This window comes from Neofelis nebulosa, chromosome 1, assembly GCF_028018385.1.
Source record: "Neofelis nebulosa isolate mNeoNeb1 chromosome 1, mNeoNeb1.pri, whole genome shotgun sequence".
NCBI classification, from domain to species: domain Eukaryota; kingdom Metazoa; phylum Chordata; class Mammalia; order Carnivora; family Felidae; genus Neofelis; species Neofelis nebulosa.
In genome coordinates this window covers 243,107,167-243,179,255 of record NC_080782.1, presented here as the reverse complement: position 1 = coordinate 243,179,255, position 72,089 = coordinate 243,107,167, and the positions used below count along the sequence as shown (strand labels likewise).

Here is a 72,089-nt window from a genome sequence, read left to right as displayed (position 1 = left end):
ACATCAAGGTACCTCAGAAGCATTAAAGCATGTTTTTTAAACCTGAACACTATTTACATTTTGGACCAAATAATTATTTGATGTGCAGCAGCATCACTGGCTTCTACCAACTAGATCCCAGGCAAAATCTGCCAGGCATTATTCTAATTGCTTTGCACTTATTAACTGACTAATTTTCATAACGATCTTTGAAGGTAGATATTATTGTCATTTTTTTTTAGACTTTATTTTTTTAGAGAAGTTTTAGATTCACAGCAAAATTAAGAGGAAGGTACAGAGATTTCCCATATATTCCTAGCTCCTACATATGCACAGTCTTCTCCATTATCAGCCTAACGGACAATAATAGCACCTCTGTTACAGTTGGTGAACCTCCATTGACACATCGTGATCACACAGAGTCCAATGGGGCTCACATGGTGGTGTACATTCTGCGGGTCTGGAAAAATTTATGATGACATGTATCCACCATTATAGTATTGTACAGAGTACTTTCAATGCCCTAACACTCCTCTGTGGGGGCACCTGGGTAGCTTAGTCAGTCAAGCATATGACCCTTGATTTCAGCTCAGGTCGTGATCTCACAGTCATGAGATCCTGACATTGGGCTCAGTGCTGGGTGTGGAGCCTACTTGAGATTCTCTCCCTCCCGCTCCCTCTGCCCCTTCCCTGCTCTCTTAAAAAAAAAAAAAAAAAAAAGTAAAAAGTAAAACTCTGTGCTCCACCTACATCCCTCTCCCCATCCACCCTCTGGCAACCACTGATCTTTTTATTGTCTCTATAGTTTTGTCTTTTCTAGAAGTCATATAGTTGGAATCATACAGTGTGTAGCCTTTGTAGACTGCCTTCTTTCGCTTAGTAATATGCATTTAGGGTTCCTCTATGTATTTTCATGGCTAAATAGCTCATTTCTTTGTAGTATGGAATAATATTCCATTATCTGATATTCCATTATCCATTCCAATATACCACAGTTGATTTATCCATTCACTTACTAAAGGACATCTTGGTTGTTACCAAGTTTGGTGATTATGAATGAAGCTGCCATAGATATGTGTGCAGGTTTTTGTATGGATATAAGTTTTCAACATTTTTGGGTAAATACCTAGCAGTGAGATAGCTGGATCATGTTAACAGTATGTTTAATGTTTGAGAAACTGCCAAACTGTCTTCTGAAGTGGCTATACTTTGCATTTCCACCAGCAGTGAATGAGTGATCCTGTTTCTCCACATCTTTACTAGCATTGGTGATGTCAGTGTTCTAGATTCTGACAATTCTGCTCAGAGTGTAGTGGTATCTCCCTCTTGTTTTAGTTTGCATTTCCCGGATAATAACCATATGGAGCATCTTTTCTTTTCTTTTTTAAATTTATTTATTTATTTTTGAGAGAGAAAAAGAGTGTGAGTGAGAGAGGGGGAGAGGATCCCAAGCAGGCTCCTCACTGTAAGCGCAGAGCCTGAAATGGGGCTCAAACCCACAAACTGTAAGACCATGACCTGAGCCAAAATCAAGAGTCAGATGCCTGACTGGGCCACCCAAGTGCCCATGCAGCATCTTTTTGTCTGCTCACTGGCATCAATATATCTTTTCTGAGGTGTCTGTTAAAGCCATGGGCTCATTTCTCAATCAGGTTGTTTCCTTATTGTTGAGTTTTAAAAGTTATCTGTATACATTGGATAACAGTCCTTTATCAGAGGTCTTTGGCAAATATTTTCTGGCAACCTATGGCTTGTCTTTTTATTCTCATGACAGTGTCTTTTGCAGAGTAGAAATTTAAAAAAAAAATTTTTTTAGGTTTATTTATTTATTTTAGAGAGACAGAGAGAGTGAGCAGGAGAGGGGCATAGAGAGATGGGGAGAGAGAATCCCAAGCAGGCTCCACACTGTCAGTGTGAAACCCGATGTGGGGCTCGAACTCACGAACCATGAGATCATGACCTGAGCTGAAACCAAGAGTCGGATGCTTAACCGACTGAGCCACCCAGGTGCCCCATAATTTTTAATTTTAATTAATTTAATCATAAATTCTTCTTTCTTTCATAAATTACGCCTTTGGTTTGGTATTGTATCTAAAAAGTCATCACCAAACTAAAAGCCATTTAAATTTTCTTCAGGGGCACATGGGTGGCTTAGTTAAGTGTCAGACCTCGGCTCAGGTCATGATCTCATGGCTCCTGAGTTTGAGCCCCGCGTCAGGCTCTGTGCTGACAGCTCAGAGCCTAGAGCCTGCTTCAAATTCTGTCTCCCTCTCATCTCTGCTCCTCTCCCCCTCTCTCTCTCTCAAAAATAAACATTAAACATTTTTTTAAATGTTCTTCCATTTTTCTTCCACGGTTTTTATAATTTTGTGTTTTAATTTAGGTCTGTGATCCATTTTGAGTTAATTTCTGTGAAGAGTGAGTGTAAGGTTTTTGTGTGTAGATTCTCTCCTTTGTAGAAATATGTGGATGTCCAGTTGTTCAGCACCATTTTTTGAAAAGACAATCTTTGTTCCATAGTATGTATTACCTTTGTCCTTTGCCCAAGACCAGTTGAATTGTTTTTACGATGGTCTATTTCTGGGCTCTCTATTGCTTCATTGATTTGTCTATTCTTTCTCCAGTACAGTATTTTTTTGATTAATGTAACTTTATAGTAAGTCTTGAAATTGGGTAGCATTAGTTCTCCAACTTTATTCTTTTCCTTCAATATAGTGTTGCCTATTCTGGGTCTTTTGCTTCTCCATGTATACTTAAGAATCCGTTTGTCTATATCAAAAATAAAATGTGTTGGCATTTTGATTGGGATTGCATTGAATCTGTGGAACAAATTGGGAAGAACTGACATCTTGACAATATTAAGTCTTACTATCCATGAACATGAAATAATTCTCCATTTATTTAGCTTTTCTTTGATTTCACTTATCAGAGATTTGTGGTTTTCTTCATATAGATCTTGTAATTTGTTATATCTAAGTATTCCATGTTTTCAGGCACTGACGTAAATGATATTGTATTTTTAATTTCAAATTCCACTTGGTCATCGCTGGTATATTAAAAAAAGTAATTGACTTTTAAAATCATTTTTGTGTCCTGCAACCTTGCTATACTCATGTCATCTGCAAACAAAGACAGTTTTCTTCTTTCCCAATCTCTATGCCTTGTTTCTCCTTTTTCTGTCTTACTGTATATCTAGGACTTCTAGAACAATGTTGAATGGCAGTGGAGAGAGAGGATATCCTTTCTTTGTTCCTCATCTCAGCAGGAAACACTTGGGTTTCTTACCATAAAGCATGATGCTAGCTATAGGTTTCTTGTAGATATTCTTCACCAAGTTGAGGAGGTTACCATCTATTGCTAGTTTACTGAGAATTTTTTAAAAAAATGAATGTTGGACTTTGTCAAGTACCTTTTCTGCATCTATTAATAAGACCATGTGATTTTATTCCTAAGCCTGTTGATGTGATGAATTACATTAATTGATTTTTGAATGTTGAACCAGGCTTGCATACCTGAGATAAACCCACTTGCTTCTGATGTACCGTTCTCTTTACACATCGTTGGGTTCAATTTGATAATATTTTGTCAAGGATGTTTTTATCTATGTTCCTGTGAGATATTGGTTTGTAGTGTTTTGTTTTTTTTTTTTTTCCTTGCAATGTGTTTGTCTAGTTTGGTATTAAGGTAATGTGAGCCTCATAGAATGAATTAGGAAGAATTCCTTCTGCTTCTACTCTCTGAAAGGGATTATAGAGAATTGGTATAATTTCTTTCTTACCTGTTTAGTAGACTTCACCGGTGAACCCAACTGGCACTAGTGCTTTATTTTTTGGAAGATTATTAATTATACTAGCTTGGGTAGGTCAGTCAGTGGAGTCTCCAACTCTTGATTTCAGCTCAGGTCATGATCCCAAGGTCATGGGATTGAGCCCCACATTGGGCTCTGTGTTTAGCATGGAGCATGCTTAAGATTATATCGCTCCCTCTCCCTTTGCCCTTCCCTTGCTCATGCTCTTTCTCTCTCACTCAAAAAAAAAAAAAAAAAAAAAAAAAAAAAAAAAAATACAGGCCTATTCAGATCGCCTATTAGTTTTTGTGTGATTTTTGGCAGACTGTTCCTTTGCAGGAATTAGTTCATTTTATCTAGGCTATCGGGGTCTGTGTGGCTCAGTTGGTTGAGCATCCCACTTCAGCTCAGGTCATGATCTTGCGATTTGTGAGTTCCAGCTCTGCATCAGGCTCACTGCTGTCAGAGCAGAGCCTGCTTCAGATCTTCTGTCCCCCCCACCTCTGCCCCTCCCCTGCTCTCTCAAAAAAAAAAAAAAAAAAAAATCTAAAAAAAAACCACCTAGGGGCACCTGGGTGGCTCATTCAGTTAAGCATCCAACTCTTTGACTCTTGGTCTTGGCTCAGGTCATGATCTCATGGTTTTATAAGTTCGAAGCCCATGTTGGGCTCTGTGCTGACAGTGCAGAGCCTGCTTGGGATTTTCTCTCTCTCTCTCTGCCCCTGCCTTACTTGCACTGTCTTTGTCTCTCTCAAAATAAATGAGTTTTAAAAAAAACCTAGGCTATCGAATATGTGGGCATAGAAGGGTTAATGGTATATCTTCATTATCTTTTTAATACCCATGGGATCTGTAATGATGTCCCCTCCTTCATTTCTGGTATTAGTAATTTGTGTCCTTTCTCTTTCTTCCTAGTTAGCCCGGCTAGAGGCTTATTGATTTCACTGAGCTTTTCAATGAACTAACTTTTGGTTTTATTGATTTCCTATAATATCTTCTTTTCAATTTAAGGTGGCTCAGTCGGTTGAGTGTCTGACTTTGGCTCAGGTCATGATCTCACAGTCCATGGGTTCAAGCCCCACTTTGGGCTTTGTGCTGACAGCTCAGTCTGGAGCCTACTTCAGATTCTGTGTTTTCCTCTCTCTCTCTCAAAAATAAATAAACATTAAAAAATATTTTTTAAAATATCTACTTTTCATTTTAATTGATTTCTACTGTAGTTCTTATTTCTTTTCTTCTGCTTACTTTGATTTTTTTTTAATGTTTCTTTTGCCGGGGGGTTGGGGAGGAATGTGAGTGGGGGAAGGGCAGAGAGAGAGGAAGACACAGAATCTGAAACTGGCTCCAGGCTCCGAGCTGTCAGCACAGAGCCCGACACTGGGCTCGAACTCACAAGCTGTGACCTCATGACCTGAGCCGAAGTCAGACGCTCAACTGACTGAGCCACCCAGGTGCCCCTCTTCTGCTTACTTTGGATTTAATTTGCTTTTCTCTTTCCAGTTTTCTAACATGGAAACCTAGATTATAGATTAGACTTTATTTTTTAATTTATGCATTCAAGGCTATAAATTTTTCTCTAAGCAGTTTTTGCTGCATCCTAGAAATTTCGGTAAGTTGCATTTTCATTCCCCTTCAAAATATTTTTAAATTTCTCTTGAGATTTCTTCTTTCACTCATGTGTTATCCAATCTCCATGTATTGTAGGACTTTCCAGTTATCTTCCTGTTATTGATTTCTATGTTAATTCCACTGTGATCTCAGAGAACACATATAATTTTTATTCTTTTAAATTTGTTAAGGTATTTTTTATGACTGAGAATGTGATCATTCGTGGTGCATTCACCATGTGATCACCATGTGATCTTCAGAAGAATGTGTATTCTGCTACCCTCTGGTGAAGTAGTCTATTGATGTCAATTATATCCAGTTGAAAGATGGTAGAGTTCAACTGTGTCCGTACTGATTTTCTGCCTGCTGGATCTGTCCATTTCTGATAAAGGTGTTGACATTTCCAACTGTCATTGTGGATTCATCTATTTCTCCCTGCAACTGTATCCATCATGAATTTTGATACTCTGTTGTTAGGCACATTAAAAGTTAAAGATTATTATGTCTTCTAGGAAAATTGACCCTTTTACAATTATGGAATGCCAAGGAAAAATGGGAAAGATGGCAGAGTAGTAAGATCCTGAGGTTACCTCCTCCCATGAATCCACCATGGTTGTGAGTACACAGAGAGAAACTCTTTCTGAGAATGACCTGAAGACTAGCAGAACAGTTTTTCCACAGCTGAAGATATAAACAAAAAGCCACAGGGAGGATGGGCAAAGACACTGTCTAATCAGGAACCAAACCCCTAGCATGGCAACCCATAAGCAAGAGGTATGTCACCTGCAAAGAGGTTTTCCCTAAGGAGTAAGAATTCAAACTTCACATTGGGCAACCCCTGCCCTGGGGGATCTGAGCCAGGTAGATTAGCTCCCGTAAAGTCTGTCTATGAAAATGAGTGGGGCTTACCTCCAGGAGAGCCAGAGGGCTAGCGGAAACAAAACAGTACTCTTAAAGGCCTTGCACACAATTTCACTCACTTCAGGCCCAACAAAGAGGTGTGAAAAGAGCCTGGGCCAAAAGTGAAAATTTATTGACTGATTTAGAGCATGTGCCAGAGGGGCAGGGATCTATAGAAACTTTCTCTGGGCATAGAAGGACTGATGAGTGTCATTTTTTTGCCCTCTTTCAGCCTAGTTGCCCTAATGCTGATAAGCACCAGTTCTGACCATCTACATCTAAGTTGCTAGCACTACTCACGCCTCCAAAAGCAGTTTTTGCCCTTCAATACCCAGCAGGCAGCCTCATCAGGGAACATTACCCCTCCTCCAAGTAACTCCTGACCCAATGAACGAGGGCCACCTCAGCCCAACAGCACACCCTCAACAGTCAGGGGCGGGGGTGGGGGAAAATCCCACCTACCAGCATGTCCACAACACCTGCAGCCATGTGTTGGAAGTGAGACACTCGGTGTAGGCTAACCCAGCCACCAGCACACCCACACCACTCATGGCCAGGTCTCACAGCCCACAAGTACACCTGCAGTAGTCATGACCCAATCAATCACAACAGTAAGGCACATGCAGCCCATACAGGGAACACCACTGGAGTACCGGGTTCTTGTAACCAGAGAGAAATTGTACCTTCTACATAAGGCCACTACCTTTAAGACCACAAGACGTAGCTGACCTACCTAATACATAAAGACAAACACAGAGAGTCAGATAAAACGAGGAGACAGAGAAATATGTTCCAAACAGAAGAACAAGACAAAACCTCAGAAAAAGAAAAAAAAAAAAAAAAAAAAGAGAGAGAGAGAGAGAGATAAGCAATCTACCTGATAAAGAGTTCAAAATAATGGGGATAAAGATGCTTACCGAACTTGGGAGAAGAATGGATGAACTCAGTGAGAACTTTAGCAAAGAGATAGAAAACATAAAACAAACTAATCAGAGCTGAAGAATACAATAAGTTAAATTAAAAATACACTAGAGGAGTCAATAGTAGATTAGAGGATACAGAAGAATAAATCAGTAATCTAAAGACAGGGTAGTGGAAATCATTCAAGTGGAACAACAAAAAGGAATTTCTTAAATTAGGGTAGGTTAAGGGACTTCTATGACAACATCAAGGATACTAACATTTGCATTACAGGTGTCCAAGAAAGAGAAGAGAGAGAAAGAGACAGAAAACTTATTTGAAGAAATAATAGCTGAAAACTTCCCTAACTTGGAGAAGGAAACAGACATCCAGATTCAGAAGCCATCAAGAACCCCAAACAAAATGAACACCAAAAGATCCATGCCAAGATACATAATAATTAAAGTCACAAAAATTAAAGAGAGAATCCTAAGAGCAGCAAGAGAAGAGCAACTAGTTACATAGAAGGGATCACCCATAAAACTGTCAGCTGATTTTTCAGCAGAAAATTTGCAGGCCAGAAGGGAGTGACATGATATATTCAAAATGCCAAACAGAAAAAAAATCCCTACAGTCAAAAATATTTTACCCAGCAAGATCATCATTCAGAATTGAAGAAATAAAGGGTTTCCCAGACAAATACAAGTTAAAGGAGTTCATCACTGCTAAACTGGTCTTAGAAGAAATATTAAAGGATTGTTTTAAGTCAAAAAGAAAAGGCCATACCACCAGAAGAAAATTATGAAAGAAAAAATTTCACTGGTAAAAGCAAACACATAGTGAATGTAGTAATCTTTTATAAAGCTAGTATGAAGGCTAAGAGACAAATGTAGTAAAAACAACTATATCTGCAATAATTAGTTAAGGGATGCACAAAACTGTAAGATGTGAAACTTGATGTCAAATACAGAAAATGTGTTGTGAGGGAAGTAAAATTGTGCTTTTAGAATGTGTTTGACCTTAAATGACCATTAACAAAACAGATTGCTATAAACAAAGGATGTTGGGGCGCCTGGTGGCTCAGTCAGTTAAGCATCTTGACTCTTGTTTTTGGCTCAACTCATGACCTTATGGTTCGTGTGTTTGAGCCCCACATCAGGCTCTGTGCTGTCAGTGCAGGGCCTGCTTGAGCGTCTCTCTCCTCTGCCCTCTCCCCCTGTTCACACATTCTCACTCTATCTCTCAAAAATAAATAAATAAACATTAAAAAAAAATTTTATGTTTATTAATTTTTGACAGAGAGAGAGAGACAGACAGAACATGAGCGGGGGGGGGGGGGGGGGCAGAGAGAGAGGGAGACACAGAATCCGAAGCAGGCTCCAGGCTCTGAGCTGTCAGCACAGAGCCCAACGCGGGGCTCAAACTCAGACTGCGAGATCATGACCTGAGCCGAAATCAGACGCTCAACCGACTGAGCCACCCAGGTGCCCCAAACATTTTTTTAAAGGGTGCTATTTGCAAACATCATGGTAACCACAAATCAAAAACCTATAATAGAAACACAAAAAATAAAGAGAATCCAAGTATAACAATAAAAAAGTCATCACATCACTAAGAAAGACAGCAAGAAAAGAATAGAGAAGAACTACAAAAACAACCAGAAAACAAAAAAACAACTATCAGTAATTACTTTCAATATAAATGTACTAAATCCTCCAATGAAAACACATAGGGTGATTACATGAATAAAAAAAAAAAAAAAGAAAAGAAAAAAGAAAAAAAACCACTCGTGTATGCTACCTAAAAGAGATTTACTTCAGGCACACACATAAGAGACTGAAAGTAAAGACATAGAAAAAGATATTCCAGGCAAGCAGAAATGAAAAAATAAAGCTGGGAACCCCTACTTACACAAAATAGACTTTAAAAAAATAATATGACAATGGGGTTCCTGGGTGGCTCAGTCTGTATGGCGGTTGACTTCAGCTCAGGTCATGATCTCACGGTTTGTGAGTTCAAGCCCAGTGTTGGGCTCTGTGCTACCTGGAACCTGAGGCCTGCTTCGAATTCTGTGTCTCCCCTTCTCTCTGCCCCTCCCATGCTCATGCTCTGTCTCTCAATAATAAATGTTAAAAAAAATTTTTTAATAAAAAAATACTATAACAAGAGACAAAGAAGGGCAATGCATAATGATAAAGCAATTAAGCCACTAAGAGAATATAACAATTGTAAATATCTATAAACCCAACATAAATGCAGGGGCGCCTGGGTGGCTCAGTCGGCTGAGCGTCTGACTCAGTTGGTTATGCGTCTGTCTCTTGATTTGGGCTTAGGTCATGATCTCACAGTTTGTGAGTTCGAGCCTTGCACTGGGCTCTTTGCTGACAGTGCAGAGCCTGCTTAGGAATCTCGCTCTCCCTCTCTCTCTGCTCTCACCTCCTAGTGCTTGCTCTCTCTCTTTCTCAAAATAAATAAACTTAAAAACAAATTTTTAAAAGGCAATCCCAGCATCAAAAATTATAAAATACATAGGAGTAAACTTAATGAGACAAAAGATTTGTACATTGAAAACTACAAAACACTGTTGCTTTGAAACAACTACACTGGTTGGTTTGGTTACAAGATAAATTAGGAAAAAATATGTCCCACTTCATATTCAGAAGGTAAATGAAATAGGGATGTATTGTGTTGTTATATACATATAATTAAAAATCCATTTCCAAATTAAATTTAAGGCCTATAGAGAATGGAAGGTGATGAAACACAGTATATAAATCAGGTACGTGTGAAACATGGCTATGGCATCTGTAGAACACAAAAATTCAGCAGTGGCAGGTAGGATTTTGTTGTCACCAGCAGCAGCAAAAACAGAAGCACACATATGCTGAATTCAGTTGGAAGGAATCCATTTCCCAGGCGCAGTGTTTCTCAAAGTGTGATCTGGCAACAGCCTGCACCAACCAGAATCCCCTAAAATACGGTAAAAGTGAAGGTTCCAGAGCCACATGTCAGACATTTGCAGTTTAAATAAGCTCCCAAGGTCTTAGGTTCTCTAAATTTTAAGAACACTTCTCCAAATCTCTGAAAACAATTGTTTTTTCTGAGAAAGCCATGGGAAATATTTGTCTGTACCAGCAAATTAAGGATGGTAACTTATTTAATGTTCTGAGATTATATCGTCTAAAAACATTATATTTTTCACTTTAATATTTTAGGCTTTGATGAAAAAATATCAAAGATATAAACTCACTTATTGTTTAGTAAAGAAAAGGTGTTTTCTTGGAATGAAACAGTTCTTCCTACCAAAAAAAAAAACAAAAACAAAAACAAAAAACCAAAAAAAAAGACCAGGATATAACAAATGTATCCCTTGTCCTAGTATTCCTTTCCTAAATCAACTCAATTTCACTAAAGGCCTGGTTTTTTGTTTTGTTTTGTTTTCTGACAAACAAAATGTGGGATGAAGGTGGGAATAATGAACACCTGTACAAACTGTTGCTTCCTAACTTCTGTGTTTTCCATGTCTTGGCTCTCTGAATATGCACTAAGTTAGGGTCTCACAGGTCCTCCCACTCTGCACTAAGTCAGCTGATCACCCCTTCTAAGGCACCTTGGCCATTCTTTGCATCAGATGACATAGTATTTGTCTTTAAACTTTTCATATACCTCCCTAGGCTAATTCCTTTTACAGTAATGACTGCTTTTTTTAAAGTTTATTATTTTTTATTTTATGAATTAAAAAATATTTTTTAACATTTATTCATTTTTGAGAGACAGAGACAGAGCAGAGGGTGAGGGTGAGGGGCAGAGAGAGAGAGGGAGACACAGAATCTGAAGCAGGCTCCAGGCTCTTCAGCACAGAGCCCAATGCGGGGCTAGAACCCACGAACCATGAGATCGTGACCTGAAGTTGGACACTCAACCGAGTCACCCAGGTACACCATAACCTTCTTATGTTTTAAATGTCCATGGGATCTCAAGTGATTCTTTTTTTTTTTTTCTTTAAGTAATCTCCAGGCCCAACATGGGGCTCAAACTCATGACCCCAAGATCAAGGATTCCACACTCCACTGAGCCAGCTAGTTGTCTTTCCACTGATTCTTGATATTGGTTATTTTTACTTTTTAAAAATTATTTACTTTGAAAAAGAAAGAGTGTTTGCACACACATGAGCAGAGGAAGGGCAGAGAGAGACAGAGAGTGAATCCCAGGAATGCTCCATGTTGTCAGCTCAGAGCTCGTCTCGATCTCACAAACCATGAGATCATGACCTCAGCCAAAACCAAGTCAGATGCCTAACCAAGTGAACCACCCAGGTGCCCCTATTAATTTGGTTTTTATTAATTTGTAGGCACGTGAATTATTAAAGTCTTTTTTTTTAAGTAAGCTTAAAATGTGGGGCTTGAACTCATGACCCTGAGATCAAGAGTCACATGCTGTAGCAACTGAGCCAGTGAGGTGTCCCATGAAAGTCTTTTAGTATCTACATGTGTGAGATGAGTCTGATTTCCCAGGTTTTAGGTCTCCCTTGCTTTATTTATCTGTAGAAGCAAACCGGATTATCTGCTCTTCATTCTAGATGTGACTTCCAGAACGCTCTAAATTTAAAATCACTGTTGCTTTAAAAAAAAAAAATCATTTACAAGCTTTTGAAAACCTTTTATTGTCCTCAATATTATACCACTATTTTCCTAACCTAATTTTCTAAACACAAAGACTTGGGTACTTGGCTTAGATTCTTCTTTCAGCCATAGTTATATTCTCAAATTCTTAATCTCATCCTAACACGGGCATACTTTATAATTCAAAATTATAGAACACTATTCCATTTCTACAATTTTGTACTTCATGTTGTTTTTGTCTACAACTTTTCCCTATTATCTGCCACTCATGATTGCAGCTACCAATACATGATGTGCCAAGGAGTTGCAGTTTTAAAATAAAAGCAATGGGGAACTTCAAAGCTTTGAAACAGAAGAGTGACATGACCTGAAATTATAAAGCATTACTCTTTATTGACGTCTTTACTTCAATCACTTATCCACTTTTCCATCCTATGTAGCAAATTTTACCTTGTATATATAAAATAGCTATTAGCGGCTCTTACTGGCTTTCAGCACTGAGATGGGGCAGGGGTGGGTCTAGGAATCACAGGAAGAAAATGGCAAAATGTAAGAATTTTAAAAGCAAAATCTGAAAAAATTTACAAAAATATTTTCACTTGCCTTCTGTGAAATGAGAAAACCAATAGATTGCCATTTCTTTTCTTTTCTTTTTTTTTTTTTTAAGTTTACTTATTTTGAGAGAGACAGAGACAGCACAAGTAGGGAAGGGCAGATAGAGAGGGGGAGGAGGAAATCCTAAGCAAACTCATGAACTGGGAGTTCATAACCTGAGCTGAAACCAAGAGTCAGATGCTTCACCAACTGAGCCACCCAAGTGCCCCTGCCACTTCTTATGGACTGTTATTCTGACTTGTCTTTACTAATTTTTGATATTAAATTAGTGGCAGGAGATAATATTTCCTAATGCCTGTTCTCAATGAAATTAAAAAGATGAAAACAAACGCTGGGTACAGTCCAGATCAGTGCTGACAAATTCTTCTGTAGGGAAAGTAGGAGATGGTAACAAGACTTGAACTGTTTTCTTCCTTCCTTTTATAGTGAGAACATACTCATCTTATAAAAAAACAAAACAAAACAAAACAAAACAAAACAAAACTTGGGGCACATGGATGGCTCAGTTGGTTAAGCATCTGGCTTCGGCTCAGGTCATGATCTCATGGTTCTTGAGATCGAGCCCTGTGTCCAGCTCTGCACTGATGGTGCGGAACCTGTTTGGGATTCTCTCTCTCCCCCTGTCTCTCCCTCCCCACCCCCCTCTCTCTAAATAAATAAATAAACTTAAAAAAACAAAAACTTGATAAGGCAGAAAAAAATCATTCCCCTGGGGCGCCTGGGTGGCGCAGTCGGTTAAGCGTCCGGCTTCAGCCAGGTCACGATCTCGCGGTCCGTGAGTTCGAGCCCCGCGTCAGGCTCTGGGCTGATGGCTCGGAGCCTGGAGCCTGTTTCCGATTCTGTGTCTCCCTCTCTCTCTGCCCCTCCCCCGTTCATGCTCTGTCTCTCTCTGTCCCAAAAATAAATAAAAAACGTTGGAAAAAAAAAAAAAAAAAAAATCATTCCCCTGCCTGGAGATGTTTGTTTTTATTATGTTCTGAATTTAGTTGATTTTTCCCTCAACATTTTATGAATATTATGAAAAATTTTACACAGCAAAAAGTTGAATGAGAAATTTACAGTAAATATGGAAAAACCCAGCCTCTAATTTTTTTTTTTTTTTTTTTTTAAGATTTTGAAAGAGAGAGAGAGAGAGCTGAAGGGGCAGAGAGGGAGAGAGCAGGAATCCCAAGCAGACTCCACACCATCAGTGTGAGTCCCATACAGGGCTCAAACTCACGAACCATGAGATCATGACCTGAACCGAAATCAAGAGTTGGACGCTTAACTGACTGAGCCATGCAGGCACCCAAGCATCTACGTCTTTTGAATTTTTTTAATGTTTATTATTATTTTTTTGAGAGAGAGAGAACACATATGCACACATGTGAGCAGAGGAAGGGCAGGGAGAGAGGGAGAAAGAGAATCCCAAGCAGGTTCTGTGCTATTGGCACAGCCTGATGCAGGGCTCCAACTCACGATCACAAAATTATGACTTGAGCCAAAATCAAGAGTCAGACACTCACCAATTAAGCCATCCAGGCTCCCCCGAATTTTTCACATTTAATTCATTACTACATCAAGAGCTTATGGTGCCTCATAGTATGGTGAAAAAATAAATAAGAATAAATAAATAAATAAATAAAATAAGAATTTAAAGGACAGGATTTAATTTTGTTTTCTCAATGGATAAATTTGATGTTTTTGCAAATTATCCTAAGTAGCCACTGGTTGATTTAATTAGTTTGCTCAGATACCACTGATACCAAGCGTCTATCGAATATAACCATATAATGTCATTCAATTAGCGGTTAAGTTTTAGTGAAATAATGGGCACATTAAACATTTGGAAAGGAACTTCAAATCCTGTGTTATATTCTCTAGAGTATTCTCTTAGGCCTTTAAGAGTAAATTGGATTTTTGGTAACGTCCCAAAGCCTCATTCAGATCCAACTCTGAAAGACTGAAATGGTCGAGTTGTCAAAAAACAAAACGGTTATAATACATTAATGATAATGATTTTTGTGGGTCCTCTAATAATAGTTTTAAGCACTGGCATCAGTGACAGTCTCCAAGTACTCCTAGTGTCACCCACCAAAAAGAATACACCTAGTTCTGCTCTAGTCATTGTTCATTTGTCATTCTGTTTCAAAGCTTTGAGACAAAGCCCAGTATATGTAAGAATTTAATATATGATAAAGTCGGTATCCGAAATCAGATATAAAGGGAGAATTACTAAATATATAGTAATGGGAGCACTGATCATTTGAAAAAGTGGACAGCCTTAATTTTCATTAGTGTGTTTCTCAAATTTCAAGCATGTAGTCTTCAGAAGAAAAAAAAATTGCCACAAAACCTAAAGGTTAACTTAATATATTTTTAATATTTCTTATATTTGTACTAACATAAAAATAGGTATACACTCTTTATTCTTATACTTCTCACACAAGAATAAAATCTAAAATATTTATAAATTAAAGTAAATAAAATGCAAAGTAATCACCTTAATATGAAGTAACAAATAATGCCATTTTGCCCAAATAATAAAACAATGTTTTGCCCAAAAGAAAGAAATCGCAGGTATTTGGTTTAATAGCAAAAAGCTGCAGTTTCGGATTCCATTCTACGCTCAAACTGTTTCTAAATGTTTTTACTTTAATAATAATGAGAATGTTCACATAGTATCTTGTTCAAACTACTACTGATAAATCTAAGCCTTTCTCTCCTTTTTTCAAAGTAATCAGAACAGAAAATTAACCAAACCTGTCAAATGTTAGCCCTCAAATGCCAATTTTAAAAGGTGTGAATTGATAGAATGAAAAAGTAACAATTGCCTTTATTGAAACCCGTATTAATTACTATTGAATCCAATTAGCTTTAGAATTTGAAACAGAAACATTCTTTACTGTTTGCTATTATACTTATTGCTAATGAACTGTTGAAAGTTATAGGAGCTTCACAACAACAAATGGTACTGTTAGGGTTACAGATCTTTTCTGAATAAATGTATGACCTTGTTATGTCAAAACCACATCAGGTATATTATGTGTACAACAAGAGCACACCATCATTTTTCTCATTCTTATGCAATCCATGTACTGCAGCTTCCACAGTTTTATTTTTTTTCAAATCAGATTTTAATTTTGAATACTTAACACTATTATTAATGTGCATTTCACTTTCCTCATGTTTGCTAAGAATATGTGATAAATGCTGCCAATCTTTGCACCCATTCTCATTCTTCAATTGATTTTTTCCTTCCCCAAAGAGTTTGCAATACAAACAAAACACAGAATCTTTTGAAGTTGAATAAAGTAACCAGGATCTAGTGGTTTTGTCACCATTTGGAAGAATTCGTGTATAATAAGTTTCTGAAAACTTCCTCCCTGTATTGTCTTTTGGAAAGTTAAAATTTCTTACTTGAGGTGGATCGTTTTCAACAAGAATGTCCCGTTGTTTAATATTTAAAACACGGGGCCATGTACCTGGGTCTGCAGAAAGTACAACCGATATAATGGAGTCTTCTGATTTTTTCTCTTCCAGTTGCTCTTGAAATTTATCAGCTATGGTTATAGAAGGTAAATTCACATCCTGTTTGATCAGTGATGTATCATCTGTCCTACATTCTGCCAACACCTGTAGCTCTGAAGTCTTTTCCTTTTTTTCTGGTATTCTCTCTTTTTTTTCTAAAAGAGTATTCAATGATCCATATAATTTCCTTTCATTTTCTTCTCTTATAGCATTCCTTTTTCTGTTTTCTGATGCTGATAAATTTTTTGATTTTGTTACCATCATCTGGGAGAAACAGATTACAATTTTATGTTAGAATTGTTAAGATTAATGCATATGCCAATGCTCAATAAGCACATGAAAAGTTGCTCATTTGTCATCAAAGAAATATAAATCAAAACCACCACATCCCACTTCACATCCACTAGGGTGACTATAATAAAAGATATGTGATATAATGACAAGTGTTGGCAAAGATGTGGAAAAATTGAAACCTTCCTAAGGTGATAGTGCAAATGTAAAATGGTACAGGTACCTTGGAAAACAGCCTGGCAATTTTTGAAAAGTTGAAGAGTTACCATATGACCCACCAACGCCAGAGTGAAAATGCAGGTCTACACATATTTGTACAAAGTGTTCACAGCAATGTTATTATTCATAACAGACAAAACATAGAAATAATTCAAATGTCCATTACTGATGGATAAACAAGAAATGTGGGAAAGGGTGTCTGGGTGGCTCAAGAGTTAAGCATCCGACTTTGGCTCAGGTCATGATCTTGAGGTGAGTTTGAGCCCTGCGTTGGGCTATGTACTGACAGCTAAGAGCCTGGAGCCTGCTTCGGATTCTGTGTCTCCCTGCTTCTGTCCCTCCCATGCTCATGCTCATGCTCTGTCTCTCAATAATAAATAAACGTTAAAAAAATTTTTTTTTATATGTGGGTATTATCCATACAATTAAATAGTATTTGGCAATAAAAACAAGTGAAGTTATACACTACAACCCGGATGAAACTTGGACACAGTACGATACGTGAAAGCCAGCCACAAGGTATCATATTGTATGATTCCATTTAATAAAGACATAGAACTGATTTTAGAGTCCATAAAATAAAATTTTAAAAAATCAAAATAACAAAGATGTATATAATGTGAATGCATCCTATTAGCTATACTATTTTTCTACAAAGCACAATTGAACACTGAGTTCAAGTTTAAAAAACTTATAAGAATTTTGTTTTGATTTAATCCTGAAAGCAATATTGGCGGCACTGAAGTAAAAAAAGCAGGAGCAACATAACCAAATTTGTACTTAGACTGCTCTGATGGTATTATCATTTCTAACTGTAAGGAAGACGAAATGGTACAGAGACAGCCAGGAAACTGTGGTAGTCATTCTGGAAAAGATGATGGTGGCTTCGTCTAGGATTATAGGAATAGAGATAGGATAGAGTTGAGAGATATTTAGGAAGTAGAATCTGGATTATTGGTAACGGAGTGACTCTGGAGGTTAAGGAAGGAGGAGTAAAGAACAGCCCTAAGTTTCTGCCTCGGCATCTGACTGAATGGTGAGATAAGGATATGGGAAACAGAATGAAAGCAGGTTTGGAGTTTCAGCTTTAGACATGGAATATGAGGTATTTGTGGAACATTAAAATGGAGATTACAGATGTATAGAATAGTCTGAAATTGAAAGAAATATCTACACACAAAACAACCTTCAAATAAAAAAAGAGGAAAAAATATCATCTACAGATATATTTTAGAAATCATCAAAATATATTAATTAAAACTATGGGATCAAAGGGGCACCTGAGTGGCTAAGTTGGTTAAGTGTCTCACACTTGGTAAGATCAAGCCCCACTTCTCTCAAAAAAAACATAAAAACAAGAAAGATCTTACATTTCCCATAAAAATGATTTGGTACCAATTGATAGAGGATCTTGACTTCACCTCGTTCCATGGACACAACAAGAGAACAACTACATCTACACAACGAACTCTGAAAATGACCTAAAGACCGCAGCTAATCACAGAGATAAGTCCACACTGACGAGATGTGCTTGGGAACCAAATAAATACCTGGTGTAACTAACCACAAACAAGAGGGACAACACAAGCATGGAAAAAAGAGAGGCTCAGACCCCACACTGTGCACTCTTGACACCGAGGATCTGAGTCACTATAACGTGTGGCCTTGAAAACCAGCAGGGCTTAACTCCAAAACCTTTAGAAATCAATGGAGCTTAGCTGAACCACTGTAAGACTAGGCTCCTTTACTTGCACCCCATTTTCTCTCCCTCCTGTCAGCTGGGAAAGGCTCCTCCCAGAGGAGGGGGCTGTGGTGGTCCTTGTGATAGGGCTTGCCAACCCCCTCTCCACTCACTGTACCCTCTTGGGGTGACTGGGTGAGGGTGTGCTTCCATGTCCTGACCCCCTGTATTCCTGCCATGTTGTGTCTGGCTCATCCCTGCCTGAATAAAGTAATGTCTCTGCCTAAAAAAAAAAAAAAAAAAAAAAAAAAAAAAAAAAAAAAAAAAAAAAGAAAGAAAGAAAAAAGAAAGAAAAATTCAGTAGGGCTTAAGCCTTGGGAGCTTCAAAAACCAGTGGGTTTAATGCTGGGATAGCAAGAAGATGATAGGAAATGAAGTCCACCCCCTTAAAGGAGTCTATATACTAAAAAACTTGACCTGAGACACACCAGAGAAGCAGCGGTTTGAAAAGCATCTGAGGAATACATGAAGATTTACTGACTCCTCTTGGAAAGTGTGCCAGAATAATCTGCAGATTACTCTAGGAAAAGTGCTGATGGGTAGCATTCCCCACCGCCCCCAGCCTAGGTAACTGGTTGCTTGCAAAAGTTAACGCTAACACTCTCCCTCTAACTTGCTAGCACCGTCTGCCCTGCCCCAGCCAGGACTGGCACCACTCTAAAGTGATTCCTGCCCTAGGGAAGCGGGAGAAATAACACGCCTACAGTTTCTGCAACTGGGATCCTTACCTGGCTGCACAGGGAGCAAGCCCTGCCCTGCAGTTGTGACAGAAAGGCTAACTGCAAATTGCTAGGCTGAATGCCACCCCACCCACAAATGAGTCCATAACAACTATGACAGGCTTCTCAATGGCATCAGAAGCAAACCCTCCCCATTGGGCCCACAGGAAACAAAGTAGGTCATTACAGATGGTTGGGCCAAAGGCAATCGCAGCTCTGTCACAACAGGAGGGCACACACAGCCCACACAAGGGACACCTGGAGCACCTGGTTCTGGTGGCCAGAAAAGACTGTGCTACAGGGCACCACAGGACCTCTTCTATATAAGGCCACTACTTTCAAAACGAGATGTAGCTGACCTTCGTAATACATAGAAACAAACACAGAAAATTAGACAAAATAAGGAGATAGAAGAACATGGCCCAAGTGAAAGAACAGGACAAAATCACAATTAAAAAGCTAAATAAAATGTAGATAACCAATACGCCTGATGAAGAATTCATGAATGGTCATAAAGATACTCACTAGACTTGAGATAAGAGTGGATGAACTCAGTAAGCACTTCAACAAAGAGAGAATATAAAAAAGAATGGACTCAGAGCTGAAGAATTTAGTAATTGCAATTGAGGGAATCAATAGGAGATGAGAGGAAGTAGAGCAGATCAGTGATCTGGAAGACAAAGTAATGGAAATCATTCAAGCTAAACAGCAAAAAGAGAAAGGAATAAAAAATGAAAAAAAAATTTAAGGGAATTCTGCAACATTATTAAGGGTAATGACATTTGCAATATAGGGATGCCAGAAAGGGGAGTGGGTGAGTGAAAACTTATTTCAAGAAATAATAGCTGAAAACATCCCTAATCTGGGGGAAGGAAGCACCGAGAGCCCTCAGGTCTAGGAAGCACCAAGAGCCCCTTACAAGATGAATTCAAAAAGGGCCACACATTGGGGCGCCTGGGTGGCTTGGTCGGTTAAGCGTCTGACTTCGGCTCAGGTCATGATCTCACGGTCCGTGAGTTCGAGCCCCGTCTCGGGCTCTGTGCTGACAGCTCAGAGCCTGCAGCCTGTTTCAGATTCTGTGTCTCCCTCTCTCTCTGCCCCTCCCCTGTTCATGCTCTGTCTCTCTCTGTCTCAAAAATAAATAAACGTTAAAAAAAAAAAAAATTCAAAAAGGGCCACACCAAGACACATCATAAACGAAATGGCAAAAAGTAATAATAAATACGGAACTTTTAAAACAACAAAACAGTTACATATAAGGGAAACCCCATAATGCTACCAGCTGATTTTTCAGCAGAAACACTGCAGACCAAGAGAGTGACAAGATATATTCAAAGTGCTGAAAGAAGAAATCTATAACCAAGAAGACTTTATGCAGCAAGACTATCATTCAGAATACAAGAAACAGTTCCAGACAAACAAAAGTTAGAGTTCATCACCACTAAACCAGCCTTGTAAGAAATGTTAAAGGGAATTCTTTAACTGGAAAAAAAAGGCCATAAATGGAAGAAAATTATGAAAAGAAAAATTTCACATGTAAAAGCAAACATACAGTAAAGGCAGTAGGATTAATCACTATGAAGCCAGTATGGAGGTTAAAACACAAAAGTAGGAAATCTATTAGATCTACAAAAATTTATCTTGGAATACACAAAATAAAAGGATATAAAATATGACAGACATAAAACATGGAGAAGGTAGTAAAAATGTAGTGCATTCGGAATGTGTTTGAAATAAAGCAACCATCAACTTAACAGACTGCTATACACATAAGATGTCATATATGAACCCAATGGCAACCACAACTCAAAACCATCCATACACAATAAAAAAGAAAGGAATCCAAGCATAACATTAAAGAAATCCATCAAACCACAAGGAAAGAGAGCAAGAGAGGATGTAACAATTGTAAATATCTATGCACCAAACATAGGAGCACCTAAATATTTAAAGCAAATGTTAACAGACATAAAGGAGAAATTGCCAGTAACACAGTAATAGAGGGGACATTAACACCCCACTTGCATCAATGGATATATCATCCAGACTGCAAATCAACATGAAACTGTGGCTTTGAATGACACATTAGACCAGATGATCAAACAGGTATATATAGAACATTTTATCCCAAACCAGCAGAATACACATTCAAGTGCACATGGAACATTCTCCAGGACAGATCATATGTTAGGCCGCAAAATAAGTCTCAGTAAATTTAAGAAGAATCAAATCGTATGTAGCATCTTTCCTGACAACAACAGTATGAAACTACAAGTCAATTATAAGAAAAAAATGGGAAAAAACAGAAACACATGAAGGCTAAACAACATGCTACTAAACAATCAATGGGTCAATGAAGAAATCAGAGGAAAAAAAAAAAAAAAAACATGGAGACAAAATGCCAGTAGTCCAATATCTTTGAGATACAGCAAAAACAGTTCTAAGAGGGAAGCTTACAGCAATACAGGTCTATTTCAAGAAACAAGCCAAATCTAAAACAATTTAACCATATACATAAAAGAGCTAGAGAAAGAACAGTGAGCTGAAAGCTAATAAAATAATAAAGATGAGAGTACAAATAAATGTAAATAAGGATTGGAAAAACAATAGGAAGAAAAAAAAAAAAAACAATGGGTGGCTCAGTCAGTTGAGCATCTGACTCTTGATTTTGGCTCAGATCATGATGCCAGGGTCATGGAATAAAGCCCTGTGCTGGGCTCCACTCTGAGCATGGAGCCTGCTTGAGATTCATTCTCTCCCTCTCTCTCTCTCTCTCACCCCCCCTGGCCCCTCTACCCCCTTGTACGTGCTCTCTCCAAAAAAACAAAACAAACAAACAAAAAAAGAATAACGAAACCAGGAGCTGGTTCTATGAAAGATAAACAGAATTGATAAAGCATTAGCTACTCATTAAAAAAAAAATACTCAAAATCAGAAATGGGAAGAAATAATGACACTACAGTAATACAAAAGATTATAAGGAGATACAATAATAAAAAATTAAATGCTGACAAACGGACAACATAAAAGATACAGGTAAATTCCAGAAACATATATAATCTTCCAAAACTGAATCGGGAAGAAATAGAAAATTTGAACAGACTGATAATAACCAGTACTGAAATTGAATCAACAATCAAAAAACTCTCAACAAAAGTCTAGGACTCACTTCACAGGTGAATTCCACCAAGCATTTATGTTAATACCTATTCTTTTCAAGCTATTCTAAACCACAGAAGAGGAAGGAAGACTAGCTTGGAACAATCAATTGATTTCAATACTCATTTGAGATGCAACAGCTCAGTGACTGACAAAAACGGAACTAAATGAGATTCTAAGATAAATCTGGTTAATGTAAGCTAACAGGGAAAAGCTATTGTATACTTAATCATTTAAAATGCATTGAAAATAATTACCTGTTTATATTCATTAACACAACTTTGGCAGCAAAATCTTGTCTGCTGACCTTCAATCATCAGGACATGGTTTCCAGCACTTTTACTAGGCAAGTACTCTCCACACTGTTCACAGCAATTCATTATTAGACCATTGGCTAACCTGTACTTATTAAAGCACTGGTTACTGCACAGTTTATGTACTACATTATTAACGCTGACTTCATGACGAATCTAAAAGAAAAGCCAGAATTTATTAAATAAATGAGCCAGATTAGCACAGTAAGCAAGGAGATAACTAGTTTCTTCAAAAGAAACAATCTCTAATAATTTCTCAGTGGAAGAAATATTCAGGGAAAAGAGTAAAAATTACATTTTGTTATTCTTTCATTTTTATCTTTGATCTTACAATAAAGTAAGATTCATGGAACAAAAAGCTATGAGGTCAGTAATAACTTCCCCAGAGACACTTAAAAACTAGAGGAAACAAACTGTTTAGAAGATTTTGATACGACCTAATTAAAAGAAATGGATTGGTAATTTTTGTTATTATAAACTTCACTGCCCTAGAAAATTCATGGAAGGTGCTAAAAGAATCAGTATTACTATATTCAGGATGGTGTCTGTATATGCATAAATAAGATGGTTCTCGCTTTGCTCAGCTCTGCGGTAACTGAGATAAAATCATGCCCTCAATTTGCATGGCTCCAAGGAACACCAAATTCAGTTGCCAAGGCGTTTGTTACGTAAAGACTGCCTGTATGCATGTTTCTTCTTTAGGCAACTGGAAAGATGGCAATACCACTTAAGAAACGTGAAGTTTTCAACACACTTACACTCCACTCGTTCTACATATTCTTGTACCAGGACTGGTTGCTTCCTTCATGTCCTGAAACTACACTTTATTATTTAGAGTGGCTAGTAAGAACAAAATTCACCATTACTTTGTTTAGGAGTATATCCACTTCCATGGAAATAGCTGTGTACTTTCCATAGCATGCAAATGGGATATTTGTTCACAAAACAGTTCTAACATATCCTCATCCTTTCCTTTAACTTCATTGTGTAGATCCAGGACATGCATATTATGTAGATGGCAGAACATATAATAACACTTAAAATTATCCTTGTTAACCTACATAGTAGCTTAAATATGATATAAAAATCCAGACCTCTGTTATTTTACTACAGATTATACATCTTGATTTATTAACTCTTTTTCTAAGATTCTGGTTGTCTTCACAGGGAGGCAAAGATGTACGACAAAATTCTTGGGAGGATTCTTTTGACTCAACTTGAACAGTAGTAGCTTTTTTTGTAGGTGCATCTCTGAAACACAAGGGACAGATGAAACTTAAGAATATTACATTTTAATAAAAGTCAAATATATGAACAAGAAATGACATTTTTCATTTTCTCATGATTTAATCCTAGGAATCAACTGTAATTTTTGGATCTAGCAAAACCCACCTTTGGTTTCACTGTCAAGAGTTCCTAAATAGTACAGCAAGAGATGATTTGGAGGTAAAAACATTTTGTAGCACAAGAACCATCTCACAGATTATTATGATTTTTGAAGGACTCAAAAAAGGTGGTAGCAACTTGGTAGAACGAAGGTAAAAGATGGGAAGGAGCAAGGCAAAGTCAGTGGCAGAGAGAGGGTCAATTTTTACATTTTCCTTTCCTGCCAAGAGTAAGGACAGCACAGATGAAGTCACAGCTCTGACACACTCTAGGATAACTCAAGCTCAATAAACTTGAAGATTATCTCTGCAACAACCGTATCCATGAATCTATACAGCTCTCAATTACATTCAACACACATCTATACTGCCAGTATTCAATTATATGGAGCCAGGTTGAAAAGTACAGCTTACTTTTTACATATTACATTGCGTTTCTTTGGAGTGCGCTTATGAGAGAAGGAAGAAAGGCAGGTGGTAGAACAAAAGAGGTGAGCTGATCCTTTTCGTTGATAAGCTGTCTGTCCCTTCTGTAAAGGTTTTTTGCAGTGTGCACAAGTGATTTTAGCTGGTTTAGTAAGTTGCTGTTGGACTGAAGACTGGAAAATCTGCTTAGGAAGGGAGGCCACTGGTGATAAAGAATCCACCCCTGGCTGTTTCTGATTACGGGGAAATGATGCTGACTGGGAGATCCAAGAATCTTAAAAATAAAACATACAAGAAAAAGTCATGGAACAATTCAAAATTCACATCAGAAAAATATTTTAAAATTTTCATTTTGCAAGTTTAACAGAATAGTGAGGCAGCCCTATAAGCAAATGGTCAGAGCCAGGCAACCCTGTGGCACAATCCCAGGGGAACTATCCACTTTGAATTCTTTTTTCATTTCATTTTATTTAATTTACATTCAAGTTAGTTAGCATATAGTGCAATAATGACTTCAGGAGTAGATACCAGTGATTCATCACCTATGTATAACACCCAGTGCTCACATCAACAAGTGCCTTCCTTAATGCCCCTTACCCATTTAGCCTGTCCCCCCTCCCGGAGGCAACCCCTCCAGCAACCCTCAGTTTGTTCTCTGTAGTTAAAAGTCTCTTATGTTTTGTTCCCTTCCTTGTTTTTATATTATTTTTGCTTCCCTTACCTTATGTTAAGCTGTTTTGTATCTTAAATTCTTCATATGAGTGAAGTAATATGAGATTTGTCTTTCCCTAATTTCGCTTAGGATAATACCCTCTATTCCATCCACATAGTTGCAAATGGCAAGATTTCATTCTTTTTGATTGCTGGGTAATACTCCATTGTATATATACCACATCTTCTTTATCCATTCATCCATCAATGGACATTTGGGCTCTTTCCATACTGTGGCTATTGTCGATAGCGCTGCTATAAACATTGGGGTGCATGTGCCCCTTTGAAACAGCACACCTGTATCCCTTGGATAAATACCTAGTAGTATAATTGCTGGGTCATAGGGTAGTTCTGTTTTTAATTTTTTGAGGAACCTCCATACTGTTTTCCAGACAGGCTGCACCAGTTTGCATTCCCATCAGCAGTGCAAAAGAGGTCCTCTTTCTATGCATCCTCACCAACATCTGCTGTTGTCTGAGTTGTTACTGTTAGCCATTCTGACAGGTATGAGGTGGTATCTCATTGTGGTATTAATTTGTATTTCCCTGATGATGAGTGATGTTCAGCATATTTTCATGTGTCTGTTAGCCATCTGAATGTCTTCTTTGGAGACGTGTCTATTCATGTTTTTGTCCATTTCTTCGTTGGATTATTTGCTTTTTGGGTGTTGAGTTTGGTAAGTTCTTTATAAATTTTGGATACTAACCCTTTATCTGATATGTCATTTGCAAATATCTTCTCCCATTCTGTTGGCTGCCTTTTAGTTTTGCTAATTGTTTCATTCGCTGTGCAGAAGCTTTTTATTTTGATTAGGTCCCAATAGTTCATGTTTGCTTTTGTTTCCCTTGCCTCCGGAGACGTGTTGAGCAAGAAGTTACTGCAGCCAAGGTCAAAGAGGTTTTTGCCTGCTTTCTCCTCTAGGATTTTGATGGCTTCCTGTCTTACGTTTAGGTCTTTCATCCACTTTGAATATGTTTGTATATGGTGTAAGAAAGTGGTCTGGGCGCATTTTTCTGCATGTCGCTGTCCAGTTTTCCGAGCACCACTGGCTGAAGACGCTGTCTTTAGTGGACATTCTTTCCTGCTTTGTCAAAGATTAGTTGCCCATACGTTTGTGGATCCATTTCTGGGTTCTCTATTCTGTTTCATTGATCTGAGTATCTGTTTTGGTGCCATTTGTTTATTTTAGAGAGAGAGTAAGCAGGGGAGGGCCAGAGAGGGGGACACAGAATCCAAAGCAGGCTCTAGGCTCCGAGCTATCAGCACAGACCCTGATGCAGGGCTCGAACTCACAAGCTGTGAGATCATGACCTGAGCCGAAGTCAGAAGCTTAACCAACTGAGCCATCCAGATGCCCCTATCCACTTTGTATTTGAACGATACTCTATTGTGCCCAAACTGTAAATGGTGGCCCTTGAATCGTGCAATGCGGTAGTTATCAATTCTTAAGAACCCTAGGTTCAAAATGCATTTCCTGACTTACTAGATGGTGCAAGTACATTAAATTGTGTTTTGCTTTTCTCAACTACAAACTGGAAATGATATCTAACTCATCAGAGTGTTATGAAGACTAAATGAGATAATGCATATAGTAAAGCAGTATGTTTGGTACACAGGGCATTTGCAAAAAAAATATTTAGCCACTTTTTTGTCTCAAAGAGGAAAGTATTAATATATTACAAAATAAAGCAAATATGCAAATCAAAGATAAGTACAGAATCTGGTATGTGATGTCCATTTTCATAACCACTTCCTCCCTAATACGAAAAATATAAAGCATAGAAAAGAAAAAATTTTACAGTGACCACTCATATGCCCACCAAGTCTATTCTCTCCCCTTTTACTATTTTTGCTTTATCAACATCTATTCATCCCTCTAAACAATGTGTTTTGTGTATTTCAAGCAAATGCAGAACATCATTATACTCCCCTCTAAAATACTTCTTATTCATTTTATTTTAGAGAGCGAGAGCAAAAGCAGAAGAGAGGGACAGAGGGTGGGGAGCAGGGAGAGAGAGAGACAAGAATCTTAAGCAGGCTTCATGCTCAGCACGGAGCCCAATGTGGGGCTCGATTCCATGACCATGAGACCACTGACATAAGGCAAAATTAAGTCGGATGCTCAGCTGACTGGGCCACCCAGGCACCACTATTTTTTTTTAATTTCATTTATTCATTTTAAGTAAGCTCTACACCCAATGTGGGGCTTGAACTCATGATCTCAATATCAACGGCTGCATGCTCTACCAACTGCACCAGCCAGGCACCCTTCCAAAATCCTTTTTAAAGCAACTCTTTCTACAGTTTCTTCTCAGCCTTCTAAATATTATTTCATAATCATTAATATAGGTGATGGATTATTCTGCAAAGTCTCAGTTTTCCTAACTTCACACACGGACTCCTCCATCATATATTATTGCTAGCTTCAAAATGGTACAATATTATGTACAGGTAGTAATGTTTCTCAAACTTTAACAGTCACGAGATCACCTAAGAATCTTGTTTAAACAGAGACTCTAAGGGTGCCTGGCTGGCTCAGTCAGTAAAGCATACAACTCTTGACCTCGAGGCTGGGAGTTTGGGCCCCACAATAGGTGTAGAGATTACTTAAAAGTCAAATATTTAAAAATATATACATACATACATGCATATAGATTCTAAATCAACAGGTTTAAGGAAGGGCCTGAGGTTCTGCATTTCTTTCTTTTTTTTATTTTAATTTTTTTTTTCAACGTTTTTTATTTATTTTTGGGACAGAGAGAGACATAGCATGAACGGGGGAGGGGCAGAGAGAGAGGGAGACACAGAATCGGAAACAGGCTCCAGGCTCTAGGCTCTGAGCCATCAGCCCAGAGCCTGACGCGGGGCTCGAACTCATGGACCGCGAGATCGTGACCTGGCTGAAGTCGGATGCTTAACCGACTGCGCCACCCAGGCGCCCCTCTTTCTTTTTTTTAATGTTTATTTTTGAGAGAGAGAGAGAGAGAGAGAGAGAGAGAGCGCGCATGCGCACACGCAAGCTCAGGGAAGGAGCAGAGAGAGGGAGACAGAAGATCTGAAGTAGGCTCTGTGCGGACAGCAGAGAGCCTGATGCAAGGCTTGAACTCACAAACCGTGAGATTATGACCTGAGTTGAAGTCGGATGCCTAACCGACTGAGCCACCCAGGTGCCCCAGGGTTCTGCCTTTCTAACTAACTCTTGCATGATGATGAAGCTTTGAGGCCCTAGAGTACTGAATTATTCTGTCGCCTCTCTTCAAAAATAGCTTTGGTCATTAACAAGAGGTCTATGGCCCCCCTCCACCTATCACATCCTCAAAGGCCTTTCAAAGTACTACTAACATTAACAACTGTACTTTCAGTTTTAAATTACCCACCTACTGCTTCTAATTTTCTTTGTCCTATTTCAAGATACCTTTATCTTACAAGCAAAAATAGAATGGAACAAGTAACAAAAGCAACTCTCTCAGACCATAGGATGACATGCTGGCAAATACAGAATATAGTACAATGAACTTTTTTTTTTTTTTATCACCTAGTACTCAGAAGTTTCATTACTACTCAATTTTCCTACTCTGAACCATTCCAAAGAAAACAAAAATTACATATTCATCTATATAACAAATATAGGTTGTGTATCATCTTCTGGGATCAAACTGCCCTGCGTATCATCTAGATACCAAACTAGATTTAATAAATGACAGAAACAAAGGATAGGAACCATTACAAGATTTGTTATTACCATTAATATGGGAGAAATAAGAACCCCAAAGAAAAAATACTGGTTTTTGTAATTTTGGGGAGTTATCCATACTTAAGGGAAGCATATTTATATACAACTATGGAATGTGAGACATCAATGTATGCTCAGGACAATAATTAGATTCTGAAATTTCTTTTTCACTCTAGCTTTGGTGCATAAAGCAAATGCTTCCTTTGTTAATACCACAACTATTTGTTTTCTGGAAATTTCAGAGTTTCTTATTTCATCAAATTTCTATTTTATTTCATTTTATTTTTGGTATTTGTGTCTACAGGTTAAACTTAACCTCTCAATCAAATTCTTCCATATCCAGTATGTTTTAAGAAAAGGGGCCAAGTAGATTATTTGGTACAAATCCCTCATTATATCCAAGGAAAATTAAGACCTAGAAGTTACATTACTTATCCAAAAATCTAATAAATATTAGACATACTATTGACTTTCAGGTGTTCTTCATTTCTTCCTGCATCTAAACTCTTCTGCCTAAAAAATATTTTAGTATTTCTTTAGTGTTGGTCTGCTAGTGAAAAGTTCTTTTGGTGTCTCAGTGGGGTTTGTTTTTGCATGTTAAAGAATAACATGTATGCATAAAGTTTATAAATCTTAAGTGTGGAACTCAATTAAATTTTTTATAATGAATATACTTGCATGACTACCATCCAGAAGCCTGGTCTTTTCTCACTGAATAATTTCCTGCCTTTCCTACAAGCCATCCGTATTATGACCTCAAAGATTAGTTTTCTCTCTTTTTTTTTTTTTTTTGAAATTCACATACATAAAATCATACAGTATGTACTCTTTTGTGCCTGATTACCTTAACTCAACATCTTGTCTGTAAATTTCATTCACACTGAATATATAGTTCATTATTTTGCACTGCTGTTGAAAATTCCATTATGTGGCTAGTACTATTTATCTGCCCTATTTTTTTTTAAGTTGTATTTATTTAAGTAATCTCTACACCCGTTGTGGGGTTCAAACTCATGACCCCAAGATCCCAAGCTGCTTGCTCTTCCAACTGATCCAGACAGGCGCCCCATCCATCCTATTGTTGATGGACATTTGGATTGCTTCCAATTTTGACTATGATTTCTACATATGTCTTCTAATAGTTTCTTAATGTATTTATCCTGCTTGGGATTTGGATTTGTAAATGTTCTTTAATTTGTAAGTTAATGCTTTCTCTCCATTTTAGAAAATTCTCAGTTGTACCTCTTCTGTCTTGTTTCTTTCCAGAACATTAAATACATGTCCTCTTCATCAAGTGTCATTTATCTTTTACATTCTTTTCTGGATTTCCACCCTTTTGACTTCTCGGATTCAATCTGGATGATTTTCTCTGAGATTTCTTCCAGTTCACTTACAACTCTTCAGCTTTGCCCAGCCTGCAGTTAAAATGATTAGTTCCTTAGAATCTTTGTCTGATAATCCTATTATCTGGATCCCCAAACCTTGCTTCTATTGTCTGTTTTCCTCTTGATTTCTGGCGTATGGCCTTGGATCTTCATGCTGCTGATTGCTTTTCATTCTGTTTGTATGAAAAACTGAAGGGCACCTAGTTGGCTCAGCTGGTTGAGCATCTGACTTTGGCTCTGGTCATGATCTCACAGTTCCTGAGTTTGAGTCCCACATCAGGCTCACTGCTGTCAGCGCAGAGCCCACTTCAGATCTTCTGTCCCTCACTGACTTGTACTCTCTCAAAAATAAACAAATAAAAAACTGAAAAAAATTTGAAGCTCTGGATTAGGTCAGCATCCCAAACTAAAGGTTGGAAAGGTTGTGTTTGTTGGTTTAGGGTTTTTTTGTTTGTTTTTAAAAAATGTTTTAAAGTTTATTTTGAGATAGACAGAGACCATGCGAGTTGGGGACAAGTGGGGGGGGGGGGGGAGAGACAGAGACAGAGAGAGAGAGAGAGAAAGAGAGAGAGGGAACCCCAGCCAGGCTCTGTGCTGCTAGCACCAAGCCTAATATAGGGCTCGAATTCACAAAACAGAGAAATCATGATCTGAGCCCAAACCAAGAGTCAGATGCTTAAGCAACTGAGCCACCCAGGTGCCCCATGTTTGTTTTTTACCAGTATCCCTCTTTGCGGGCCTCTGTGAATCTACTGAAAGTTCCACTTAGATTTTCAGCCTTTTTCTGCAGTTTTTTCTGGAACTGAACACACACCCACAAGAGAAAAGCAGCCACAAGTAACAGATTACTTCTCAGAGGCTCCTTCTCTTAGATCTTAGAGCCCTCATTTTCCCACTATATTTTTATGAGCAGAAATATAATGCCCTAAAATCAGAATAATGGCCAGAAATGTTTATAATGCAATAAAAAATAAAACAGATGCAAGAGCAATTTCTACATTATAGGTATTTTCTGTGATGAGATTTTTGCTGTTTATATAAAGATAGGTGATGAATATATAACTTTCACTGAAATAGAGTCAACACTAAAAGTTAATATAAGGATTAAATGATTCAAAGGTCCAGTCAATGGACAATAATCTTATTTTTATAAGATGAAATGCAAAATTTTATGTGTACTTTATGCAAAGCCATAATTTTGTATGATGAAATTTGAACCTATAAGCCCTGGATTTTTATGTAACTCAACTCCAAAAATCTTCATCTTGCTCTTATTTTTTTTCTTTTTCCTTTTTTGGAAATCCTTCAATTTTTAGACGTAGAACGCACAGCTAAACTAAAATAAGACACTCTGGAGAAGCTCTAAGTAACAAAAATTATAATAATAATGTAATTGGTGCCATCTTCTTCTAGAAGTCCGGTAGAAATTAGTTTTACTAATGCTAATAGCAAGCAAAAGCAAAAACAAAACCTAGGGCCAATACTAAAATTAGACAACTATTACTATGCTTGCTATATTCAAGTTAAAGAGGAAAAATAGCAACAATGACAAAAAGACTGTCCTTTTCACAGTTGACTTAACACTTAAGAAAGCTTCAAACATTTACAAATTTTTTTAATTTATTATTTTTTTAAAGTAATCTCTACGCCCAACGTGGGGTTTGAACTCACAACCCCTAGGTCAAGAGTTGTACACTCCAACAACTGAGCCATCCAGAAGCCCCAGCTTCAAACATCACTCTTCACTTGACAACTTGGTAAACATTCTTTTTAGAATTCTACACTGTTATTATTTAAAGGATATAGTTCTGTCACTTTTGTCCCCAAAAACAGAATTTTAGAGAGCTCAGGAACACTGTGAATTCATCCACCCTTCATAAACAATAGAAATTTGTTGTCATATATCATAAACAGTTTAAACATATGTAGTTAAGAACATCTCCATTTAAATGAATGAGTGTCAATTGAGCCATGTAATGTTTTCTTTGTTGTATTTTAAAATCACTGATACTTTAAATGATAAGAAAATATAAAAATGTAAAATACACTTTGAATTAGTGAGATAAAGGGATGACAAGCCAAGAGTAATCAAAACCACTTCCAAATAACATTTGCAAGTCTCAATTATAGCCACAATTTCAGTGGAATGATGGTATAGCATCTAACTACAGGATGCTTTTTATATTATCAGTCTATGCTATGCTTTTAAGTTGAAAAGCATCTTACTTATCCACATTTACCAATAAATACACAACTTAAACTTATTCAGAAGGTGAAAAATGGCCAAGGTTGAAACATAAAAAAATACATGGCAAGGTTTCTGGTTTTAACTGCACTTAAGAGCTTGTACATACATAAGATGGAATTCATGCTTACACAAATAGCTATTTAAAATTTAATAAATAATTCTAAAACAAAATTTAAGTAAAAGAAATACACAGATCCAAAAGGATGATTTTCAATGGACATGAATATTTCAAGTCTTCAACATCTTCAATTGTTTCATCAAAGAGATCACAAGTTTTCATGATATGATTTCTCAGGTTTAATTCTTATTCAATAAACAAAAGATGTACATAATAATAAATAGATGCAAACATAAATTCATAAAAAGTATGCAAATATATTTTTTAAAATTCAATGATGTGTAAATTAAGATGACACCACCTTTTAATGATCAGTTCAGCAAACATTAACACTCCTACCCCCGAGCTTACAATATGGAGAAAAAATGTATGCTGTAAGGAAAGTAATACCATTTTTTGGTGGGGGCAATTTTACATTAACCATCAAAACCTTTAAAAATACATTGATGACGAGGCACCTGGGTGGCTCAGTCAGTTAATCGTCTGACACTTGACTTCAGCTCAGGTGATAATCTGAGGTTGTGGGCTCCACGCTGGGAAAGGAGCCTGCTTAAGATTCTCTCTCCCACTTTGGCCCCTCCCCCATACATGTGCTCTCTTTCGCTCTCAAAAAACCCAACTAAAATTATTAAACTAAATGAAAAATAAAAATATGTTGACACTTTGACTTAACAATTCCACCTACAGAAACTTTTCTAAAGAAGTATGTCAACTTACAGAGATATTCATGAAAAACCTGTTTACAATTGCAAAGACTAGAAACAACTTCAAATAACAAATGATTATATAAACATAAAAAAGATAATTATATTTGACAAGAACTAATAATGATGAAATGTCAAATGCCCCCCTACCCTAACCCCAGGTCAAGAACAAAGCAAGGCTCTATACTCTCACCATTTCTATTCAACACTGTATTAGAAAAACAAATAATAGGGGATCTGTGAGGCCAAACTATTTCCATAATAATACTAAGATTATTTGCATTTTTCACTGTTGGCATTTACAATAATGGTAACAAAAGCAGCGATGGGTATAACTGCTGGCAGTGGAACTGAACTGTATTTCTTCACTACCACATATCTGAGAAAAGAAAAAGTATCACCTTCACTTATTTATGGTTGTTATTCCAACACCAAATGGTCAATACAATTCTAATACTAACCAGGAGTTAGCCTCAGACCCCAAAGGTTTAAATGGCATAGCCCCCAACAAGATTGCCAGTCATTTCAGATGCCACCCATACTTCTGCCCAACTGGCTATAAATCAAGGAGGTTCCTGATTTATTTATCCTCTCGGGTTTGATAATTTGCTAGAATGACTCATAGAACTCAGAGGAGCTCTATACTTACAATCACAGTTTTTTTTCCCCCAAGTTTTATTTATTTTTGAGAAAGAGAGAGAGAGAGAGAGAGAGAGAGAGAGAATTCCAGGCAGGCTCTGTGCTGTCAGCGTAGAGCCCAATGCAGGGCTCGAACCCACAAACAGTGAGATCATGACCTAGGCTGAAATCCAGAGTCAGAGGCTTAACGGATTAAGCCACCCAGGTGCCCCACAATCACAGTTTTAATATAAAGGATACAAATCAGGAGCAATCAAATGAGACAAAGAAGGGTAAAGTTTGGAAGGTCCCAAATGCAGAGCTTCTGTGCCTACTCTCTCTGGAATCAGGTGTGTTACCTACCTGGCACATTGATAAGCTCAACAACCAGGAAGCTGCATTGAGTTTCAGTGTCTAGCTTTTATTGGTGTTTCATTGCATAGGTATGACTGACAGACTTATTCACTGCATGTGACTGAACTCAATCTCTAGCCTTCCTCTCCTCCCTCAAGGCTGGACTGGCTAAAACCTCTAACACTCTAATCACATGATGGGTCTTTCTGATGACCCTCTCTCAGCCTTTCTCTGATCAAAGTCTTAGCCCAAAGAAATTTGGATGTGATCCAAAGGGCTCGTAAATAGAAAAGACAATCCCAATACTTGGGAAATTCCAAGGACTTAGTCTCTGTCCTAAGACCTAAGGACAAAGGCCAGTGTTATTATTTATTAAACAGATGTCCACGATGAAATAATAAAAATTGGTATCGATTTTACTAGATTTCAGCCTTTGACTACATCTTAATATTCTGTGTGATGAACAGGGAAGCATGCCTAAAACACTTCTGTTTCATACCAAAATACAATGGTTGTCTGAAGGCAAAGTGGAAAAGCACTTATAAAATAGTTACATTGCAAGCTAAACTAGGCTTTTTTCACGAAATACCATTTTTACTTAAAACAATAACTAACAAACTGATTACTGACATTTTCTTGAAAACAAATCAAGAAAAATTCACTTCAAGAAAAATGACAGTATTTATTGCTAAGAGAAAATTTGAGCTTTCAAGTGAAAATCAACATCTTTGAAAACCTGTATCCACCACTGTCACCTTGACAGCTTTCTAAAGTGTCAACATTTAAAATACATCAACATCTAGAAGTTCAATGAATGGATATTTTCAAAATATATATATTTTTTATTTGACCAAAGCACAATGTAACCGAATCATACAAAGGTAAAAGATCCATCCACAGATCAATGAATCTTAATGTAATAAGTATGAAAACTTCGTTATATGATTTCAGATTCCACATTGTTAAGAACCTGTAAGAAACTGCCACTTATCAAGTTTTGGGACTGTTATCAAAAAACCCGTAACTATCCATAATTCTCTAAAAAGATCACTAAAACAGTACTCCCTCCTACAACCAAATACCTATGTGAGGCCAGATTTTTTTATACTTCAAACAAAACAAGATATTGCAACAGATTCAATGTAGAAATAGATGCGAGGAGATACCATACACTTCATTATCTTCTATTAAGCCAGACTTTAAAGAGATTTGCAGAAATGTGAAAAAATGGCACTGTTCACTAAATTTTGAAAATAGTTTTCATTAAAAATTATATTTTGTCATATAATATGTAGTTATTGTTAAATACATAAGAAAATTTCTTACACATTAATTTCTAATAACATAATTGATATAAATTAAAAAATCTTGGGGGTCCCCGATTATTTTTGAGAGTGAAACTGAGCCCAAAATGTTTGAGAACTGTCCTGTAGAAATAATAAACAATGTAGACAAAGAAATTTAGTGGACAGTTTCAACAGTAAAAAATGGGATACTATACAAATGCTAATAAAAAGGTAGAGGAATGTGTTATCTCAGACAAAAATCTTATACACATGGAAAATTCTATTTTTAAAATGATGTGAACATTTAGATTAAGTAAACCAACAGAAACACAAAATTATATATAATGTGCTCTAAATTATATATATATATATTTTTTAATGTTTATTTATTTTTGAGACAGAGAGAGACAGAGCATGAACAGGGGAGGGGCAGAGAGAGAGGGAGACACAGAATCTGAAACGGGCTCCAGGCTCTGAGCTGTCAGCACAGAGCCCGACGTGGGGCTCGAACTCACGCACCATGAGGTCATGACCTGAGCTGAAGTCGGACACTTAACCGACTGAGCCACCCAGGCGCCCCTAAATTATATTTTTTAAAACCATGGAGGCAAAAGACTGAAAACAAAATTTTAGCAGTAGTCCTTGCTAGTTGGTAGGATAAGGTGAAAGATACTTTATTTCTAGCCATAATTTCTTACAAATATTCTGTAATAATCATGTAGTATTCTCATAACCAGAGAAAAAGATTAATTTAAAAAAAAAAATTCTGGCATTCCATTAAAAGCAGTAAATGAGGCTCTTAAATCTAGTTCCTTTTCAGTCCTTTCCTAAACTTCTAAGTTGGTCAATAGCTTAAAGCACTAAAATGACCAAAAACCAATACCAAAACAAAAATTTTAACTCTCAAACAAACACCACACTAAATCATGACAAAGCTGCCAAAAAGATCTGCTAAGTTTTAAATAATTATCATTATAACTTTATCAGAAAAAGACTGTCCATATAAGCTTTAAAAATGTAGGCCTCTATGCATGCCTCGGTGGCTCTGTGGGTTGAGTGTCCAACTCCTGATTTCAACTCAGGTCATGATCTCAGGGTCATGGGTATGAGCCCTGCACTGGGCTTTGTGCTGATTGTCGAGCCTGCTTAAGATTCTCTCCACCCGCCTCCCGCCCCACCCTTCTCCCACATGCTCACCTGCTCCCTCTCAAAAATAAATAAATAAATAAATAAATAGACAAATTAAAAAACTATATAGGGTTTTTAAAATAACTTTTAAAATAAAGGCATAATATGCTGATTTAAAAACAAAAATAGACAAGCAGTCCAAAAGTAAACATTTGAAATGCAAAAATTGAAATTTCAAGTTATGTTATTACAAGTTAAATAAAATTAAATTATTACATATTACTTTATTTCTTCAATTCACTATCCATTTTTTAATTCTATGATTTGAAACTAGGGGCACGTGGATGGCTCAGTCAGTTAAGCGGCTGACTTCGGCTCAGGTCATGATCTCGCGGTTCATGGGTTCAGGCCCCACGTCAGGCTCTGTGCTGACAGCTCAGAGCCTGGAGCCAGCTTTGGATTCTGTGTCTCCCTCTCTCTCTGCCCCTCCCCCGCTCATGCTCAGTCTGTCTCTCTCAAAAATGAATGTTAAAAAAAAATTAAAAAAAAAAAAAGAAACTAGGTAGGTGGCTGTAGTAATTATGGAGGTTTTCAATTAAAACACTTCAGATGTAAATCGCAGTGGGTAAAACAGATTTAATTTCTGAAAAATCAGGGACCAAGTAGATTGCAAGTAAAATATTCTATCTTAATATGAAAGTCAAGAAAAAAAAGTATTTCATGTATAGAAGATCAATAAAATCACTTACTGCTTACCAGGACTATGATGAGTTGTAAATCCTCCATTCTGAAATTCACCTCCTGCCACATTCATTCTACCAGGATTAAAAGGTCCTACTGCAGTCTTGGTCTGTGAAGTCAAAGATGGGGCGTATGTTTGTATATTAACACCAAAATTACTTGACTGAAGTCCTTTAGCGACATCTCCCAAGTTGGTATTCTACAGTGATGTTATACGTGTAATCATTAAGTTCATATCTCGCCCAGCATTCAGAGCTTATACCTGTTTCTAAGGTTGTAACATTAGCAATAGGAATTTCAGAGTCGATTCTGTAGTGATAACATTATTACCCATTCCTGCATTTACCTTACTTCTTGAAAGACAGGAAGTGGAGAAATTCAAATCTTTGGTTCTATTTTTAGTTCCAGGAAGTCCCCATTCAATATAATTGGAAGAATTTTTCTTGTCTTCTCCATTTGTTTCTATGTCCTCTTCATCATCGATAATAATTGTCTCACTTATATTTCCCTTCTGAGAAGCTGAATCTCTTGAGGAAGGAAGAATTATGGAATAATTTCCTTGTAGACTTTCATTTCTTGATGAAGCAAATATAAAATTTCTTTGATCAGTTACTGCTGGAGCAGAAGTTGAAGGAGGTTGTATAGATTCAATAAATACAACATCATCATCATCATCATCATCATCATCATCTTCCACTGATGAGTTTCTAGATCTATTGACTAAAGAACTAGTTGGGCCACCAAATGAATTTCCAACATCCATGAGGCTAGCTGCCATGGCTTTACTCTTTAATAAAACAGGAGTCTGTTCAGCCAAGTCTAATCCTCTCACTGAACATTTATCCATGCCAAAGAACCTGTAACAGAGGAAAGTAAATAACAAAAGTTCTAGTATATTATGATCATTGTGTTTTATTGCAATGAAATAGCACAAATGAAATTTTAAATTCTGGTGAGTTTTATCCAACCCTCAAGGAAAATATTGTTACTCATTTTGTTTTTCCTCTCTCATTAACCATTTAATGCCTACCTCAGAGTTTGATGGAAATTAATCATCCAATTTGTAGTAGTCCTTAAAAAATGCACTCATAGTACTCAATTTAACTTACCCTTTACAATGAAAAAAAAATCTAAGTCTTCTTTTGAAATAGGAAATAGTAACAAAATCATTCTATCAAATACCAATCACCCAGGATCCAAATACAATCACTATACTATACTTTTGTCTACTAAAATAAGTGACTATCATCTAATCCTTATTGCTCTAGCGTCTTTGTCACTGTTTTTCAAATTCTCCGCTTCTAACATAACTTTGATTAAATCTTCCTTATCCTTGTCCAGAAATTGCCAGACATTATGCTACGGGTTTTTCATGTAAAATTCTGAAAACAGCTCCATAATATAGGTATAACTTAATCTACTTTACAAATCAGGAAAGGAAAACCAACTAAATTGTTCTAGGTAAGACTGAGTAGAACTTAAACCCCATGCCCTAACTCTAGGCCTCAAATTCTTAGCATTCATTTATATTCAACAAATACTTCTGTGAACCTGCTCTGCACTAGGGTATGACAAAGGAAAGGATCCAGCAGACAGACATAATTGAAGAATCTGGAAAAGTAAATAACCGATGAAGCAAGGATCTTAAAAGTAGACAGGAGATATGTGCACAGGTGGTAATGAAACTGATTATGAGTAAAAAAATCACCTCTATCTGAAAGAGAAGGAAAAGCTAAGTATAACTGGAATATTTGTAAGTACATAGAAATGATAAATGAAAAGCTGAGGTAAGTTTATATATGACAGCCTCAATGTTCTTAGAATTTCAAGAATAAAGAACGTGGGAACTGTATGGGTATTAAATTATTAAGAAAACTCATTTCAGGGGCGCCTGGGTGGCTCAGTCAGTTAAGCCTCCGACTTCAGCTCAGGTCACGATCTCGCGGTCCGTGAGTTCAAGCCCCGCGTCGGGCTCTGGGCTGATGGCTCGGAGCCTGGAGCCTGTTTCCGATTCTGTGTCTCCCTCTCTCTCTGCCCCTCCCCCGTTCATGCTCTGTCTCTCTCTGTCTCAAAAATAAATAAACGTTAAAAAAAAAAAAAAAGAAAACTCATTTCATATGGCAGTCTTCATTCCATTTTAAACAACTCATACTGGGGCGCCTGGGTGGCGCAGTCGGTTAAGCATCCGACTTCAGCCAGGTCACGATCTCGCGGTCTGTGAGTTCGAGCCCCGCGTCAGGCTCTGGGCTGATGGCTCGGAGGCTGGAGCCTGTTTCCGATTCTGTGTCTCCCTCTCTCTCTGCCCCTCCCCCGTTCATGCTCTGTCTCTCTCTGTCCCAAAAATAAATGAAAACTTAAAAAAAAATAAAAAAATAAAAAAAAAAATAAATAAAAAAAAAAATAAACAACTCATACTGAAATATGCTGCATAACATTTCTATTCAAAAATTTTCCCAACTAATTTTAATTGATAATAAAGTCATGCAATAAGTAAAGTTTATTCTTAGTATGTGTTATATCTTTAAATATTAACTCAGTTAATGCTTATAAAAGTGAAGTGAAACTATTCTTTTTCCCATTTTACCCATTAGGAAATGAAGACTCAGAAGATACATAATCAGCATAGCCTGTTCAAATGTCCAAAGGATAGAGTTAGGATTGAAATCTAAGAAATCTGACTCTAGAATCGATTTCATATCCAGTATATTATATGCAATTAATGTATAAAACAATTTTTAGAAATTACTTATCTTTTATTAAGATGAATTTATTAAAACAAAATCAACATTCAGAAAGTCTATTTTAAAGAAAACATAACAAATCTAAGAGACCACTTTAAAAGGGTTATAAAAACCACAAAAGTTGGAATCATGATTAACATTCATCCAGTAAACTGGTTACATGGCTGATTTTCAAAGGAAAGAGGCAATAATTTAGCCTAAACTGAATTATGACATATAAGAGCTGTTATACATGAATTCTCTTAGTCCTTTCTACCTATATTTGAATAAACCTACAACAGAGAAGAACAACTTGTGGAAAAGGGCTATTGCTGACGCCACAGTATCCTCTGGTGACATGTCTTAATCTTTTCAAAGAAAATAAAAGAAAGACCATTCTTCATGCTTTGCTCACTGCAGTCCTCCATCTCTGAAAAAAGATTTAAGTATTCATCTACTCTCAAATCACAGATTATAAAAAAGTTAAACTACTGCTAAACCTCACTGTGCATATAATTTGACCAAATACTTTAATTTCAGAAACAGAAGACTACAGAAAAGTTTTGACTACTTCTATAATATCCAAAAACAGAAAAAGTTACACTTTAGCGATTAGTTGTGTGAAACTGAGCAAATTACTTCACCTCATTAAGTTTTCTAAACTATAAACTGTAAATGGGGATAATATACAATTCCAAGGTTTTTATTCAGATAACTGGACATGTAAGTCCTTGGTGTCTGCTTGGATCATATTAAAGAAAGTAAAAAAAGTTAAATCCCTCTCCTATGAGAAGGTATTCAGGCAAATACTTTGCTTACATCCTGGGATTTCAACAAGTGTCTAATCTTAAACATTTAGCTAGTCTCCTTTGGTATCTTAATCATCTACAACTGATAACCTATGTTTAACATATTTTCATTTTGATACAATGAAAATTAATGTAATCTCAAGTAATGGAAAAGGAAAGGAAAATCTGCACAGAGAAATTTGATAAAAGATTATAACACCACCATGCAAAAAAGTTAGGCTGCAGACCAAATAAGAATGTTAAATGCAGACTATCTCTAGGTAATTGGTAACAACTTTGTAAAATTAACAGGGTATTTAATTAGGGGTAAAGATAAGACTTATTAAAACAAAGACAAGAGTGTTTTGCCCTTTTGTATTTACCTTTAGTGACATCTCAGTTGTTTTTATTTCCTGAAGGAAATTAAAAATTTGTGGCAAAATATATATAACATAAAACTTGCCATTTTAACCATTTTTAAGCATACATGGTCAGTTTTTAAAATATGCTTTTTAAAAGTTGCAAAAGTTTTTGTTATATTCTTATCAGTTGAGTGATTTAATAGCCATTCAATTTTCAATGTTTACATACAATTACACAAAATTTACATTATTACAAAGAATCTGTCAGTGGTTTAAAGCTAAAATAGAAACGTTGAGATGTTAATATGACAAGATTAGCACATATAAGAAAGGTAAACTAACTTGCTCTATGAATCTACAAAAATTAAAATCAACAGTAAAGTATTTAAAAATAATTATTGGGGTGCTTAGCTAGCTGTCACTAGAGCATGCGACTCTTGATCTCAAGGTTGTGAGTGTGAGCCCCATGGTGGGTATAGAAATTACTTAAAAATAAAATCTTAGGGAAAAAAAAATCACACCATAAAAAAAATTATGGTTTCAAAGGTTCATTTTTTTGGCCACCTATATTCTGTAGGCTCTATAAAAGATAATTAGGACGTAGGTTACAAAAGCGGTTAAGAATTTTTTTTTTAATGTTTATTTATTTTTGAGAGAGAGAGAGAGACAGAGCATGAGAATAGGAGGGGCAAAGAGAGAGGGAGACAGAATCTGAAGCAGGATCCAGGCTCTGAGCTGCCATACAGAGCCTGACGTGGGGCTCGAACTTGTGAACCACAAGATCATGACCTGAGTCAAAGTTGGATGCTCAACCGACCAAGCCACCCAGGCGCCCCACAAAAACCGTTGTTAATCATTAATTAGTCCTAGAACATGTCCTACTGCATCTTTGTGGACTTATATTGTCACAGAACAGGTCTTACTATACAAATATTTATATATTTACATAAAAAGAATCTCAACTCGAAAGCCAACTCATGTTTAGTGAGTATCTGCTATAAGCATTCCCATTTGAGATCAGAAACAAAATAAAGGTGTGCTATGATTCTGGAGGTATAAAAATGTAATCAGATAGGATAAAGAAGACTCAAATGAACAACTACAACAAATAGCAAGATAATTAGTAAAGTGTCCAAGTACAAAATTACTATCTAGAAATCAATAGCCTGGTAGGGATTCAGTCGGTAGATTAATCACACACAACTAACTTCACTCCTTTCTAAAACCCCCATAAACAATGGTAAGGTTCCTACACACAAGGAAAGGAAGAACAAGAAAAAAAGCAACAAGATTTTGTAAGCTGAAGAGCAAATGGATGAGTAACTACCTCGGTGGATCTGAGACAGCCAAACTAAAATAGTGATGGAACAAGCTAAGAGAAACTTCCTGATTATGCCGTAGAATCTTCAGAAGGCTCAGAAACCAGGAGGTGCAGATATCTCTGGAACAGGGGACGGGGGAGCTAAAATGAGGTTGGGAGATCCTAGAACTATTGTCTCCCTCCATGTTGACGATGACAGGTTCTTCCCTACCCTGGCACAAGGTTCTAGACTTTTATTCTTTGGATGGAACAGAAGATTTTTGTCTGGGGTTCACCAAGCATGGATGAATGGTTCAATATCATGCATACGAAATGTTTCCTCCCACTTGATTCCCACAGAGGTGGCATCCAGACCTTTATCTTTCAGGACCTGACTCTTGCCTGGAAGACTTCTTTCTCAGGAACACTCACCTATGTTTTAAAAACAAAAATTGTTTTAAGTTTATTTCTTTTGAGAGAAGAGCACAAGCAGGGGAAGGGCAGAGAGAGAGGAGGACAGAGGATCCGAAGCAGGCTATGTGCTGACAGCAGAGCCTGATGCGGGGCTCAAACTCATGACGACCTCAGCTGAAGTCAGACACTAAACCGACTGACCCACACAGGTGTGTCAGAAACACTCTTCTCTGAAATTAGGAACCAACAAAAACAGGAAAAGACCTAAAGATAATGACTCTAGAGATTCTCCATCAATTGGCCAAAAGAACCATTCTACAGTGAAGTTCCCAAATTGAAAGCCCAACCACACTTTTCTGATTTGCTTTCTAGTTCTGAATTCTTAATCACAAGTAGACCAGTCAAGAATTATGAAATATCTGAGGAAAGCTTCTAATAGGAATAGTTAAAAGAGAAAAAAAAAGAACGATAGATAAATGCAGGAAAAACAAACGTAAAATGAAAAACTACAAAATTATCAGTACTCTATCTGGGTGATGAGTAAAGATCATAGAAAATTAACTTTTTTTTGTGGTTTCTATGTCTAACGTGGGGCTTGAACTTACAACCTCTAGATCAACAGTTGCATACTCTACCAACTAAGCCAACAGGTACCCCCCAAATTAACATTTCTAACATAATAAAGAGCCTGCAGATATTAAAAGCTTAGCAGAAAGGAAAAACTTACGGGAAGCTTGGGTGGCTCAGTCAGTTAAACATCTGACTTCAGCTCAGGTCATGCTCTTGTGGTTCATGAGTTCAAGCCCCACGTGGACCATTAGCATGTGCGCACGTGCGCTCTCTCTCAAAAATAAATAAATATTTTAAAAATAAAACAAAAGTAAGGGGAAACTTAGTTTTAAGTTGAAAGATAATCCTGAGGAAATCTCACGTAATAAAAAAAACAAAAACACAAAAACCTAGAGGATAAGAATTACAGTTACCATTAACAGTATGTATGTGTATATGTGTGTGTCCCAAAACTTATGGACCAGGCACTTTACCTATTTTTATAGTCAATTAAATCTTAACAGCAATCTTGGGAAGATATACATAATTTGCTCATTTATAAAATGCCCATAATAAATGTTCATTTATTTACCCTTATTTAGTTTGCACTTTCCAAATATATAAGATAGCAGAAATTTGTTAATGTTTTTAAATTTTATTTACTTTTTAAGTATTCTCTTTAAAAAAATTTTTTCTCATGTTTATTTATTTTTGAGACAGAGCATGAGCATAGGAGGGGCAGAGAGAGAGGGAGACACAGAATCAAAAGCAGGATCCAGGCTCTGAGCTGTCAGCACAGAGGCCGACATGGGACTCGAACTCATGAACCGTGAGATCATGACCTGAGCTGAAGTCAGACGCTCAACTGACTGCGCCACTCAGGCACCCCACTTTTTTTTTTTTTAATATATGAAATTTATTGTCAAATTGGTTTCCATACAACACCCAGTGCTCATCCCAAAAGATGCCCTCTTCAATACCCATCACCTCCCCTCCCCTCCCTCCCACCCCCCATCAACCCTCAGTTTGTTCTCAGTTTTTAACAGTCTCTTATGCTTTGGCTCTCTCCCACTCTAACCTCTTTTTTTTTTTCCTTCCCCTCCCCCATGGGTTTCTGTTAAGTTTCTCAGGATCCACATAAGAGTGAAAACATATGGTATCTGTCTTTCTCTGTATGACTTATTTCACTTAGCATCACACTCTCCAGTTATATCCATGTTGCTACAAAGGGCCATATTTCATTCTTTCTCATCGCCACGTAGTACTGCATTGTGTATATAAACCACAATTTCTTTATCCATTCATCAGTTGATGGACATTTAGGCTCTTTCCACAATTTGGCTATTGTTGAGAGTGCTGCTATAAACATTGGGGTACAAGTGCCAGGCACCCCACTTTTTAAGTAATTTCTATGACCAACATGGGGCTTGAACTCATGACCCTGAGATCAAGAGTCAAATATGCCTCACTGACTGAGCCTGCCAGGCACCCCAAGATAGCAGCAATTTTAACTCCAATCTGGCTGGCACTAAAGCCTAGTTCTTTATAGTACATCATGCTGCAAATACCTAGGAATACTCTGAGAAAAATGGCTTTTCTAAGTGATAATAACTGAGTCAGTGACTTGTTACCCTGTCAAACTCACCCCTCACTGGTTCCCTTTTTCTATGAATACCCAGCAGAGCTCTAGAACCGTGCCTACATCCCATCACCTCACAAAACTCCAGGGAATGTGAAATATCACCACGCAGGGATTATAGAAAAATTACTGAATTAAAACAATATCCATCCCTAAAAGCTAGACAGCAGTCTACATCCTGACACAGTGTCCTCGATCTAACTAACTAAAAAGGTGTACTGTGAAGAATAATAGCATTAAGTGCAAAGACAAGACTGGTAAGGAGAACAAGGCCAAAGAGAAGGCAGGAGTACTACCATGTGAGTTATTCTAATCACAAGTTTCATTTCAATCGCCAACTGTAAGGTGTTGGAACAGCTTTAAAGAACAAAATAGGCAGGACCTAAAACTGTACTGAATCCCAGATAATAGATGTGGAATCAGTGATTCTTTTTTTATAGTCATCATCTTCAGGGGCGACTGGGTGGCTCAGGTCATGATCTTGGGGTTCGCAAATTCGAGCCTCATGTCAAGCTCTCTGCTGTCAGCACAGAGCCCACTTGGGATCCTGTCTCCCCTTTTCTGTCCCTCTACCATTTGCGCACGCGTGCACGCACACACACTCTCTCTCTCTCTCTCTCTCTCTCTCTCAAAACTAAACATTAAAAAATCATCATCTTCAGACTCCTAATAAAATTACTGATTCAGGCAAGGATTGGTGTTAAAAAACAATTAACTGACAGAGAATTGGGCATTTTATTGCACCAAAATGAAACATTACATAGATTACTTCCTGGTACAAAGAAAAATACATTAACATCATAATGGAGAGATCCAGCTGTCACTACCAATTCGAGGTCAATCTCAGAACTAAAAGTAGTGTGACAACTAGATTATGTACCTCCTGATGTGATGCTGGCTGGAGGACTATCAGGGCACTTAAATAGAAAGCTTTCTCAGATGTAAGACAAACATACAAAAAATACTCTCTTCATCAACCTTAAAAGAACAGAAAATTCAGAGTATTTTTCTTTCTTTTTTTAATGTTTATTTTTGAGAGAGAGAGCACCAGTGGGGGAGGGACAGAGAGAGTGAGGGAGACAGAGGATCCCAAGCAGGCTGTGTGCTGACAGGCTGACAAGCAGCAACCCCGATGGAGGGCTTGAACACACAAACCACCAGATCATGACCTGAGCCAAAGTCGGAGGCTCAATTACTGAGCCACCCAGGTGCCCCTACGCTCTTTCTTAATCCAACAGCAAAGAAAAAAAATATTTTTATCCACTGAGAAGGTGGGGAAAAAAAGTTACACCCAAAGCATTTAAAGTGAAACCTACTTTAAACCCTATCCAGTGGTGTAAGTATCAGCATACATTCCCAGTGCTTTCCCAGGGATTACCCTGACTTGGCTCTGGGGACAGGGTCCATCTAAGCAACTAGCTCTCTGCCATCAAGATAACAGAAAGATAAATCGACTAACTATTGCACTAAGTGCATTTAAATTAAAAAGCAGGGTAAAATTACTCACAAATGGTATGTCTTCTTCCTTAATTTCTGCCAAAGCCGAACCAGACTGGCCTGAAGGTGATTCCTGATCCTAGAATGACAGGAGAGAGAGCTGCGAAACTATTTAATTACAGCCCATCTGGACGTAGCACCAACTCCTAACCACCAGAGGGAGGAAGCAAAGGGTAAGAAGTCAAGGAGTTTCCGTGCTCTTCTTCCCTCCCCCAACCCAGAGCGGTGGAGAAGCGAGGTTTAAAAAAAACGCACAACTACTATACGGATCTAAACGACTAGATGTAGCTAAATCTCGTTCTTCAAATTACAGAACGGGAGGTGGAGAACAAGCCTGCTCTAAGGGAAGGGGAGGGCGGGGTTGGTGGAAGGCAAAAGGTTCCCTCGACGCCAGCAAGAGAATTGTATTCCCTCCTAAATTTGCCCACCCAGCGCTATCCCGGTCAATCGGGACACCAGTTCGGAGGTAAGGAGCGGCTCACGTCACCGCCGGGTGAAATCTCCTACATTTGCCCCAAGCAGTTGCTCTGACTCGGAGACTTTGCAGTCCCTGCGCCATTAGAACTCGCCCAAATTAGACAAGACGAGAAACTCCAGGGAACAGAAGAGGGACGGAGGGGACCCGGTGGGGGAAGAGGCAGCACCCTCGCCCCGAAAAACTTGGGGACCTCGGGCTACCGCGGAGACAGTGGGAGCGCAGCCCCGAGAGCGGGAGAACGAACTGAGGCGCCCCTCCCCCCACCTTTCTACCTCCTCCGCCCCCCGCCCCCCGCAATAAAGGGAAAAATACCCCGCGACCTCCCACCGCCCCGGCCCGGAAAACCCCCGCCTCCCGAGCGACCCCCGCCTCTGGCGTCCGCCTCACCCAGCCCTCCCGGCCTCGCCCTCACTCTCGCAGCCCTTCGGGCCGCACGCGAAGACGCCTGTGACAAGAGCAGAGCCCGGAGCAGACCCCGAGGCCCCGACGCGGTAGCGGCAACTGCGGCCGCGCCGCGGGGTATTAATCCCGGGTCGGGGAAAGGCTCACGCATCTCCGCCTCCCCAGTCGCCTCCACCTCCTCCTCCCGAGGCTGCGCTGCACCCAGCCACCCCTACTACCGGCGAATCTGGACTGCAAAGACAGCGGGGATAAGCCTCACCCGGTTCGGGCTGCGGCTCCGCGGAACGAACCTCCCCTCCCCCGACCCACCCCCTGTCCCACCCCGCCATCGGCCACACGCACAACTCCGCTCGGTCCAGTCCCGGGTTTAGCGCTGGTGAGGAGGAGGAGGCGGAGGAGACGGAGGAGGCGGCGGTGCGGCCGAGCCCGGAGAGGCCCCGCCCTCCGCACCCTCATTGGCCGGCCGGAAAGGCGGGCCGCGGCGCCTCGGGCACGTCCATTGGCTACATCTGCCTTCCTTCAGGACCCCCCTCGGGGGGGTGGTCCGAAGGGCTGTCCGTCAGGCGCAGGCCACACCCCCCGGCGTCGCCGTTCCACTCCCCCCCTCCGCCCGCTCTCGGCCCTCGGCCGCGTCCCCTCCCCTCCTTACCCCCGCCTCCCACCCCGCCCCCACCCCCGGGTCCGTCAGGGTCAGGCAGCCCGAGTTTCGCCGCCCGCTGCACCGGCCGCGGGCTCCGGCCCTGGGCGCCCGGGGTGCCCTCCAGGGCCCGGGACAGCCCGCGAGTCTGAGGCCGTGGCCGCCTGCCCTGGCTCGGGCCTGGGCGCCCAGGCTGCTGCAGCCGCTCCCAACGACCCTGCCCGAGGAGAGACGCGGCCTCGATGTCCCCAACGCCCTCCCTGTCCAGTTCCTGAAGCCCCCCGAGAGGGGCGAGCCCGGGCACGGGCTGGAGCGATTGAAAGTGGGAGGTCGGGGCAGCGGGTGAAGTGGGTTCCCGAACGTGCCGCGGGGAGTGGGAGCGCTTCCACCCTCGCCTCACCCCCGTGGGGAATAGTCCCCCCACCTCCCGTCATGGCTGCAGGAGGAGACGACGTCCTCCATTTTGTCGGGACTGCTGTGGGAACTTGGGACCAGTTCAAAACCAGACCCCGTGGGGCTGGGAAACTTGCTCCCGCGAAGCCCCAACTGGGCTCCGCCATTCGGCCGGGGGGACGGCCCCTGATGCCGGCGTCTGCGTCTGAGGGGCCCTGGGGGACGGGCGCCACGGTGGAGGGACCCAGACGCCGCTCCCCGCCTCCATCAACCAAGATGGAGGAAGCTGCGGGCTCCCCTGGAGCTGGGCTCCCGCCTGTTGGAAGGGCCGGAGCCTCCCCTCGGTGCGTCCCTCGCCGCTGCCGTCGTCCTCCTCCGCGGCCCCTTTCGGTTGCCCTCCCCCAGCCTCTACCCGGCCTCCCCACTGCCTTCCACCATCTCCTGGTCCTCAACGGTCGATGGGGTCTCCACTCCACCGCCTGCTCCATCGCTTCGCCCGACCGGGGCCGGCCCGGCTGCGGGGAGCCGGGCGAAGGTGCGCAGCGTGGCGGCGCGCCCCGGGGCGGGTGTGCCCGGAGAAGCCACATCGACGATGGGGCTTCTCTTTTGTTCATCGTCTACACCTACGTCTTCGGCGCACGTCAGGGGGCCGTGCGACATCCAAGATTCCATGTAAAGATGAAAGCGAGGCCTCTTTCGTCTCACCCTAGCGGCTGTTCGTGGGATTACAACTGACGGTGTTTACAAGTTGGTAAAAAACCATTACAGATGACACAAACGGATTTTAAAAACCGATTGAACCCCCTCATTACTTTTTCTGGGATATGGTAAAGACACAGGCCTATTGAGTGACAGACACAAATCATCTAAGGCAAAAGCATGGTCATAGATGGACGAGAGTCTTCATATGTAGTGCTAGATTGCATGGACATCCCTAATGTCACCAAGATTTTTATGTTTTAACTCCTCAAGTATTGTTTGGAAATAAATGAAGCAACAAAATGTATTACCAACATTTCAATAACTGTGCAAATTATAACCATCCCTATCCTGTTTAAGCACGTGGTAAAGGCAAGCCAGAGAGGTACGTTGGATTAACAGGGTAGAGTTGTATAGACAATTTAAAGTAAGGTCTGTGTCAGAGACGTTAGATACTAGATTCAGTAGTCACACGTCACGTATTTCTGGAGGCATTATCTTGCTCACAATTCTCTGGCACTGATACTGTTCAAAGATGAAAAAATGATAATATTTGTTTCTCTATAATGACAAGAGTAAGAGGTCCATAGATTCTTTCCTTGATATGCTGCCGTGATTTCAAGGAATGTTGAATTAGAACAACAAAAGTCGACATTGGTGATAATATTTACTTCAATACATTTAAAGTATTTTCTGAATAACTTTTCATTATTAAAGGTAGACACAATGATTCCTATACAGACCACAAGAGCAAACCAAAGAGGCTCTATGATAAATTCCATCAAGCTTCCAAGGACAGAAGAGTTGCATTCAAATTCTTATTTGTCTGCTACTAATTACAAACCCATGACTATCCTCACTTCCACCTCACTTGCTATTTTGGAATTAAATAATGCAGGATGTTGTAAGGTCCAAATAAAAAAAAAATTGTGACACTGATAAATAACTACAAGGCAATGCTGTTTATTATGGATCTTTTGATAATTAAAGACTGACTGCCCATGGAAAGGCGGAGAGACATTGTGATTAAGAGTACACTTTCTGGAGCCAGATCACCTGCCTTTGACTATCATCAGCTAGCTAGGTACTTAAACTCTCTCATTCTTAGTAGCTGCTATATTGGACAGCATAGATAAGAAATATTTCCACCATTACATAAAGTTCTATAGTAAATCACTGCATATATTTTGCATATAATCACTGCATATATAAAGTTCTATAGTAAATCACTGCAATATTAAATATTGGGAGAGTGGGGGAAAAGACAGAAAAACCAATCAGCCATCTTAAGCTTCCAATCTTTGTTCCTTCTTTCCTAGTCTTCCTATTTTATTGCCTAAAATATATTTTTGTTTTGTTGGTGGTGGTTTAGCAGGATAAGCATTTATTCCCTCAGTCACTTTTCTCATCTATCCTTCACCCCACAAGTGTTTTGATCCAATATTCTATGAAATACTTGGATCATGATTTTTTGTTGTTGTTGTTGATCATGATTTTAGAATTATATACTAAGCTACTTTCCAGGAGTGAATTTTGGTTTCAAGTATATTTTCTCAAAGCTTCTTCGTTTTATGTACTGATTCCAAGCATTAAATCTCTTCTTCTTCTTTTTTCAAATGTTTATCTATTTTTGAGAGAGAGAGCTAGTGGGGACAGGGGATAGGGAGGGACAGAGAAAGAGAGGGAAACAGGATTCCAAAGTGGACTCTGTGTTGACAGCAGACAGCCTGATGAGGGACCTGAACTCATGAACAATGAGATCATGACCTGAGCCAAAGTCAAAAGCTTAACCGACTGAGTCACCCAGGCACCCCAAATCTTTACTTTTATATTACAATAATATACATTAATTTTACATTAAAGATATTTTTGTTTCATCAAAGTATTGTTATGAAGAATTTTTTTTCTTTTTTCTAATGTTTATTTATTTTGAGAGAGAGCCAACCATCCGGTGGGAGTGGGGGAGGGGCAGAGAGAGAAGAGAGAGAAAATCCCAAGCAGGGATGCAGGGCTCAATCTCAGCAACCATGAGATCATGACCTGAGTTGAAATCAGGAGTTAGTCTCTTAATCAACTGAGCCACCCAGGCACCCCAGAGAATTTTTTTCTTGATGTACCACTGAGCCACTTGGGAATTAATAATAATAAAAGCTAAAATTTATCAATTTCTTACAATGTTATAGGTGTAATTCTAACTGCAATATGTGTGATAATTCATTAAATCACAAGGAAATGCTCTAAAGTATTTTTATTAATCCATATTTTAATATTACCCACATTTAAAAGATGATGAAACTGAGACTGAGAGAGTTTAAGTAACTTGCCCATGATCGTACAGCTAGCTGGTGACAAAGTTAAGATCAAACAGGCAATCTGGCTCTAGGGAATATATTCTCAGTCACAATGTTTGCCTTTCCATGAGCAGTATGTCAAAAGATCAATATTTAGTAACATTGCTTTGTTGTTCTTATTAAGCAGTTATTAAACAGAGACAAAAGACCCAAGTGGTCACATATGATAACAGAATTAAGGTTACGCAAATTCTGTTTATTTTTTTACAATGACTGTGTTATTATCACTCATTTATAACCTGTTGTTTAAATGAAGTAATATGTAGTTCCCCAAAGGGTTGCAGACCTGAACTGCACATGAAGCAAGCTTTAAAGGTTTAGAATTATTATAAACTCACTCTTAAAACAAAGATGTACAAATAAGTTGATATGTATTATAGGGTGATAGTGGTATTGGGAGTTTTCTGAATTAACCTGTATGTAAAATAACCTGTATGTAAAACCTGAAATAACCTGTATGTAAAATGTTTGTTAAATGAAAAGCAATAAAAACATGTTAATGTGAATTTACATGTTTATTATTAATACTCAACAGTACCTGCAGTAATTATTTTGTACCAAGGCCAACAAAAGAGATCATTTTAAGAATATTTTACCACTGATATTATTTAAAATTGCCTGACCATAGTGATAATAAAATGCAGACTAATTCTTAGATTTTATCATTGTCTTTAAATTCCCTACAGACACTGCAACTCCCAGTTGAAAACTCCCACTGCTGGGTACCTGGGTGGCTCAGTCAGCTAAGTGTCCAACTCTTGATTTCAGCTCAGGCCATGATCTAATGGTTCATGAGTTTGAGCCCTGAGTTGGGCTCCATGCTGACTGTGGAGCCTGCTTGGGATTCTCTCTCACTCCCTCTCTTTCTGCCCTTCCCTTTGTTGCACATGCTCTCTGTCTCTCAAAATAAATAAGCTTTAAAAATTTTCTAACAAGGGGAGCCTGAGTGGCTCAGTCGGTTGGGCGTCCGACTTCAGCTCAGGTCATGATCTCATGGTCCGTGAGTTCAAGCCCCGCGTCAGGCTCTGTGCTGACAGCTCAGAGCCTGGAGTCTGCTTCGGATTCTATGTCTCCCTCTCTCTCTGACCCTCCCCTGTTCATGCTCTGTCTCTCTGTCTCAAAAATAAATAAACATTAAAAAAAAAAATTTTCTAACAAAAAATTCCCACTGCTGCCTACCCCTCCATGGTATATAATTGTATACATTTGTGTATATGCATTTTATATAGTTATGTATATACATATAAGTAAAATAATGGGCATATTATATACAGTCAAGTAAGAAGGTACAACTGTCATATACATACATGTACCTTCAATATAGCACTTTCAGTTGTTTGAAGGCTGCCCTCCCCAAAAGATATGTTCATCCAGAACCTGCAAAAGTAATCTTATTTGGAAAAAAAGGTCTTTGTACATATACTTAAGGATCTTAAAACAGAACGCACAAAGGAAAAGTCCATGTGAAGACAGAAGCAAAGATTGGAGCTATGCTGCCACAATATAAGGAATGCCTGAGAAACCAGAAGCCGGAAGAGGCAAGAAATAATTCTTGAATTTTGGAGGGAACTCCAAAACTAGAGTTTTGGAGGGAGCATGGCCCTGCTGACAGCTTGATTTCAGAATTCTGGCTTCTAGAACTGTGAAAGAATAAAATTATGTAGTTTTAAGCCACTAAGTTTGTAGCAATTTGTTATGGTAGCTCTTAAAAACTAATATATAGCTACAATATAGCTATAAAGCAAAACAAGGAAATGAAGTAAGACTTAGATAAATCAATGAACAGTTATTATTTGAGGATTTTAACATACCCACTCTCAAAACCTGATACATCGAGGAAATTAAAAAATATGATGAGATAAAAAAAAAAGGATCTGACTAACCCAGTTAATGTGTATATGAAGAATTAGCAAAGAGAAAATAGATATTTTTTACATTAAAAATATTTACAACAATAGATCAGATTTGGCCCTAAAGTATCCCTAATGAATTCTAAAAATCAATATCATAGATACCATATTCTCCAACCGTAATCTAATAATATTTAGGATTAATAACAAAATTAATAAGCCCTAGATATTTGAATACTAAATAAATGATTATTAAATACTATTGGGGTAAAAGGAAATTATCAAGAAAATGAAGAAATACTTAAGAATGAAATGGTTGTAAGAATACAAAATGTTAGGGGCGCCTGGGTGTTTTAGTCGGTTGAGCATCCGACTTCAGCTCAGGTCATGATCTCGCAATCTGTGAGTTTGAGCCCCATGTTGGGCTCTGTGCTGACAGCTCAGAGCCTGGAGCCTGCTTTGGATTCTGTGTCTCCCTCTCTCTCTGCCCCTCCCCTGCTCATGCTCTGTCTCTCTCTCTGTCAAAAATAAATAAACATTAAAAAAAATTTTTTTTTAGAATACAAAATGTTAAAATATATGAGAAAACCCGAAGCAAATATAAAGGGAAGTTGTAACTTAAAATGTATTTATCGGGAAATTTTTCCTCTTCAAAATCTTCCAGCCTTCACACAGTCAAATTCCAAAGCCATTTGCACATTTTTAGGAATTTGTAACAGCGTCACCCCCCTTCCAGGCGCCAAAATCTTGTTTCGTTTATCTTTTCTTTAGTTTGCTAATTTATGAACTATCCTTATTAATATCTTCCTTTTTATTTATTTGCATTTTCTCTGTTGACCTTTTCTACTTAATTATTTAAATGTTTCACCAATTACTCCTAGTAGAAATTTGGACTTTCAGGACACTATTGGTAAGGGATAAGAAAAAAGTTAGAAACATGTTAATGCAATCACTACAGGGGAAAACGTATTTTATATATATTTCTACTGGCAGAAATATATATTTCTCTGATACAACATAAGAGAAGAATTGGCAAAACAGGCAAAATCACATACAATTTATATTTTATTTTTTTTTCCTTTTAATTATTTTTTAAATTTAAATCCAAGTTAGTAAACATATAACACTAATAATGATTTCAGGAATAGAATTTAGTGATTCATCACTTACAGATAACACTCAGTGCTCATTCCAACAAGTGCCCTCTTTAATGCCCATAGACCATTTAGCCCATCTACCCGACACCCTGCCAGCAGCCCTCCTTTTTTTCTCCATATTTAAAGGTCTCTTATAGTTTGTCTCTCTCTCTCTCTCTGTTTTTATCTTACTTTTGCTTCCCTTCCCCTATGTTCATCTGTTTTGTTTCTAAAAATTCACATATGAGTGAAATCATATGATATTTGTCTTTCTCTGACTTATTTTGCTTACCATAATACATCTAGTTCCATCCACATTGTTACAAATGAAATAGTTCTATTTTTAATTTTTTGAGGACCCTCTTTACTGTTTTCCAGAGGGACTGCACCAGTTCCCATTCCCCCCAGTAGTGCAAAAGGGTTCCTCTTTCTCTGCATCCTTGCCAACATCTGTTGTTGACTGAGTTGTTAATTTTAGCCATTCTGAGAGGGGTGAGGTGGTATATCATGGTTTTGATTTGTATTTCCCTGATGATGAGTGATGTTGAGGCTCTTCTCATGTGTTGGTTGGCCATCTGGATGTCATCTTTGGAGAAGTGTCTATTCATGTCTCTTGCCCATTTCTTCACTGGATTCTTTCATTTTTGGGTGTTGAGTTTGATAAGTTCTTTATACATTTTGGATACTAACCCTTATCTAATATGAAATTTGCAAATATCTTCTCCAATTCTGTTGATTGCCTTTTAGTTTTGCTGATTGTTTCCTTCACTGTGCAGAAACTTTTTGTCTTGATGAGGTCCCAACAGTTCATTTTTGCTTTTGTTCCCCTTGCCTCTGGAGATGTGTTGAATAAGAAGTTACTGTGGCTTGGCAAAAAAATAAATAAATAAACAGACACTCAGATCAATGGAACAGAATAGAGAACCCAGAAATGGACCCACTAACATATGGCCAACTAATCTTTGACAAAGCAGGCAAGAATATCCAATGGAATAAAGACAGTCTCTTCAGCAAGTGGTGCTGGGAAAACTGGACAGCGACATGCAGAAGAATGAACCTGGACCACTTTCTTACACCATACACAAAAATCATCTCAAAGTGGATGAAAGACCTAAATGTAAGACAGGAAGCCATCAAAATCCTAGAGGAGAAAGCAGGCAAAGACCTCTTTGATCTTGGCCGCAGCAACTTCTTATTCACCACGTCTCCAAAGGTAAGGGAAACAAAAGCAAAAATGAACTACTAGGACCTCAGCAAAATAAAAAGATTTTTCACAGCAAAGGAAATAATCAGCAAAACTAAAAGACAACTGACAGAATGGGAGAAGATATTTGCAAATAACATATCAGATAAAGGATTAGTATCCAAAATCTATAAAGAACTTATCAAACTCAACACCCAGGGAAATACAAATCAAAACCACAATGAGATACAACCTCACCCCTCTCAGAATGGCTAACATTAACAACTCAGGCAACAACAGATGTTGGCAAGGATGAAGAGAAAGAGGATCTCTTTTTGCACTGCTGGTGGGAATGCAAACTGGTGCAGCCACTCTGGAGAACAGTATGGAGGTTCTTCAAAAAATTAAAAATAGAACTACTCTATGACCCAGCAATCGCACTACTAGGTATTTATCCAAGGGATACAGGTATGCTGTTTAGAAGGAACACATACACCCCAATGTTTATAGCAGCACTACCAACAATAGCCAAAGTATGAAAAGAACCCAAATGTCCATCGATGAATGAATGGATAAAGAAGATGTGGTATATATATACAATGGAGTATTACTCGGGAATCAAAAAGAATGAAATCGGGGCGCCTGGGTGGCTCAGTCGGTTAAGCGGCGGACTTTGGCTCAGGTCATGATCTCACGGTCCGTGAGTTCGAGCCCCGCGTCAGGTTCTGTGCTAACAGCTCAGAGCCTGGAACCTGTTTCAGATTCTGTGTCTCCCTCTCTCTGACCCTCCCGGTTCATGCTCTGTCTCTGTCTCAAAAATAAATAAACGTTAAAAAAAAAATTAAAAAAAAAAAGAAATGATTGCATCTAAATATTAAAAAAAAAAAAAGAATGAAATCTTGTCATTTGCAACTACATGTGGAACTGGAGGGTATTATGCTAAGCAAAATTAGTCAGAGAAAGACAAATATTATATGACCTCACTCATATGAGGACTTTAAGACACAGAACAGATGAACATAAGGGAAGGGAAGCAAGAATAATATAAAACCAGGGAGGGGACAAAACATAAGAGACTCTTAAATATGGAGAACAAACAGAGGGTTATTGGAGAGGTTGTGGGAGGGGGAACGGGCTAAATGGGTAAGGGGCCTTAAGGAATCTACTCCTGAAATCATTGTTGTACTATATACTAACTAATTTGGATGTAAAATAAAATAAAACAAAATAAAATAAAATAAAATAAAATAAAATAAAATAAAATAAAATAAAATGTTATCGTACTAGTATAACAATGGTTGAAAAATTCCCATCTTATTTATATTTTTTGGCAATGCAAAACTTATTTGGGGAGGTTTCAAAGAGAAAAACAATGTCTAGCAACAGTTTCATTCACTGAATTTGGTTGCATTTTGGATATGAAATTTCCTTTCACACTTTTTTCCATCTCAAGAGATTGTGACTCAATTTTTCTCCCAGTTTATATAGCTGGAGAACTCTGGAGAACCAGGCATGACTGTGGTTTGAAACACTTTGGTGCAGCACAGTTAAGAAAGCTGTGCTGAAATGAGAAATAGATGCAAAACCATGATGTCATATCAGTGTTCAAATATGCCTAATAAAACATGGTACAATATTAAAAAAAAGAAAGAAGAAGTTGCCACAGCCAAGGTCAGAGAGGTTGTTGCCTGTTTTCACCTCTAGGATTTTGATGGCTTCCTCTCTTATGTTTAGGTATTTCATCCATTTTGAGATTATTTTTGTATGTTGTGTAAGAAAGTGGTCCAGGTTCATTTTTCTGCATGTCACTGTCAGGTTTTCCCAGTACCACTTGCTGAAGAGACTGTCTTTTTTCCATTGGATATTCTTGCCTGCTTTGTCAAAGATTAGTTGGCCATAGGTTTGTGGGTCCATTTCTGGGTTCCATTGATCTAGTGTCTGTTTTTGTGCTAGTCCAATACTGTCTCAATGATTATAGCTTTGTTATACAGCTTGAAGTCTGGAATTGTGACGCCTCCAGCTTTGGTTTTCTTTTCAGGATTGCTTTAGTTATTTGGGGTCTTTTCTGATTCCATACAAATTTTAGGATTGTTGTTCTAGCTCTGTGAAGAATGCTGGTGTTATTTTGATAGGGATTGCATTGAATATGTAGATTGCTTTGGGTACTATTGACATTTTAATAATATTTGTTCTTCCAATCCTTGAGGATGTAAGGTTTTTCCATTTTGTTGTGTCTTCTTCAATTTCTTTCATAACCTTTGTCTAGTTTTCAGTGTATAAGTTTTTCACCTCTTTGGTTAGGTTTATTCTTAGGTATTTTATGGTTTTTGGTGCAATTGTAAATGGGATTGGTTCCTTGATATTTCTTTCTGCTGCTTCATTATTGGTGTATAGAAATGCAACCGATTTTTGTGTGTTGATTTTATGTCCTGCAACTTTGCTGAATTCATGTATCCATTCCAGCAGTTTTTGGGTGGAATCTTTTGGGTTTTCCACATAGAATATCATCTTGTTTGCAAAGAGTGAAAGTTTGACTTCCTCCCTGCCAATTTGTGCCTTTTATTTCTTGCTGTTGTCTGATTGCTGAGGCTAGGACTGCCAACACTATATTGAATAACAGTGGTGAAGAGTGGACATCCCTCTCGTGTTCCTAACTTAGGGGGAAAGCTCTCAGTTTTTTTTTGAGGATGATGTTAGCTGTGGGTCTTTCATATATAGCCTTTATGATCTTGAGGTATGTTCCTCTATCCCTACTTTCTTGAGGATTTTTACCAAGAAAGGATGCTGTATTTTGTCAGATGCTTTTTCTGCATCTATTGAGAGGATCATGTGATTCTTATCCTTTCTTTTATTAATGTGATGTATCACGTTGATTGACTTGCAGATATTGAACCAGCCCTGCATCCCAGGAATAAATCCCACTTTATCATGGTGAATAATTCTTTTCATGTATTGTTGGATCCGGTTTGTTAGCATCTTGTTGAGAATTTTTGCATCCATGTTTGTCAGGGAAGTTGGTATGTTGTTCTCCTTTTTAGTGGGATCTTTGTCTGGTTTTAGAATCAATGTAACGCTAGCCTCATAGAATGAGTTTAGAAGTTTTCCTTCCGTTTCTATTTTTTGGAACAGCTTCAAAAGAATAGGTCTTAACTCTTCCTTAAATGTTTGGTAGAATTCCCCCTGGAAAGCCATCTGCCCTGGACATTACTTTGTTGGGAGATTTTTGATTACTGATTCAATATCTTTCCTGATTAGGGGTGTGATCAAGTTTTCTGTTTCTTCCTGTTTAAGTCTGTTTAAGTCTGGTAGTTTACATGTTTTTAGGAATTTTTCCATTTCTTCCAGATTGCCCAATTTATTGGCATATAATTCCTCATAATATTCTTTTATTATTTGTATTTCTGCATTGTTGTTTGTTATGTCTCCTCTTTCTTTTATTTTTTATTTATTTTTAATTTTTTATTTAGTTTTACATTTATTTATTTTTGAGAGACAGAGAGAGACAGAACACAAGAAGAGGAGGGGCAGAGAGAGACGGACACAGAATCTGAAGCAGGCTCCAGGCTCTGAGCTGACAGCACAGAGTCCAACGCGGGGCTCGAACTCAAACTGTGAGATCATGACCTGAACCGAAGTCAGACGCTCAACCAGCTGAACCACCCAGGCGCCCCTGTCTCCTCTTTCATTCGTGATTTTTATTTATTTCTGTCCTTTCCTTTTTCTTTTTGATCAATCTGGCTATGGGTTTATAAATTTTGTTAATTCTTTCAAAGAATTAGCTCCTGGTTTTATTGATTGGTTCTACTGTTGTTTTTTTTATTTCGATATCATTGATTTCTGCTCTAATCTTTATTATTTCCCTTCTTCTGCTGGTTTTTGGTTTTATTTGCTGTTCTTGTTCCAGCTCTTTTAGTCGTAAGGTTAGGTTGTGTAATTGTGTATTGTGTATTTGTGTATCTTTAGGAAGGCCTGAATTGCTATACACTTCCCTCTTATGACTACCTTTGTTGCATCCCTGAGGTATTGGACTGTCGTGTTTTCATTTTCATTGGCTTCCATGTACTTTTTAATTTCCTCTTTAATTTCTTGGTTAAGCCATTCATTCTTCAGTAGGATGTTCTTTAATCTCCAAGTATTCATGGTCTTTCCAAATTTTTTCTCATGGTAGATTTGAGTTTCATAGTGTTGTGTTTTGAAAAGATGCAAGGTATGATCTTGATCTTTTTGTACTTGTTGAGGGCTGATTTGTGACCCAGTTTGTGATATATTCTGGAGAATTTTCCATGTGCACCGAAGAAGAATGTGCATCCTGCTGCTTTAGGAGGAAATGTTCTGAATACATCTGTTAAGCCCATCCAGTCCAGTGTGTTATTCAAAGCTACCGTTTCCTTGTTGATTTTCTGCTTAGATGATCTGTCCATTCCTGTCAGTGGGGTTTTGAAGTCCCCTACTATTATTATGGCATTATTATCAATGAGTTTCTTTATGTTTGTGATTAAATGATTTATGTATTTGTGTGCTCAATGTTGGGGACAGAAATATTTACAGTTGTTAGAAATTCTTGGGAGATAGACCCCTTAATTATGATATAATGCCCTATTTCATCTCTTGTTACAGTCTTTATTTTAAAGTCTAGTTTGTCTGATATAAGTATGGCTACTCCAGCTTTCTTTTGATGACCGTTAGCATGATAGATGGTTCTCTATCCCCTTACTTTCAATATGCAGGTGTCTTTAGATCTAAAATGAGTCTCTTGTAAGCAACATATAGATGGGTCTTCTTTTCTTATCCATTCTGATACCCTGTGTCTTTTGATTGGAGCATTTAGTCCATTTACATTTAGAGTGAGTGCTGAAAGATATGAATTTATTGCCATTGTGTTGCCTGTAGAGACGGAGTTTCTGGTGGTATTCTCTGGTCTTTTCTAGTCTTTGTTTCTCTTGGTCTTTTTTGTTTTGTTTTGTCTTTTCTGCACTCAAAGTGTCCCCCTTAAAATTTCTTGCAGGGGTGGTTTAGTAGTCACATCTTTAGTTTTTGTTTATCTGGGAAACGCTTTATCTCTCCTTCTAGTTTGAATGACAGCTTTGCTGGATAAAGAATTCTTGGCTTCATATTTTTCCAGTTCAGCATGTTAAATATATCCTACCACACTTTCTGGCCTGTCAAGTTTCTGTGGACAGGTCTGCTGTGAACGTGATCTGTCTTCTCATATAGGTTAAGGACTTTTTTTTCTTTTGTTGCTTTAATAATTCTTTCCTTGTCTGTGTGTTTTATGAATTTGACTATGATATGCCTTGGTAATGGTCGATTTTTGTTGTATCTAATGGGAGTTCTCTGTGCTTGTTAGATTTTGATGTCTGTGTTCTTCCCCAGATTAGGAAAGTTTTCTGCTATAATTTGTTCACATAAACCTTCTGCCCCCTTCTCACGTTCTTCATCTTCTGGGACTTCTATGATTCAGATGTTATTCCTTTTTTTTTTTTTTTTTTACTGTTTATTTATTTATTTTTGAGAGAGAAAGAGAGGACACAAATAGGGGAAGGGCAGAGAGAGAGAGAGAGAGAGAGGGAGATACTGAATCTGAAGCAGGCTCCAGGCTTTGAGCCATCAGCACAGAGCTCAATGTGGGGCTCAAACCCATCACCTGTGAGGCTCATGACCTGATCTGAAGTTGGACGCTTAGCTGAGCCACTTAGGCACCCCAGATGTTACTCCTTTTTAATAAGTCACTGAGTTCTCTAAGTCTTGTATTGTGATCTTTGGCCTTTGTTTCCTCTTCATAATTCTCCATAAATTTATCTTCTATATCGCTGATTCACTGCTCTACTTCATCCATCCTTGCCGTCATGACAACCATTCAAGATTGCATCTCAGTTACAACATTTTTAATTTCAGCATGAATAGATTTTATTTCTTTTATCTCTGAAGAAAGGGATTCTCTGGTGTCTCCTATGCTTTTTTTTTTTTTTAACTCCAGCTAGTATTCTTATTATCATGGTTTGAAATTCTAGTTCAGACATCTTATTTATATCTGTGTTGATTAAGGCCCTGGCTGTCATTTCTTCCTGTTATTTCTTTTGGGGTGAATTCCTTCATTTTATCATTTTGGAGGAAGAGAAACATTAATAAAATAAAAAATTAAAATTAAAAAATTAAAAACAAAACAAAAAATCAAATAAAGGAAATTAGATCCTAGGTGTGTTTCAGTCTGTTTGTTGAAAAAAGCTTGATAGAATAGATTAAAAAGGGAAATGAAAGAAAAAAAAGGTAAGAAAAAAATTTTAAATTAAAAAAATTTTATAGTAAAATAGAATTAAATAAAGAAAATGAAATAGAATAAAAATTTTTATGAAATAAAAAATAAAGTGAAAAAATATAAAATTTTCTCTTTCTGTATCTAAGAAAGAGAAAGAAAAGAAAGAATAAAGAAAACAATTTAAGCAAAAACAGAAGCAAAGAAAACAAGGAAATAAATGAATCAACAAACATAATGAAGCCTGGATGAAGTTACATCCAGTTTCCCCTAGAACTGAAACTATGTAGCACTCTATAGTCTGTACACTAAGCAGGTAGAGTGAGTTGTGCTGGTCTTCTGGAGAATGTGCTTTGGAGAGTACAATTGGGCCGGGCTTAGTGTAATGGCTCTGCTCACCACTAGGTGGCACTGCTTAGCTTACTGGGCTGGATTAGTGTGCCTGCGTGTATGCACGTGCGTGCATGTGTGGCAGAGGTGGAAATGGCTTCACCCAGCACCCTAGTCTCTGACACAGGAACGACAGTCTCTCACTGACTGGTGATCAAGCACCCCTTTTTAGTTTCATGCCTCTGTCCACACCTGACCTATACCCTGTCCATGTCCAAGCTGCCTGCCTATCAGGCAGCACCTCCTTCCAGAGTTTTATCTCAGATGGAGCTGTGTTTCAAACCCCACACTTCAGAAACCTCCACGACTTGGACCCATGCCGACTCTTGCGGGAGGGTCTCACTGAGCAATAGCCAGGTGCCAGCTTGCCCCAGAAAATATTCATGTGACCGTGCAGTGGCAGAGGTTCAGAGATTATGGCAAATCAAAACACACAGTCCCCACCAGGTTTAGCCATGCTTTGGCATCTTTGTTTCAATACCAGCAAATATGGCTGCTCTCTGGGATCCACTGGGACCTTTCCCTGTGAGGAGCCCTTATGGTCTCTACCAAATGCACTCCATGCAGGGGAATCACTTCTCCCCATGTCGCACATGGAACCCTCAGACTCTGCTGCCTACTCCTGGGGATTCACCCTCCTTCCTTACCAGAGCACCTCCAGGCACTCAGCTTCAAACCTTCAGACTCTGTGCTCCATTGTTTATAGAATCCTGGTGGTATTGAAACTTTCTCCTTTCTCCTTGTCAGTGGTTTTGGGGAACAGATTTCTTATTCAGTCCCCTGAGAGTGTTTTCACTCTTACTCTCTCTTTCTCTCCAGCTACTTTCAGGGGGAATGTTTTTCTTGCAACATCCCTATGTGCCTCACTCTCCCCCTTTCTCCTTCTCTTTATGTTCTCTCTCTGCAAAAATGGCGCCTTACCCTCTGTGGCTTTTCTCTCCCCCAGTTCACCTCTCCACACCATGTACCTGCCCAGTGCCCATGTGGCTCAAGTTATGCAGATTGTTGCATTAATCCTGAGATCAATTTCCTAGGTGTTCAAAATAGTTTGGTGTTGATCTAGGTGTGTTTCAAAATTTACATTTAAAAATAGAAATTCACTTCTAGGAATCTGTCTTGGAGATATACTAACAAAATATTGACACACTGATGCACAAGATTGTGGCTTTATTTCTAATAGCAAACAATAAAGGAAACTAAATATCAATAAATTGGGAACCAGTTCTTAGAATTATGTTATATCCATGCACACTGTCCTCCACCCCCTTCATTTTTCACATTTAACCTTTTGGAAGCCAGACATTAAAGATAGATATTGGGGCGCCTGGGTGGCTCAGTCGGTTAAGTATCTGACTTCGGCTCAGGTCATGATCTCGCGGTCTGTGAGTTCTAGCCCCGCGTTGGGCTCTGTGCTGACAGCTCAGAGCCTGGAGCCTGTTTCATATTCTGTGTCTCCCTCTCTCTCTGACCCTCCCCCATTCATGCTCTGTCTCTCTTTGTCTCAAAAATAAAAAATAAACAGTAAAAAAAATTTATAAAAAAAAAAGACTGAGCTATTAAAAAAACAACCACATATGTGAGAAAAATTAGACAGTGACCATGTATGCCCACAGGAAGGCTCAGAAAAAAATGTGAAAAGACCTTAAGCATTTTAACTGACCTCAAGTTGATTCTTGGCACACAGACTACAAAAATTATAAACAGGGGTATGTGGGTGGCTCAGTTGGTTAAGTGTCCAACTTCAGTTCAGATTGTGATCTCATGGTTTGCGAGTTCAAGCCCTGCATCATCTCTTTGTTGTCAGCTCAGAGCCCACTTCAGATCCTGTGCCTCCCTCTCTCTGCCCCTTCTCTGCTCCCTCCCCTCTCAAAAATAAACAAAAACATTAAAAAAATTAAAAACTACAGTTGCAATAACAAAGCCCAGTAAACCCTGACAAAGGGGGAGAATCTGATCCCCAAAGTTATCACATAGTCAGATTGAAATGTCCAGCATACTACAAAACATCACAAAGCACACAAGAAAGAGGAAAATACAGACCAAAGGAAAAAAAATTAATCAATATTAACTGCTGATATAATGGCTGCTATAGTAGACAAAACTTTAAAACAATCATATTAAAGATGATCATGGGGCGCCTGGGTGGCTCAGTTGGTTAAGCATCCGACTTTGGCTCAGGTCATGACCTCACGGTTCGTGGTTTTGAGCCCCGCGTTGGGCTCTGTGCTGACAGCTCGGAGCCTGGAGCCTGCTTCAGATTCTGTGTCTCCTTCTCTCTCTGCCCCTCCCCTGCTCATACTCTGTCTCTCTCTCTCTGTCTCTCAAAAATTAATAAACATTTAAAAAAATAATAATAATAATAAAATAAATTCCAGTTAGTTAAAATACAGTATAATATTAGTGTCAGGTGTAAAATATAATCAGTTAACAATTCCATCATCTGTTGCTCATCACAAGTACACTCCTTAATCCGCATCACCAATTTTCCATTCTGGTAAACACAAGTTTGTTCTCTATAGTTAAGAGTCTCTTTCTTGGTTTGCCTGTCTGTTCTTTTCCCCTTTGTTCCTTTATTTTTTCTTTTGTTTCCCTTATATCAGGAGACATATCTAGAAAGAAGTTGTTACAGCCAATGTCAATGGGGTTACTGCCTATGTTCTCCTCTAGGATTTTGATGGTTTCAGGTCTCAGATTTTATTTTTGGGTGTGCTATAAGAAAGTGGTCCAGGGCCATTCTTTTGAATGTTGCTCTTGAGTGTCCCAACACATTTGTTGAAGAGACTATCTTTTTCCCATTGGATATTCTCTGTAGCTTCGAAGATTAGTTGACCAGGTGAGATCATGACCTGAGCTGAAGTCAGACACTTAGCCAACTGAGCCACCCAGGTACACCTTTAACTAACTGGAATTTAAGTAAAAATTTAAAAAGCATAATTTAGGAGACTAATGCATTTTACACGATTATTAGTTTACATTTGGAGCACACAATGTAAAAAGATGTAATTTTGTGACAACAACTGAAAGGGGTGGGGATGATGCTGTAGAGGAGTAGTTTTTGTGTTACTGAAGTTAAGCTAGTATAAATTCAACTTAGAGTATTATAACTTTAGAATTGATGTAAGCCTCATGATAACCCCAAAGAAAATAACTATGGAATACATACACATCAATGAGAAAGAAAGCTAAACATTAAACATTTTACTACACATATTAATTAAACAAAAAAGAAAGAAAATGAGGGACAAAATGCTAAAGGGAAAATAGGAAACAAATAGTACAATTTAGTATTTTTAATCAGTATTATCAATATTTATCAGTATTATCAGAATTTAGTTCTTCTTTATCAGTTATTTTTTTTTCAATGGCGATTCTTTTTTTTTCAAGTTTATTATTTGAGAGAGAGAGAGCACACACAAGTGGGGGAGAGGCAAAGAGAGAAGGGACAGAGAGAATTCCAAGGAGGCTTCACACTGTCAGGGCGCCTGTATCAGTAATTACTTTAAATATAAATGTAAACTCTTCACTCAAAAGGCAGAGATTGGCAGAATGGAAAAGAACACATGATCCAAGTATATGCTTTCTACAACAGACTTACTTTAGGTTCAAAGACATAAATGTTTGAAGGTAAAAGGATGGAAAAATATATTCCATGAAGATGGTAACCCAAAGAGAGAAAGAGTGGCTAAACTAATTTTAGTCAAAATAGACTGTAAATCAAAAGTTTATAGGAGACAAAGAAGAATGTTATATATAAATATGAGGTTCAATATGGCACCAAGATTCAGCAACTATCAACATTTATGCACTCAATGACAGTCCATCAAAATATATAAAGTAAAAACTGACAAAATTGAAAAAAGAAATAGTTCCACAATAATAGTGGAACCTGTTCACACTGATGTGTAGAACAACCAGACCAAAGATAAATATAGAAATGTGATATCTTGGAGACATTGTGGGTTCAGGTTCAGACCACTAAAATAAAGCAAATATTGCAATAAAATGAGTCAAATTAAGTTTTTGGCTTACCAGTGCATACAAAAGTTGTATTTACATTATTCTGTAGACTATTAATTGTGCAATAGAATTATGCCCGCCAAAATTTGCATACTTAATTTCAAAACACTTTATTGCTAAGGGGGCCTGGGTGTCTTAGTCGGTTAAGTGTCCAACCTTAGCTCAGGTCATGGTCTCATGGTTTGTGAGTTTGAGCCCTGCATTGGGCTCTCTGCTGTCAGCATCCTTCGGATCCTTCGGATCCTCTTTTTCCCCCTTTCTCTGCCACTCCCCCACTCATATTCTCTCTGTCTCTCAAGAATAAATAAACATAAAAAATACTTTATTTCTAGGAAATGCTCACTTTTATCTGAGCTTTCAGCAGGTTGTAATCTTTTTGCCGGTGGAGGGTCCCACCTTGATGTTGACGGCTGCTGACTGATCAGGGTGGTAGATGCTGAAAGCTGGGTTGTCTGTGGCAATTTCTTAAAATAAGACAACATTGAAGTTTGTCACATCAGTAGACTTTCTTTCATGAACGATTTCTCCATAGCATGTGATGCTGTTTGATAGCATTTTCCCACAGTTTCTTTCAAAACTGGAGTCAATCCTCTCAAACTCTGTTGCTGCTTTATCAACTAAGCTTATGCAATACTCTAAATTCTTTGTTGTCATTCCAACAATTTTCATCAGGAGTAGATTCCATCTCAAGGAACACTTTCTTTGCTCATCCATAAGAAGCAACCACTCCATATGTTCAAGTTTTATCATGAAATTGCAGCAATGCATCTCCAGGGTCCACTTGTAATTCTAGTTCTCTGGCTGTTTCTACCACATCTGCCTTTACTTCCTCCACCGAAGTCTTGAAACCTTCAACTCAGAGTCATCCATAAGGGTTGAAATCAACTTCTCCCAGCTCCTTTTAATGTTGATAGTTTGACCTCTTCCCATGAATCACAAACGTTCTTAATGGCATTTAGAATGATGCATCTTTTCCCGGTTTTCAATTCACCTTACCAAGATCCACCAGAGGAATCCCTGTCTATGGCAGCTATGGCCTTACCATATATATTTTTGGAATAAGACTTGAAAGTCAAAACTACTCTTTGATCCACAGACTCCAGAATGGATGCTGAGAGTCAAAATTACTTCTTGATCCATGGGCTGCAGTATGGATGTTTTGTCAGCAGGCATGAAGACACTCATCTTGTTGTGTATCTCCATCAGAGCTCTTAGGTGACCAAGTGCATTGTCAGTGAGCAGTGGTATTTTGAAAGGAATCTTTTTTTTGAGCGTTAAGTCTCAATAGTTGGCTTAAAATGTGTAGTAAACCACGTTGTAAACAGATGTGCTGTCATCCAAGCTTTGTTGTTCCATCTACAGAGCAGAGGCAGAGTAGATTTAGCGTAATTCTTAAGGGCCTTACAATTTTCAGGAGGGTCAAAGAGCATTGGCTTCAACTTAAAGGCGCCAGCTGCATTAACCCCCTGACAAGACAGTCAGCCTGAACTTTAAAGCTCTTAAGTCAGAAAATGCTAGATGGCATCTTCTTCCAGTAGAGGTCTGTTTTGTCTAAAATGAAAATCTGTTGTTTAGCGTAACCACCTTCATCAATTATTTTAACTGGGCCTTCTGAATACATTGCTGCGGCTTCTGCATCAGCACTTACTGCTTTACCTTATACATTTATGTTACGAGACGGCTTCTTTCCTTAAACCTGAGGAGCCAATCTCTGTTGGCTTCAACTTTTCATCTGCAGCTTCCTCACCTCTCTCAGCCTTCACAGAATTGGACACAGGGCTTCCTCTGAGTTAGGCTTCGGCTTAAGGGAATGTTGTGGCTGGTTTGATCTTCTATTCAGACCACTGAAGGTTCTCCATATTAGCCTCATGGTTTAGCTTTCTTACCATTCATGTGTTCACTAGAGTAGTACTTTTAACTTCCTTCAACAACTTCTCCTTTGCATTCACAACCTGGCTAACCATTTGGCACAAGAGCCAGCTTTCAGCCTACCTTGGCTTTCGACATGCCTTCTTCAGTGAGCTTAATAATTTCTAGCTTTTGATTTAAAGTGAGAGACACGAGGGGTACCTGGGTGGCTCAGTCGGTTGAGCGTCTGACTTCGGCTCACATCACGATCTCGCGGTCAGCGAGTTCGAGCCCCGCGTCGGGCTCTGGGCTGATGGCTCGGAGCCTGGGGCCTGCTTCCGATTCTGTGTCTCCCTCTCTCTCTGCCCCTCCCCCGTTCGTGCTCTGTCTCTCTCTGTCTCAAAAATAAATAAACATTTAAAAAAAATTAAAAAAAAATGAGAGCCAGGACACAGTGATGCAAGTCTATGATTTCAGCTCCCTGGGAGGCTGAGGTCAGTTGACTATGGATGATGCTAAGGAATTGGGAGATAACTGCGTAGACATCTGCACCAAGTATGGCACCAACAAGGTGCTCCTCAGGTGTACCATGTTGTCTAAGGCAAGGGGGACCGAGTCCCCAAGTCCAAGGCTTGACATAGAACAGGTCAAACTCCCTGTGTTGGGTAGAGGTGGAACTTTGTCTCTAATCAATGTGTGTGGTTTTGCCCAGCACATTCAATGAGACCTGATGTCTAAAATATTCAAAGAGAAAAGGGCGGGGGTGGGGGGGTGGGGGTGGTGGTCGCTGAGTGGCTCAGTTGGTTAAGCGTCTGACTCTTCATTTTGGCTCAGGTAATGATCTCATGGTTCGTGAATTCAAACCCCTCATTGTGGTTCATTGTGGAGTTTGAACCTCTGCACTGTCAATGTAGAGTCTGCTTAGGATTCTCTCTCTCCCTCTCTCTCAGCTTTCCCCTGTTTGCACTCTCTCTCTCTCACAAAATAAATAAATAAACTTAAGATGAAAGAAAAAAAGAAAGAGAAGCGGGAATCATATAAAATGCTCAATTAAAACCACACAGAACAGAAAAGGAGTTGGAACAAACAAGGGCAACAAATAGAAAACAATAACAAATAGAGTAGATATCAACCCAAATACATCAATAATCACTTTGAATGTCAATGGTCTAATTTGTACCAATTAAAAGAGAGACCGTCAAAGTGGATTAGAAAACAAAACTGTACTGCATGTTGTGTGCAAAAAACTCACTTTAAATGTAAAAGTAAATATAGATTAAAAGGATATGGGGTGCCTGCTGGCTCAGTTAGTAGAGCATGAGACTCGTTTTTTTTTTTTTAATTTTTTTTTTTTAACGTTTATTTATTTTTGAGACAGAGAGAGACAGAGCATGAACGGGGGAGGGTCACAGAGAGAGGGAGACACAGAATCTGAAACAGGCTCCAGGCTCTGAGCTGTCCGCACAGAGCCCGACGCGGGGCTCGAACTCACGGACCGCGAGATCGTGACCTGAGCCGAAGTCGGACGCTTAACCGACCAAGCCACCTAGGCGCCCCAGAGCATGAGACTCTTGATCTTGGGGTCTTGAGTTCAAGCCCTGCGTTGGGCATAGAGCTTACTTTAAAAACAGTTATGCTGTACTTTTTCACTTGTGATGAGCACCAGGTGTTGTGTGGAAGTGTTGACTCATTATACTGTACAACTGAAACTAATGTTACACTGTATGTTAACTAACTGGAATTTAAATAAAGACTTAAAAAAAGTAAATGGATAGAGAAAAATATATCATTCTAACACCAATCAAAATAAAGTGAGAATAGCTGTATTAATTTCAGACAGGGCAGACTTCAATGCAAAAAGTTATCAGAGATAAGAAGAGGATTACATATTCATAAAGGAGTCAATTCTTTTTTTTTTTAATGTTTATTTATTTTTGAGAGAGAGAGTGAGGGGGGAGGTGAAGAGAGAGAGGGGGACAGAGGATCCAAAGTGGGCTTTGCGCTGACAGCACAGAGCCTGATGTGGGGCTCAAATGCAAGAACTGTGAGATCATAACCTGAGCTGAAGTCAGATCCTTAACTGACTGAGCCATCCAGGTGACCTAAGGAGTCAATTCTGTGAGACGACTTAACGGTCCTCTGCATGTATGTGCCTGAGAGCAGAGCACCAAACCATGAGGCAAAAACTGATAGAAGTGCAAAAAGAAATAGATAAATCCAGTATCATGGTTGGAGATTTCAACACCCCTCTGTCAGAAATGGATAGATCCAGCTGCAGAAAATCTCTAAGGACGTAGTTGAACTCAACAACACCATCACTCAATCAGAAATCAATAGTCTACTTCATCCCACCATAGCAGAATCCACATTCTTCTCAAGCTCACACGAATCACTCACCAGGATAGATCATGTTCTGCATCATAAAACATACCTTATCAAATTTAAAAGAATAGAAATTATACAATGTCTTGTCTCAGACCCCAGTAGAATAAGCTAAAATTAAATATTGGAAAGAGAACTGGAAAATTAAAAACTGCATGGAGAGTAAACAACACATTTCTAAACACATGGGTCAACGAAGAAATCTCAAGAGAAACAAAATGTTTTGAAATAAAGGAAAGTACAACTTATGAAAATTAGTGGATATAGTGAAAATATACTTAGAAGGAAATTTATAGCACTGAATTCATATGTTAAAAAGAAATAAGACCGGGGGCGCCTGGGTGGCGCAGTCGGTTAAGCGTCCGACTTCAGCCAGGTCACGATCTCGCGGTCTGTGAGTTCGAGCCCCGCGTCAGGCTCTGGGCTGATGGCTCGGAGCCTGGAGCCTGTTTCCGATTCTGTGTCTCCCTCTCTCTCTGCCCCTCCCCTGTTCATGCTCTGTCTCTCTCTGTCCCAAAAATAAATAAAAAACGTTGAAAAAAAAATAAATAAAATAAAAATAAAAAAAAAAAGAAATAAGACCTAAAATTATTTATCTAAGAGGTGCCTGAGGGGCTCAGTCAGTTAAGCATCTGACTCTTGATGTGGGCTCAAGTCATGATCTAGCGGTTTGTGGGATCGAGCCCCACATTAGGATCTGCACTGACAGCACAGAGCCTGCTTGGGGTTCTCTCTCTCCCTCTCTCTCTGCCCATCTCCTTCTCTCCCTCTCTCTGTCAAAATAAATTTAAAAACTTAAAAATAATAAAATAAAATTAATTATCCAAGTTTCCACCTTAGGAAACTAGGAAAAAAGGCAAATTAAATCCAGAGTAAGCAGGAAAAAAAAAAAACAATCTGAGCAGAAATCATTTAAGTTGAAAACAAGAAATCAATGAAATTAAAAGCTGGTTAAGAGCTGGTTCTTTGAAAAGTTCAGTCAAATTGATAAGCCTCTAGCCAGGCAACCTAAGAAAAAAATAGAGGACACAGATTAATAACATCAGAAATGAAACAGGGTGGAGCACATGGGTGGCCCAGTGGGTTAAGCATCTGGCTCTTGGTTTCAGCTCAGGTCATGATCTCAGTTTCGTGAATTTGAGCCCCACATCTGGCTCTGTGCTAACAACGTGGAGCCTGCTTGGGATTCGCTCTCTCTCCTTCTCTCTCTGCTTCTCCTCTGCTTGCACTGTCTCTGTCTCTCTCAAAATAAATAAACTTAAAAAAAATAAATGAAACAGGGAACATCATTATAGTTCTTCTGGACATCAAAAGGATAATGAAGGAATACTATTAACAACTCTATGCCTACACTTTTGATAACCTAGCTGAAATGGATTAATTCCTTGAAAAATACAGTCTGCGAAAACTCATGCAAGAATAGGCAATTTGAATACTGTGAAAAAAATAGTAAGTAAATAAATGTATATTTATATATATATATATATACATATATATACATATATATGTATATATATATATACCAACTTTAAATACTACTCACTAACTGTAGTAGACCGAACTATGTCTCCCAAAGATATCAGTCCCTGAAATATGAATG

General features: G+C 38.5%; 1 protein-coding gene across 4 annotated transcripts; it reads right to left on the bottom strand.

Moving 5' to 3' along the window:
* Positions 1 to 14,753: 14,753 nt before the first annotated feature.
* ZMYM5 (zinc finger MYM-type containing 5) lies at positions 14,754 to 47,792 on the bottom strand. Of its 4 annotated transcripts, XM_058690536.1 has the most exons (9): positions 47,693 to 47,792; positions 46,481 to 46,549; positions 42,747 to 42,803; positions 37,548 to 38,058; positions 37,217 to 37,310; positions 24,164 to 24,449; positions 23,459 to 23,615; positions 22,308 to 22,520; positions 14,754 to 16,185 (listed from the first exon to the last, which is right to left on the bottom strand). In XM_058690536.1, exons 4-9 carry the CDS (start codon positions 38,046 to 38,048, stop codon positions 15,433 to 15,435), a joined length of 2,004 nt encoding a protein of 667 aa, XP_058546519.1. In that variant the 5' UTR covers positions 38,049 to 38,058; positions 42,747 to 42,803; positions 46,481 to 46,549; positions 47,693 to 47,792; the 3' UTR covers positions 14,754 to 15,432. The 4 variants fall into 4 exon arrangements, with proteins under 4 accessions (XP_058546519.1, XP_058546505.1, XP_058546499.1 ...); XM_058690522.1 differs by lacking the exon at positions 42,747 to 42,803 and having other exon boundaries at positions 47,693 to 47,786; XM_058690516.1 differs by lacking the exons at positions 42,747 to 42,803; positions 47,693 to 47,792 and adding an exon at positions 47,610 to 47,666.
* Positions 47,793 to 72,089: the final 24,297 nt, after the last annotated feature.

Excerpts from the sequence above, each read along its gene's own strand:
- ZMYM5 (XM_058690536.1), bottom strand. The coding sequence starts at position 38,048 with ATGGATAAATGTTCAGTGAGAGGATTAGACTTGGCTGAACAGACTCCT. Across the intron at positions 37,311-37,547 it reads CCTGTCTTTCAAGAAGTAAG|ACCAAGACTGCAGTAGGACC; the intron begins GTAAATGCAGGA and ends TTGACTTCACAG. Across the intron at positions 24,450-37,216 it reads TACAACTCATCATAGTCCTG|ATTCTTGGATCTCCCAGTCA; the intron begins GTAAGCAGTAAG and ends TTTATTTTTAAG.